The 55927-nt window shown below is 36.3% G+C and overlaps 1 protein-coding gene across 1 annotated transcript; it reads right to left on the bottom strand.

The window, feature by feature from the left end:
- Positions 1–24282: 24282 nt before the first annotated feature.
- LOC120781783 (putative uncharacterized protein DDB_G0277255) lies at positions 24283–25552 on the bottom strand. Its single transcript, XM_040114011.1, has 2 exons — positions 25320–25552; positions 24283–24934 (listed from the first exon to the last, which is right to left on the bottom strand). Exons 1-2 carry the CDS (start codon positions 25550–25552, stop codon positions 24283–24285), a joined length of 885 nt encoding a protein of 294 aa, XP_039969945.1.
- Between the last annotated feature and the right edge of the window lie 30375 nt (positions 25553–55927).

Genomic DNA, 55927 nt, shown 5'->3' with positions numbered 1-55927 from the left:
GGTTGCAGCTGTACGTAAGGAGTTTGAAATGCCGTTCCACAGTTCCCTTATACCGAGTTGTTGACGAGTGCTCTCAGAGAGCAGGAGTGCAAGTCGAGTAGTAAATCGTTCGGCTGTCTGTTGTGATTGCAGCTTTTCGATTTTATATTTTCTATTTAAGTTATAAGGATTTGTTACAGTTTTTTTTTGTTAAAAATGTATGCAGAAGATGCGCCAATTCACAATAGCCCTGCATAATAGTCATTCACAATAAATTGACCGAATCAGCCCTTCATATATCACTAGATTCTATATATACTATAGAATCTATATCACTATTGTGTTGTTGGTAGAAAATCCAAGGTGTGCCGAAGAAAATAAAGGAATGGCGGCCGATTATCACCGCTTCCCTCGCCGCTGTACAGCTTCGCCTACAAACCAGCGTTTTTTTTTTGGTCGGAGGGGGAATCTTCCAAAAGATACTGCCTTAGACAGGTAGCATGCACGATTCATAGTGCCCGCTAAAGATACACCTCTTTCAGGATCACGCCCAGTTAGTCTTATCTAACTTTACTGGACTTGCGAAGCAATACGCCTACGTACTAAACCCTTAACTCCGGCTGCGTTAGCTTGTATTTGGTCCTGCGGGACCACCGTTAGGTATTACTTCGCAGGACCAAGCTGGGCAAGAATGCCTCTTCAGAAACTCCTTTCGTGGTTATTCAGCTGGTCTCAACCTTCTTCGCTGTCGTTCTCTTTTCCTGAGTTCGTGGATCGCTATTGCGGCCCACTCTTTCATTTTCGCCCATACCAACTTTGATTGCAGCATGTGGCTTATAATGTTGTCAAGCGTCATCCTTTGGTTAATTATTCCTTCGATGGTAGTTCTTTCCACTTCGTATCTCGAACAGAAGAAAAAGATATGCTCGGCTTTTTCGTTGGCACTGCTGCAGAATGAGCATTTTGTGTCATCATCGTGGACGAATCTATAAAGGTATTCCCTGAAACAGCCATGGCCTGTCAAGAATTGTGTCAGATAAAAGTCTGTCTCCCCATGTTGTCTGTCAATCCAAGCTGATACGTTCTTAATGAGCTTGTGCGTCCATCTTCCTTTTTCTGCCGCGTTCCATTGTTTTTGCCACTCTTCGAGGCTAACCTGTCTCTCCTTTTTTCGTTCATCATCACCAGATATGATACTGGCCGCTTCATGTGAGACCGTTCTGAATGTACAGGCCACTCGGATGGGGCATAGCCTGGTCACTGCCTTTGCCTTGTTGGCATTTGTTTTTTGGCGCAGTGCTTTCCCCTAAATAGGGGCCGCATACATCAGTGTTGACTGACTTACTTTGGCTAGTAGGGCTCTCCTACTTTAACTAGGGCCACAGTGCCATTATTCTTGACAGGGCCGCTGTAACAGTAGCTGCCTTGCTACAGGCTTTTTCAACATGCGCTTTGTAGTTCAATCTCGTATCAACTATAACGCCAAGGTATCTCAGGGAGTTTTGCGTTGTAATGTTGTATCCATCGATATTTAAGGAGACCGTTTCTCGCTTTTTCCTGCTCGTGATAAGCACCGCTTCCGTCTTTTCTCCGGCCGGCTGCAGCTTAGTTTCCGTGAGCCAGTCCTTAATTTTTGCTGTGGTCGCATTGCAGAGGTTTTGGATTTGAGAGAGCTCCTTAGCAACTATCGTCACAGCAATGTCATCCGCATATCCAATTATTTGAGCCTCTTTTGGCAGCGATAGGCGCAGCACCCCGTCGTATAGCACATTCCAGAGTAACGGGCCCAATACGGAGCTATGCGATACTCCACCTGTCACCACGTAGCTCTTTGGGCCGGCATCGGTGTCGTACAGTAGCAGTCTATCAGACAAATATCTACTGATTATCCTTAGTAGATATCCCGGAGTGTTTCTTGCCTTCAAAGCCCTAATTATATGAGGCCATGATGCAGAGTTAAAAGCATTTTTGACGTCAAGTGTGATAACTGCGCAATATTTTTTATCGCCATGCATCCACCTGGTTCCCTCTATGGCCTTGGCCGCAATGTCCGTCAATTTTCCGACTGCATCCATGGTGGATCGATGTCTGCGGAAACCAAATTGGTTTTCAGACAACCCAGGCAGCTCTCTTTCTAGGTGACGTTCCAGACGTTTGCAGATCAGCTTCTCTAATATTTTGGCCATCGTATCGATCATACAAAGTATGTATGCACTCGGCTCGCCCGTCGGTTTATTTGGCTTCTGGAGGAGAACCAGGTGCTGTTTCTTCCATACTCTTGGGAAAACGCCTTCGTTTAGACACCTAGAAAAAATTTCAGCGAAGGCCTTCTTGATGTGTTTAACTGCAATCTTAAGCGCCTTGTTTGGGATGCCATCAAGTCCTGGCGCCTTTGTACTGCCGAATCTTTCCGCCACTTCTACTACCTCCTCCTCGTCGATTGACAAAACTTCCACCACTGATGGTATTCTTCTGCTCGTATGTTGCTCGTGCCATGGGAAAAGCGTTTTCACCACCTTTTCTAGCAGTGTAGCACAGGTTGGTGCCTGGTTTTTACCCCCTTTGACCTTTGCCATTACTGTTTTATAGGCATCTCCCCACGGATTTTCATCTACCTTCTCGCAAAGTTCTTTGAAGCTTAAGGTCTTACTTCTTTTGATAGCTTTTTGAACTCATTTCGCTTGCTTTTAAAATATTCGCGCAGTCCTGTGTGTTCTGGCGTACCTAAGCTTCTTAGAGAGAGGCGTCTCGCTCTATGACACTCGCTTCTTAGTGCACTAATCTCCTCGTTCCACCAGTATGCGGACATTCGCGGTGTGTTTTGCCTTTTTCTACGCATGGCCGCGTCGCAAGCTTTACTTACGTGACTTACCAGTATTTCAGCTTGTCGGTTCACCCAGCAAGAGGTCGAAGATGTTCTCATCTAGCGTTTCCACCTTCCATCCTTTTTTCCGCGACTTTTTTAGACTGCCTTGGTTTCGCGGCTTCTTGCCGATTTCAAACATAATGGCAAGATGATCGCTATGTGCGTAGAAGTCGCACACTTTCCATCATGCAGATCGAGCCAGTGAGCGAACGTAATATCTATAATTGATCCGCGTCCATTCTTCTCGAAGTTATTTCTACCTCCCGTATTAAGCAGCACAGCATCTAGGAAGGCGAACGTTTTGAGCAGAGCATTACCCCGCCTGTTTGTCATGCTACTACCCCATTAGATTGCCCACGCGTTAAAGTCGCCTGCTATCACATTTGGTGTAGTAGTAAGGGCGTCCTGGACTAATTCGTCGAGGATCTGTTCATAAACACCTTGTAGTATACCCGGAGGGAGGTAGCAGCTATAGAAATAGATTCCGCCTATGATATGATATGATTTCCCCAAGAGCGGCTTGTCGTGGAAGGCGTTTTCCCGACAGGCCCATATGGCAGCTTTGCTTTCTTTGTCGGTAATCCAGGTACCAGCACTTATGTTTTATACTGCTCACAGACTATCGCCACATCTATTTTCTTCTCGTAGATTGTTTGTTTCAGTAACTCTTGGGCCGCTTCGCAATGATTTAGGTTGATTTGTACAACTCTAATTTCGCCTTTTTACATGCCGCTTGGTAGAGGGGACATTTCCAACTTCCCATTCGGTGATCCGTATCCTTTTTTCCGTTGATTTACATGACGCACAGGACGGTTTTTTCGCATTATTTTGCGAAGTGCCCCGTTTCACCACATTTTGCACAACACTTGCTTCTATCATCCTCGCTGGTACATGCCCTCGCCAGATGCCCGTATTCCAAGCAACTGAAACACTTCTTAAGGTTCTGCTTCTCCCTTATTCTTCGTATAACCCATCCAATCTTAATTTTACGTACATCAATAAATTTTCTTGCGTCCGACACCGAAATGCTGATCACCGCCGTCTGCGTCCCCGCATATGCCTGTCTCATGCTTTTAATTGTGCTTTCCCTGTAGGAGCTTAGCTCATTAATTTGAGATCGAATTGCATTTACGATGTCTTCTTTTGTTGTTACCTCATCTAGGTCACGGATCTCTACAAATACCTCATGAGTTAAGGCTCTTATCTGTGCCTGGTCACCTAACACCTTACATATCTCATATGTACCCATGTACATATTTCATATGTACCCGTGTTTGACATTTGCGCCTTTTTCATTTCCAAGAGTATCTCGCCTTTTGCCGTCTTTCTGATGCGCGACACGTCCTCTCCAAGTTCTTTGAGGGCTTCCTCCTTCTTGACAGCTCTAAGTATGTCGCTGTACGACATGTTTCCGGAGCGTGAAATTATGATTGCGTCTGGTCTCTCCTTTCTTTTGTAGGAATGTCGCCTTCATTCCTTCTGCTAGCAGTGGGCCTTATTTGCATTTCTTCTTGAATTGCATTTTTCTTTGGTGGAGTTTTGCGCGCTAGTTGCTCATCCTCGCGGGGCCCTTTTGGCTTTGAATCCACTCCTGCGTGTCTTAAAAGGACATTTCGTTTGGTTGCCTTGATAGCGTTGGTGTACTCGCTTTGGGCGCGTTGGTTTAGCTTCGTCACAGAATTTAGCAGATCACGCATCTGATTGTTGATCGAGAGTTGAGGCAGTTTCATTGCTTCAGTTAGCTTCTTGATCACATCTCCCTGCTGAGACCCCTTTTGATTGCGTAGGTTCCTCTCAAGGCACGCTGTCTTGCAGCGCTGGTGGTGACGATCTCGCTCTTTCAGCCCTTTCCACGGCATCAATCTTGTGATCCAGCGTAAATATGTATGTTTGTGTGTGAGCTTACCTACATATCGACGCAGAATCTTGCGAGCCGCGTAAAAATATTTCAGAATTACAAAACATTTTTTACATTCCTTGACAAATACAGTCAATCCCGGTTATGTGCCATAATCAAAGATACAGATTTTTGTGGTTTGTCAAAAATAAAAATATAATATGGTACTTAAGCGAGTGCGGATACTTAAGCGAGTGGTACTTACAACAATAATTTCTATGTTTTTCAAAAAAGAAACCGTGAGAAGCAGCAAGATACAGGCAGTTAAGAGGGATGATTTTCATTTAAGCGGAGTACTACTTAACCGGGATTGACTGTACACAAAAATCAGAAGAATATTGAATATTTTCTATGAAAAATTTCTAGACTTGAAATTCGACAAATAAACTATGTTGTAAATTTTATTATAATATATTTGAATACTTATATTTGCAGGATTGTCACCTTTTCCTTTTCATTCAAATATCAGAAATGTATGTAATTTATAATTTTTAGCTTTTGAAATCGTCGCGAAAAGACGCTTGTAGGTAAGGCATGCTCGGGGAGATGTAATGGTGTCCGCTTTTATGAATGAATCGAATATGCTTTTTGAAAGTACGTTTGCGTTCATGAATGAAAATTTTGTTGTTGTGTAATTTACTACAAATTTTGACGTCGGCAATTTGGCTGCCATATTAGTTTCTGATGCTTTTTCAAACGATTGTTGTTTTTGTAGAACAATATTTATAATTTTTGCGGGTGGCCTGTCCACATGTGAACGGATGTAAGTATGTACATATGTATGTATGTTGTGTATGCATTGTTTGTGTGGGAATGTCATACGCATATATCGGGTGATTTACATGTGTACTCATATTGTAAGTATGTATGATGATTTTTGAGACTATTGTTGTTTTTCCAGAAGAATGTTTGTATTTTTTGATTTACATGCGTACGCATATATTATTTGTGTGAGAGTGTCATACGTACATACATACATACATATGTGTGTACGTAAATATAGAGAAGCGCGCGCTTTTTATATTACTGATAAATGATAATATCTTGATTTGAAATTGATTTGTACTTGCATACACACATATCTCCAGGATAGATGCGTATGAAAGTTTTAAATGATAAGAGGTATGATTTCATATATTATTATGGTAATCAGGGGCGTCGCGAGTATCCTGATCATGGGGGGGTGAGTCCCTTTGAAATGCCGACTCATTTCAAGAATTTGCCGATTTAATGAATATGTTTATAAATATATATAAGATAAGAATATCTTCATTTCTGATAAGGTATTACGGAGAAATTTGGCAACATAATAGCATAATTCATTATTTTATTCTCAAATAAGTATTGTACATATTAGTATAATCATCATTTAATCTGTTTCTCTTAATATAAAATACATATATTGTTCAGCGACGTGTTACGCGGGAAAAAACAAGATTTTCTTAAGAAATTGAATTGCAAAAAATATAAATTTCTGAGTTATATTTTCACTCTGCGTTATTCGAACATTGTAGTGTTTTAATAATCCTCGTGGAAATTACGAAAAGGTGTCTTTTTAAGCTTGCTTCCGCAATTATAGAGCTATTTATTGCGTTTTACTGAAGTTAGAATTTTCATAAATGCCGGCTAGTGAATTCGCAATGGATATGACGTAAAAATTAATGTGCAATAATATATTTTGATGAAAATCTTAAAAATATTCAATAAGTTTTGACAACAAATTTCCGGGTACTTGGCAACTCTTACTGGAATTGCCGAAATGAACTTTCAAATTTTTAGTTATGATATTAAAACGGCCGAAAATGCCGACTCGTTCATAGATGGGGGGTGTCACACCCCCCCCTCGCGACTCCCCTGATGGTAATATATTATGTTTTTAGGATATTACGATAATATTCCATATATGTATATAGCATACTAGGAGCGACCCGCCCCGGCTTCGCACGGATGCAATGCTGATGCTAAAGACATTACAGAAAAACTGTGAACATTGCAGTGGATGTTGTTACATACACATAGCGGCTTCGCACGGGCACTCAACATGACATTTACACAAATATTCACAATTTTTTGCGTCGAATTTAAAAAAAAAATATGAAATTTAATTCTTATATATTATTTAAGATTTTTTTGTACTTTTTTCATTGTTTTATATTTTTTTTGTTTTTGTTTTTGTATTTTTTATTAGTGCTTTTTATATTTTTTTACGTTTTAATTTTTTTGTTTAATACGTTTCTTTTGTTTGTTTTTTCTCAATATCAGGTTTTTTTGTTTGTATTTTTAATTATTGCAAAGAGGTCATAATCCCAAAAGAAAAACCTTTTATTGTGTTAGAGCTTCCCTATGAACTATATTTGATGTTTTTTTATTCTGTGGCAACAAAATAAATTGATTTTCAGGGGCTCCGACCCGCGATAGTCCAACATACATTAGACCGTGAGTAAAACATTTCTTTCGCAGGTCGATCCCTACTAATTCGAAGGTTTGACCTTGGGACTTGTTAATCGTTAATGCGAAAGATGTTTTTACCGGAAATTGAAGCCGTTTAAATGGGATTGGCAGATCAGTCGGGATCATCGGTATCCTCGGTATATGAGCCAGTTGACCAGCTGCTGGGCCAGTAATAATAGTTGCTACAATTAAATTGTCCTTTAACTCTGTAATAAGCAGCCTCGTCCCATTACACATGTTTGGAGGGCTTAAATTTCTTAAAAGCATTATTGGGATTCCGATTTTTAGCGACAACTCATGTGGTGGCAGTCCAGAAGGGTTCAACGAATTTAAAAATTCCTGTGGATAATGGACTGCGTCTTCGATATTAGTCACATTGTCGATTGATTTGTATGTTTTAATTTGGTCGGGGACTTTTTGAACTATTAGATTGTTTATTTCATTAACAGTATCATTCTTAGGAGACACTATAGCCCTAGAACATAGCCAATGAAAGTCCTTTTGGTGCAAATTCTCGATATCAGGGTATATAGCATCTATTAAGTTTTCCAAATTATGGAGTATTTGACCTAGGGACTCATTCAGAAGAATGTCACAATGATCGCTTAAATTTGGAGTGGGAAAAATTCCTTCTCCAAGTTTTAGCAGTTGTTGAGGGAAATTGCTATCAGTGATTCCATGAACATGAGCTCTCATATTCGTTCGTAATTTCAATGTTTCAATTGAAGCCCAAAAGGGTGACGATTTCAAGCATGCCTTGATGATATCTGCTCGCGTACCTCTGTTAATAACGGGGAGAGTTTGTCGAAAATCTCCCGCAAAAACAAAAGTAATCCCGCCCATGACTGCAGAGGAGTTCCTTAGATCCTGTAAGGTTCTGTGGCTCATCGTGCATTCGTCCCACATAATCAATGAGGCGTCTTGTAGTAATTTACCAACAGGCCCATTTTTGCGGACAGAACATGTAGATTGTTGCTCAAGATTTACGGATAGCGGAAGTTTAAAAGTAGAATGAGCAGTTTTTCCATCCGTCAAGAGAGTTGCAGCAATTCCTGAGGAAGCAACTGCTATTGCTATCTTCCCCGATTCTCTTATCTTAGCAAGTATCAAATTAGCAAGAAACGTCTTTCCTTTTCCACCAGGTGCATCCAAAAGAAAACTTTTCTTTTGTCATTAATGACGCTATTGACTATAGTTTCAAAAGCATCTCTTTGATCTGGGACTAATTTTGGTAGGTTTTCATTAACAAAAGCGGTCAAATTATGTGTATCATAGCGATTAGTCATTGTCTCTGCTCCATTATTTTCTGTACGAACTGAACATTGTAATCCAAAGTCCCTTAGGCTTTTGTCATTTAATTGCATCAGTTTATTTTCTATTTGTATCAGACCTTGGTTGTAAATTTCCGCATTGTATGGTAAGGTGAAGTTTAGATTTTTCTGTCTGATTCTGTGTCTAATATCTTCACATAAATTGTCTTTGAAAATGTCCCATAATTTTAATGGTTCCGATGGCTGACAAAATAAAAGTATGACTACAAACAATTCTCTCAGTTGTTGTGAACATTGAGAAAGCATGGCTTCTCTCAGAGTATTTTCCCAATGGTCATCGTTTTCTAGAAAACCTCTAGCACGGCAAGCAGCTTGATATGTTTCTTTGAGAACTCCGTCAACGGTTTTCAAGTACTGGAATGAGGTTGGGCCCCGTACGTGATGTAGCAACATCCTAAGATAGAAACACTCGGATTGAGAAGGATGGACACAGTAGACTCTGCCTAAAGCTGCATCTTTTTTTATTCCTGGATGGCCAACTACGTTCTCACCACGCTTCCTTCTTGTGAACTTATTATTGGCCCATGTATAGTATTGCGGGACTTCGTGGTATAGAAGTGTTTTTGCGAATTCATCTTCATTACATAGCTCAAAAAAAGCCAGCAAAGATTTTTACGTGGATTTTGGGCCACTTGTTCTGCCGTTTCTGCGGTAAAATACACCCTTTGGCCATTTTCTGAGCGAACAGCTAACTGCAAGACTGTAGGATGTCGCTCGTGGATCGGAAATTCCAATATTCGCCAGGCAGCTTCGGAAGTACTTATGTAGCGGTCATTCACATAGTTTTCCACTTCATCATTTGGGTTTCTGACGCCAGATCCGATCCTTTATTTATGTATTTACAAATGTATTTGATGGCTTGAACTGAGTGAAAGTACTCAACATTTATGTGAGCATTGAACGTCCTGCACAAAAGTGGAGAATAAGGGACAATCCAGCTGTTATCTATAGTGAAATTACTGCCTCTGATATTGAGCGACGCGCTCTGACCTGCATTTGCGGCATCACGACGACGATATACTGGATATCCGTCATCTCCGGTTTGAGTTTCGTTGACCAAACGTCGCGGGTATTTTTTTGTGCAAATTCCGTTTTTCATACATGGTGCTGTTAAGTTATGTTCTCCGCATGGTCCGTGCACCATATTTTTTTAGTTACGATATCGTACAATATTGGATCGTTTTGTTGGTTGGGAAGTTTCGCAACTATGACCCTATCAATTTCGTCTGGTTGGATTTTTGTCTCTAGCCAAAACAGCATATGACAGTGTGGTAAACCTCGCTTCTGCCACTCCACACTCACCATGTAACATTTCACTTTGCCGAATATTTCATCTTTGTTGAATAATTTTATGAATTTCTTCATTTTTAAGTGAAACACCCTTGAAATGATGTCATGACGATCGAAAGATCGCTGACCAGGTAGTAGTTCCGCTTTAATTTCAGGCCATTCAGGATTGCACGTAAACGTGACAAAGAAGTCTGGTCTCCCATAGTTTCGGACATACGTCATCGCGTCTTGTGTTTTTTCATGCAGGTAACGTGGAGAACCTGTAAATGAAGATGGTAAGATTACGCGCTGACCGATATTTGATGGGTCAACATTTCCGTCTTGATTTAAAGCGTCTCTGAGATGAATGTATTCTTCAGCCCTTAGTCTCTGTTGGTTACGACATATGTAATTCAATCGTTCCGATATCATTTTTGCCATCATATCGACAATATATTGGCTAAATAAGTCCCTCTAATAATGTAATGGATTAAAACTGTTTGCTCTAACCATCAACCTGAATGCATAAAATTGCATGCACGTCACAGTTTTGTTACGCGCTGTACCTTCCTGTGGAATGGTTAAATAATAACCGTCTTCTCCTTTAACGAACATTAAAGGATACTGTAGTGGATCATATGATCGATGTAACTCGGATACCCTTTTAAGTTGACCGTCTCTTCCGTGCAGCACTATGTCTCTGGGGCCTTTTTCTTCGTCAACCAAGAGAACAGCTACCTCGTTTACAGCTGGAGAATTGTATCTACCCGGGTGAGCAGTCTGCGGTGGGCGGTTGGAAAGAATAATTAGCTTTAAATTATCCGAAGAGTTGCGTTCAATATTTTTGTTTAAAGCTTCGTATATATACGTTGTGGCTTTTCAGTGCTGTCTGTAGTTCATTAATTAAATCTATTTTTAGCGTTGGAGCTATGTTTGCCCTCAACGATAGCTGATCTGCGTCTGAAATAAAATATATCTGTAAGCATTGTGGATTTTGGCCTGATGGTGGTAAAAGGCTACCAATAAGATGATATACCTGGCCCTCTATTTTGAGAGTTGGCATAAAATTACCTTCTCTTATTTCTTTGGCGCCAAACGAAGTCATTTGAAAAAGGCTATTGTACTTACGGATGTTGGTTAGGAAATGTCTAGAGAGCGAATAATTATTTGTCAAAAGATGTTTTATTGGCTGTGGTGGTTCTTGAATATTGGGGATAATAACTTTTCCAGAAGCACAACACATATCTACCATAAGTTTCATCGACCCATTTTTTGGCAGAACACTTAGGGCAAATCTTATTCATGTCGCCGATTTGGACGGAAGACTGTTGAGCATAATCAATCTGTGGATCGTATTTAAAAGCCGATCTGTTACTGTGAGCTACAACTCGATTGCGAACTCTAGCTCTTGAAGTCTGTTGTCGTTCTCTCTGGTCTTGAAGGCGTTGGGAACGCTCAGAGCTTGATTCCCTAGTGCGGGATTGTATACTTCTGAAATTTTGCTCTTCAAGCCGCTGCAAACGCTCAGTACTTGACTCTCGCGCGTGCACATGAGAAGTTCTTAAATTTTGTTCAGCTAGGCGCTGCGAACGCTCAAGACTGGACTCCCGCGCGCGTCTTTGAGAGGTTCTCATGTTTTGCTCAGCGAGCCGTTGCGAACGCTCGGTACTCAACTCTCTGGCACGCGATTGCGCCACATATTCTCTCTGACTTAAAAGACGATTTTCAGTTTCAGATGGAGATTCTTTATATCGACATATTTTTGTGGCCCTGGCATGGGAATTATTTCTAGAAAGTTGAGATCTTGATCTTTTGGGCATTTTTTTTTAAATGATAAAAGAAAAAAACGCCTTTAAACTAATCTTTGAGGTTCTTACAACTACCTACTATAACAACATACAAAACTACAACCTATTTATTAAAATTAAATCATAAAACTTATTCAATTCATTTCTTAGGATAACTAAATGTACAATATCTGTGCTATATATATGGGTCTAGATCTGAAAAGAACTTTTTGAATGGGTTTAGTTACCTACTAAACGAAGTATTATCAAGCGACAAAATCTTATCAAGCGACAATTTTTTTTAATTCCGCACACGACCATTCAGTAGGGAGCCGACCGCGCGAGTGATCTTAACCAAAGAATGTATAATAAAACTGCATATACATATAATATATATGAACATTATTGCAACATTGAGATCAACATTCTCATTGAAATCAATATTCTCATTTCTCTCTCCTATTCTTATTTTGGCGCAATTTCACACCAATTTATTACTTTTTAACCATTTCCAATTATTACAACAGTTTTAGCCGTTAAAAATTAACCAATTCAAAGCATACCCTCTTTCATTGGATTTTGGCATATGCATAATCATTGAAATCATTCTCATTTCTCCTATTCTTATTTTGGCGCAATTTCACCCAATCCAGGGCATTGAATTTTTGCATACATATTGACATTGATATTTTTCATGTTCTTTATTAATGTGGTGTAGTTTGTCGTGTTCCTTCATAAAGTGGTGGAAAATTTGGGTAGAGGAGTATATATCGCTTTTATTGTACGTATACCACAATAAATTCTCTACTTCCAAAGTTGGCTTTGGTGCTGTGTGCTTAGCTGATCAACATTTTGCACCTCCAAATATTTTGTTCGGGTTCAAAGGGTATATATTTTTTGACTTTTTTGTTTTTTATTTCATTTTATTTTATTTCCATTTTAATTACTATTTATTTGATTATTTGCCCTATAATTATTTTTTTGTAATACACATTATTCAAATTTTCCCTTATGCGCATATCAAAGAACATCTGCGTGGGCAATTTCTATAGAGTAGTACCCTTATAGTGTGGTGTAGTTTCTCTGATACATTTTCTGTTCTCATGTTCCTTTATATCGTGGTGCACGCAATTGGCAAGTTCCCTTATAGAGCGGTAAACATTGGCTTGCTTCCCCTTTTGAATGGTGTGTTCCTTCATACTGTTCGAAATTTTTTCGATTACTCTTCGAAATTTTTTTGATGTTCCCTAATGTCAAATAACATTTTAGCACAGCTAACATTTGCTCCTTCTTATTATTATACATTCTTTGTCTTAACCCTGACGCCTACAACTCTACAAGGCATAGTTCGCCGCCGAGCGACTTTTAAAAATTTTTAACTCGTGATATCTTTTGAATGGAATGTCAGAATCTAATAATTCAAAAAGTTATATAAAGGTTTGGAAGCGATCTTAAATAATAAATCATTTATTTCGATAAGGATCAATACTAAGGTATAAATAAAGAGCCTTTTCAAATAATGGTATTTTAATTAATTTTTTTTATATAAAATCGCTTATTGTGACAAAACTATAATAGTTAGAGGTATGATGTCGTTTTTTGTAGATAATGATAAGTTCTACAAAATTGTAGTATATCACTTTATTATATCTTCAATCGTTTTCGCAGCATTCGCGATTAAAGAAAGTTGTTTGGTATTTTTTTACATTATCGGAGTTTTGGTAAGGAACCCTATTTTTTTTTTTTGACTAAATATAGCCTATGTCACTCAGGGATAGTATAGCTTTCCAACGGTGAAAGAATTTTTCAAATCGGTTCAGTAGTTTCGGAGCCTATTCGAAACAAACAAACAAAAAAACAAACTTTCCTCTTTATAATATTAGTATAGATATACATATGTACATGCATACGAAATTATATAATATTATCAAAGATAAGGAATGTTTAAAAAGTAGCTCATTTGCCCATTAACTACAAATATTACCATTAAAATAGCATGATTTAATAATAATGTTATCAATTTTGAATGAATTCACAAAAATTCGCAAAATTATATTCATATCAATTGATATGATAGCATGTAAAAGTATAAAAATATAAGCCAAAAGGCCAACATGCGTCTGTAAAAGCAATGTATATTTCTGAGCATAATTTTCATTCAATGCTCAGCTCTGTTCACTCATTTCTGTTAAAATTTCTCCTGCCTAGCCAAAAGTTGTGAAATCCACTAATAGAAAATTCATGGCTCTTGACAGTTCACACGCTTGTCCGTAGTTCACACGCTTCTCTATATTATACGTTCTCTGATTGAACCTTCTCTATAATACACGTTCTCTGATACTACTATACAGTATACTACTACCAGAGAACGTATATTTATAGAGAAGGTTCACGATGTCAAAAATTTAGGGATATTTCAATTTTGGGATATTTACTGTATTGGATGATTGCATTTCACAGAAAATTATTAGCGCGTATCACCACTTACTTCAGGGGACACGAAAATAGCAGAATTGAGCATTTTCAGTGTTAAATGAGAAAAATAATAATTCCAATGTTAACCCATTTATAACCAAGGAGTCAAAAAATAAGTTTATTTAAAATTTTCAGTTTTTTATTGATTTATACCATCGCAGAGATGAACAAAAAAAAAATTTTTTTTTTTTTTCTTACATATACGAAAATTTTGCTGTACCCACACGAGTACAATGGTCAAAAGTGTATAAAATATTTATGAGTGGGCTATTTTAAAACAGTCGCGTTCCACGCACAAAGCAGTACCACATAGCTCGCAAATCCACCTGATTCGTTTATGGCAGACAATATTTTATTATTGTGGTCGTATTTGATCTTGAAATATCCTCTTGCTTGTTTTTGGAAATATTTTTTTGGATTCAAAGGACATTTTTTAGTTCTATTTTCTCTCGTTGCTCCTACGGCTTTATCAAACAGTGTCTCAAATACCTCAACGGGACTTCTACCATCCAAATCCATTTTCATCTTATTTTCTATATATGTATATAGTAGTCGAATCCATTGTCAAGTTGCATGCTTCGTTGTTCCAAATAGGGCTTACAGAACGTATTTCAGCACCCATTCTTTGTAGCTGGGCAAGCGGTATTTCATCTTCGCTGTCAAAGTTTATGCTGTTATTGAATACTTCAACGCATCCAGCAACGTCGCCAGGCAAGTTTATTTCATTTATGTTATCTTCATCACCTTCCTCTTCGTCAGTATTGACATCGACATCAGGAGGAATCATAACGATATCGACGTCATCTGCCTCATCATCATCCGCGATGTCAGCTAAAGCCTGTGAAAGTTGTTTATATCTCTTTCCATAAAAACACGAAGTGGAAATAGCCATCCTAACCAAAAGATACAATTTTTTATTTCACCTACACATTTTGCTATTGTACCTAAGCGGGTACACAACTTTCAAAAGGCACATACCTCAAATAAGAATAGGTTTCTCAAATGTTTTTTTTTTGTAAAATTGATCTCTTTAGTCTTATCTCACACAACACACAATTTTAAAACTAACAATTCACAGATAATAGCTCATCAACCGCAAAATAATGACTAAAGACACAAAATCACACAATATGAAAAAACCGCACAGAAGTTGACGCCACAAAAAGTGCCGTTATGAATTCGCGTAAAGCGAATGTATTTTTTTTGTTGTTTCTAGGAATAAAACTACGCATTTGATCAAATACTTAGCATTGAGTTACGCCACATGCCTAAACTTGACTGATTTTCTGTACACAAGCGAGTACAATGGTTGTAAATGGGTTAAGGAATGTACGCTTACAGATTCGCATATTTACTATGCGCAATACATACTTATATTTGTTATGAAAGCACATAAGTATGTACATATGTATATATTTTAAAATTGAGCTATTTTATGATGAATTCCATAAAATCTTTGCAACTATATATTTCAATAAGATTTGTATTACTACCTAAATATGCATTCTATATATGTAGGTTTGGTACGACATACATAAGTATGTATATTTATATACTTAAATAAATATTTGCTTTGGTCAATAAACTTTTCGATATCATCTTAAAAGATCAAGCGGTCGCACATTTGTCCATATATAATTATGTGTGCATGTAAACAAATATAAAAGAACCATACGCATAATGTTTGTAAATTTGTCTACATGCAACAAATGTACTTATGTAAATATGGACAACCAATGGCGAAGCTCATATTTTTTGCTTGTTGGTGTTGTTGGTAGAAAATCCGAGCTGTGCCGAAAACATAAACGAACGATCGCCAATTGCCACTGCTTCCCTTGCCGCTGTACCAGCTTCGCCTACAAATCAGCGTAGCTATGTATGTTTGTGTGTGAGCTTGCATAGATGTCGACGCAGATTTTTGCAAGCCGCGTAACAATATTTTGTACATTCCTTGACAAATACAGTCAATCCCGGTTATGTCAATCAAAGATACAGATTTTTGTGGTTTGTTAAAAAAAAATTTAATATGGCACATAAGCGAGTGCGGATACTTAATCGAGTGGTACTTAAAACAATAATTTCTATGTGTATTAAAAAAAAAAACCGTGAGATGCAGCAAGATATAGGCAGTTAAAACTGATGGTTTTTTATTTTAAGCGGAGTACTACTTAACCGGGATCCACTGTACACATAAATCAGAGGATTATTGAATACTTTGACACATTTCTTGACTTGAAAATCGACAAATAAACTATGTTGTCAATTTTATTATAATATATTTGAAGACTTATATTTGCGGGGTTGTCACTTTTTCCTTCTCATACAAATATCAGAAATTGTTCAATTTATGATTTTTAGCTTTTGCCATCGTCGCGAAAAGACGCTTGTTGGCAAAGGCATGCTCGGGGAGATGTAATGGTGTTTGTTTTTATGAATGAAGCGAGTTTGCCTGTTAAAAGTGCGCTTGCGTTCATGAATGAAAATATTGTTGTTAGGTGTTTTCTACAAATTTGGGCATCGACTATTTGGCTGCCATATTGACTTGTAACGCTGCTGATGCTACAACGATTGTTGTTTTTGTAGAACAATATTTTTAATTTTTGCGGGTGACATGTCTACATGTGAACGCATATAAGTATGTATGTTGTGTATGCATTATTTGTGTGGGAATGTCATACACACATATTTACATGTGTACGCATATTTGTATGTTGGTTTATGTATATATTATTTGTTCGGCAATGTCGTACACATATGTATGCATATGTATGATGTGACAAATGATAATATCACGATTTGAATTCGAATTGTACTTACATATGTATGTAACTATGTGCTAATATGTATATGCGTATGAAAATTTAAATGAAGAAATGTAATTTACAGACAATATTCTTGTAATATATTAAGTTTTTTAGGATATTATGATAGTATGTCATAAATATATATAACATATCCACATACATATTTGTGAATTTACATATTATCAAACATATGAAATATTTAAAAAGTATCTCTTACTTGTACATTACCTACAAATATTACTTTGAAAATAGCATAATTTAATGATAATGTTATCAATTTTCAAAATTCAGAAAAATTCGCAAAATGATATTCATATCAATTAATATGATTGCATGTAAACGTACAAAAATATAAGCGAAAGGCCAACATACCTCTGTAATAGCAATGTATATTTCTCAGCATAATTTTCATTGAATGATCAGCTCTGTTCACGCGCCACTGCTAAAATTTGTCCTTCTGATCTTGCTGTGGTGAAACGCGCTCATCGCACTTTGTTAGCCAAAAATATTTTTTACGCTCTCCGCGCCGTGAACCTTCTCTATTATTTTACGTTCTCTGCTACTACTATACAGTATACTACTATACTGTATCTGCCAGAATACCAAAATGAGACTCCTGACTAACAGAGTCACTAAATTACGATTGTGACAATTAGAGACATGAGACAATAGTGACAAACAGAATACCGATAACAGTATTATATACATATACATTATCTAACTTTAAATAATAATTTCTTTCGCTCGGCAATATGTTCAAATATCATTGAACATGCTTACTTGTTTAGTGTCAGACAATTAGAGACATGAGACAATCGTGACAAGCGGAATACGATATTAAGCTTAACTTTCTTATATTTAGTCCTCCCTTTGTGTTTGCAATGTCGATGCTTCCATTCCTTGACTTTTGTGCTCAACATTGCTGCAGTCGTTTGTGTGCATCTACTTCGTCTATTACCAGTTCCACGTTGAGGTTCTCTCCCTATCTTGTGGTTGCAGAATTATTCTAATCATCTTCCGCTTGGTTCTGCATTTTAGCAGTTTCGCGAGCTATAATTGTTGGCTGCTTTCCATAATTTACAAAGTCCTTTCCTTTTTTAGTGAGATTAGGATTTGGCTCAACTAAAACATCCGTGCTCTTTTTCGGTAATTGTGTTGAATTGAACTTTCTCTTCCTTCTCATACGCTTCAGCATCATTTTCCAAAATGTGGTCGGTTGCATCAGCTTCGTTCTTATCTTCAAACTCTTTTACTTGGACTTCACTTTCCCACATTTCTCCAAAATGTGCGCCTGCCGAAAGAGATAGTTGACAAGATACCAATTCAGTTGGTTTTTCTTCAGTTATTGAAGATTCATGAAATTCTTCAAAGGATTTTTCTTCAACTTCATTTTCCTTTTTGTCTTCCCCTATTACATCTGCTGCTTCTTCCTAAGCAGAAGATAGAGGGAGTAATTGAACTGTTATATGTTATTTTACCTTTTGTACCACATTAGTTAGCTTTGGTTCTTTAACATCGCCGGAATTTAAATTTTTCTAATTCCAAGTTATGACGAAAAGTATGTTGAGCTGTTCTATTTTAACCTTTGTTTGCAAATTTCAACTTCTTGGAAATATTCTTCAACAATTTCTTCATATAAGTATTCAACTGCTGCATTGCTATAGAAATTGTTGAACATCTTTTTTATTTGATTGAACATAATTTGATGAGGAGGATGGTGTCATATGTAGAGGAGGATGGAGTCATATGTAGAAGTTCACGCAAGTGAGGAAAGTTCTCTGATCGCCATTCACTTGGGAGTGGCCAAAAACGATTCTTTTACAGTTCAGTTCACGACTTCCGGTCTTTGACCAAGTATCCTCTGGGTAGCCTAAGAACATCCGTTTGAAGGCGAGCTAACGTGAGAAGGCGAAACAATTCCCTGCAAAGGGTTGTGCGCTGGGTTTGGGACCCGCCACGTAAAAAAACACTCCAATGGAAAATCAGCAACAGCCTCGGATAAGAGACCCCCCTTTTGATGACGACCTGGGCAAACGAAATAAGGACTACGAATTAAGGGCATGCACCTGGAATGTCCGGTCCCTTAATTGGGAAGGTGCCGCTGCCCAGCTGGTTGATGTCCTCGTAAAAATAAAGGCTGACATCACCGCCGTCCAAGAAATGCGATGGACGGGACAAGGACAGAGACGAGTAAGTCCTTGTGACATTTACTGCAGTGGCCATATAAAGGAGCGCAAGTTTGGTGTAGGATTCGTGATGGGAGAGAGACTCCGTCGCCGAGTACTGTCGTTCACTGCGGTGAATGAACGTCTAGCCACAATCCGCATCAAAGCGAGGTTCTTCAACATATCGCTGATTTGCGCCCACGCCCCGACGGAACAGAAGGACGATGTGGCCAAAGATGCCTTCTATGAGCGCTTGGAGCGCGCTTATGAGAGCTGCCCCCGCCACGATGTCGAAATCGTGCTTGGCGACTATAACGCCAGGGTGGGCAAAGAAGGTATATTTGGCACTACGGTCGGTAAATTCAGCCTCCACGACGAAACATCCCCAAATGGGTTGAGGCTGATCGACTTCGCCGTTGCCCGAAATATGGTTATCTGTAGTACAAGATTCCAGCATAAGAAGATTCATCAAGCTACCTGGCTGTCTCCGGATCGAAAAACTACCAACCAGAACGATCATTTTGTGATAGACGGAAGACACGTCTCCAGTGTTTTAGATGTGCGTGCGCTCCGAGGTCCTAACATCGACTCGGACCACTACCTTGTTGCAGATTCGCACCCGCCTCTGTGCAGCAAAAAACGCACGTCAACAAACACAAGGAAGGTTCGACGTCAAGAAGCTGCAATCACAACAGACAACCGAACGATTTTCTACCGGGCTTGCATTCCTGCTCTCTGAGAGCACTCGTCAACTACTCGGTATAAGGGAACTGTGGAACGGAATTTCAAACTCCTTACGTACAGTTGTAACCGAAACCATTGGTTTTCGGAAAGTGCAAAGAACAGCTGGTACGACGAGGTGTGCCGTGTCGCAGCTGAGAGAAAACAGGCTCCCTACCTCGCAACGTTACGATCGACCACGACACGTGCGGGATGGGATAGTTACCGAGAGTTGAAGAGGGAAGAGAGACGCATTTCAGACAGAAAAAGAAAGAGGCCGAAATGCGTGAGTACGAAGAGCTTGATAAGCTTTCGGCCGACAGGGGAAATGCTCGAAAATTCTACGAAAAATGGAGGCTAACAGAAGGTTTCAAGACCGGAGCATACTCTTGTAGAACCCCCAAAGGTGATCTAATCACCGATGCCCAGATCATAGTTAAATTATGGAGGGAACACTTCTCCAGCCTGCTGAATGGCTATGAACGCACAACACCAGGTGAAGGAGAACCCGATTCCGCAATCGATGACGATGGAGCAGTTGTTCCATTACCCGACCTTGAAGAAGTTCGAATAGCAATTACCCGCCTCAAAAACAACAAAGCGGCAGGGGCCGACGGACTGCCAGACGAGCTATTCAAACACGGCGGCGAAGAACTAATGCATCAGCATGCATCAGCTTCTTTGTAAAATATGGTCGGACGAAAGCATGCCCAACGATTGGAATTTAAGTGTGTTATGCCCAATCCATAAAAAAGGAGACCCCAAAATCTGCGCCAACTACCGTGGGATTAGCCTCCTCAACATCGCATATAAGGTTCTATCAAGCGTATTGTGTGAAAGATTAAAGCCAACCGTCAATAAACTGATTGGACCTTATCAGTGTGGCTTTAGACCTGGCAAATCAACAACCGACCAGATATTCACCATGCGCCAAATCTTGGAAAATACCCGTGAAAGGAGAATCGACACACACCACCTCTTCGTCGATTTCAAAGCTGCTTTCGACAGCACGAAAAGGAGCTGCCTTTTTGCCGGGATGTCTGAATTTGGTATCCCCGCAAAACTAATACGGCTGTGTAAACTGACGTTGAGCAACACCAAAAGCTCCGTCAGAATCGGGAAGGACCTCTCCGAGCCGTTCGATACCAAACGAGGTTTCAGACAAGGCGATTCCCTATCGTGCGACTTCTTCAACTTGCTTCTGGAGAAAATAGTTCGAGCAGCAGATCTAAATAGAGAAGGTACCATCTTTTATAAGAGTGTACAGCTGCTGGCGTATGCCGATGATATTGATATCATCGGCTTCAACACCCGCGCTGTTAGTTCTGCTTTCTCCAGGCTGGACAAGGAAGCACAGAAAATGGGTCTGGCAGTGAACGAGGGCAAGACGAAATATCTCCTGTCATCAAACAAACAGTCGTCGCACTCGCGACTTGGCTCTCACGTCACTGTTGACAGTCATAACATTGAAGTTGTTTATAATTTCGTCTACCTTGGAACCAGCGTAAGCACCACCAACAATGTCAGCCTAGAGATCCAACGCAGAATAACTCTTGCCAACAGGTGCTACTTCGGACTGAGTAGGCAATTGAGAAGCAAAGTCCTCTCTCGACAAACAAAAACCAAACTCTATAAGTCACTCATAATTCCCGTCCTACTATATGGTGCAGAGTCTTGGACGATGTCAACAACGGATGAGTCGATGTTGCGAGTTTTCGAGAGAAAAGTTTTGCGAAAGATTTATGGTCCTATGCGCGTTGGCCACGGCGAATATCGCATTCGATGGAACGATGAGCTGTACGAGATATACGACGACATCGACATAGTTCTGCGAATTAAAAGACAGTGGCTACGTTGGCTAGGTCATGTTGTCCGAATGGACGGAAACACTTCAGCTCTGAAAGTATTCGACGCTGTTCCTGCATCGATCTCTTCGATGGCTGATTCCTCCAGCAGTTCGAGTAAATGTGGTATTTCTTTCAATCGCATCTCAAATCCAGTATTAATTCTAAAAGGTGATTGTCTGGTGCTTCTTGGCGGCGTGCTGTTGATTATTTGCTGCACACGCTCCACGTGCTTGTACCAGTTTCCAGAACTCTCGTTTCCCAACTTAGATATCATCGGAATAATAATCTGGTGCATGCGCTCTACTTGCCCGTTTGCTCGTGGCACTCCCGTAGCGATTAATAAATGCTGGATTTCCTCATCCTCGTAAGACTGTTTAAACAAATTCGACGTAAAGGCCGCGCCTCTGTCTGTTATGACACGTTTTGGATTTCCGAAAACGGCTGCTCTTTTCTTTAAGCATTCGATGACTGCATCAGCTCCTATGTTCTTAGTTGGATATAGCCAAACGAACTTGGAAAATGCGTCCACCATCACAAGGATGTAGTTATATGCCTTCTTTGTCGACTCCAGCGGTCCAACGTGATCGAGATGTAATGTTTCCAAAGGCTTATACTCTTTACTAATGGGATTTAGGAAACCTTCTTTCTTTCCGGACTTTGTAACGTTGACGATACACTCTATGCAACTTCTTACAACCTTTGTTGTCTTCCTATTAAAATTTGGTATATAAAATGTTTTTTCTACTGCTTCTTCCGTTTTCTTTATGGAAAAGTGTCCTTGCCTATGTGCCATGTTGATGATTTCGTTTTCCATGAGTGATGGAAATACCAGGAGTTCTCTTGTTGGATCCTTATACAGTACTCCATGTTTGATATAAAAGTCTTCGTAGTCGCTCTTCCTGTGCTTGCTTCAGCCGGTGGATTAGGGAATCTTCTATAATGAGATAAGATACACTACTCAACGCATCTACATATCGCATTTTTGAACCGTTTCTATGTTCTATCTCGTAGCAAAAGTCTTGTAGGAACATTGCCCAACGAGATACTCTTAATGGCACATCTCGTTTCCGCATCATCATTGCGAATGCATTACAATCTGTTATTATCTTAAAGCTTATCCCCAACAAATATACTCTTTACTTCTTAAGTGCTTCTATAATCGCTAGTACCTCGAGTTCGTACGAATGGTACTTTTCCTCTGCTGGTTTTGTCTTCCGACTCGTGTATTGAACTGGATGGAACGCTTTATCGTCGAAATCCTTCTGAAGTAGCACTGCTCCGTACCCGGACATACAAGCGTCTGTATGTATCTCAGTCACTGCTTTCGGATTGTATAACATAAGGACTGGTGCGCTGATCAATGCTGACTTCAACTTCTGGAATGCCTCCAACTGCTTGTCGCGCAACTCGAACTTAGCCTCTTTCCTGAGTAGATCCGACAGCGGTTTGGCTATTACAGCATATCCATCGACAAATCTTCTAAAGTATGATGTCAATCCCAGGAATCTCTGCAAAGCCTTCTGGTCATGTGACAGTGGGAAATTCCTAATCGCTTTCGTTTTTGCATCAGATGGTTTTATCAAACCGTTTTCTATAACATAGCCTAGAAAGTCTATTTTACTTATAAGAAACTGACATTTCTCCCATTTCATCCGCAAACCATATTCTTCCGCTCTTCGTAGAACTCGTTCTAAACTGTGTACGCCTTCAGTGTAATCCTTGGAGAGAATAACTAAATCGTCCATGTAAGCCACCACAGTATCGTCTTGTATAAGATCTCTAAATACTGCTGAAATAAATCGTGGAAAAACTGCCGGCGAATTCGATATACCAAAAGGCACGTATTGGAATTCATATTGCCCGTTGTATGTAATGAATGCGGTGTACTTCCTTGAGGAAGGCTCCACTGGAACATGGAAACGTAAAAACATTAGCACCCTGTAACTTTTCGATAACATCGTCGATATTTGGCATCGGGAAGTTATCGTGAACTATCTTTGTGTTTAATTGCCGATAATCGCAACACAAACGTTTCTTTCCATCTTTCTTCGAAACTAACACCACTGGTGACACATAATTTCAATTACTGGGTTTGATGATCCCATCCTTCAACCATTCCTTAACTTGTTCATCCACTTCCTGTCTATCGGTGTATGACATTCGTCTGGGATTTTCATATACTGGGGTGTCATCTGAAAGTAAGATCTTCATCTCTACTGGCGAATTCGAATTGTTTGTAGGTTTATAATTTGCTACCATTCTTCTTACTATAGTTGCTTGCTCTTTGTTGAGGTGTGAAAGATCGACTTCGTCCACAGGTACCTTCTCCATTCCTGTGACAATACACAGGGTTCCAAACTCTTCGCTCAGTTTAGTAATCCTGTTATCACCTTCATCAATTGGGTTGTTCGTAGCATAAGTGCCCATCTCCGCGGTCTCATGAACCAACTTCGAACTCGCTTCTGAAATCCTGAACTCTCTTGGCTCCTTAGCTACAACAGCGCCCTCGCTCTCATTGTTTGCTACCTACAAAGCCCTTCTATCACGGATTTTCCTGCGACACTTCTTAACGACTTCCATATACTGCTCCTCATCTTTATGCACCCTTATGCCCACGTTTAATTTTACATCAAACTTCTTAGGCTTCGCTGACCCAACACTGCAATCTTTCCTTACTGCTCCAGTATTCACTTACTCCTTGCTCTGTGGCTTTTCCTCCACCTTCTTCCTCTGCCTGAACTCGGCGCCATCTTCCGTAACGAATAAATCGACTTGCCTCAGAACGTCGTTATCAATCACAGGCGCATATTTGATGTCTCGCTTTCTCACTACGTGAAATTTTATTTCCAACTTTATGTTGTCTATCTCGATGGATGTGGTAAAGCAACCCATTGTTGTAACTTTGCTGATACCGATACCCATCAACTGGCGCTGTTCACTACTTAAGTCAACATCCGGACTAAGTGTGTTTAACATATCGTAACGTATAATGCATAAGTCGCTACCTGTGTCGATTAATGCCGACGGAGATTTTCCGTTGAAACTTACATCCTTAAAAATCAATCCACTCCGCTTCTCCGATTTTACGATTTCTCCTTCATCCGTCATATTATTGACACTGCTTTGTTCCGATTTAGGAGTTTTCCTTTCTGCCTTACGGTTAGCTGCACGATGACCCTCTTTACCGCAATTGTAACACGATGTCTTATTGCGTGGACAGCTTCTAGCGAGATGTGATGAATCCCCGCAGCCAAAACATTTCCTGCTAAATGGAACTGCTTTCTGGAAATCCTTGTTTGACGACGATGCCTTCTCCTGGTTCCCATTCACGGGTTGTGACTGGCTGTAACGAGTCTTCTCGTATAATAACTTGTTTAATTACTTGTTTGTTAAACGAATTTTATTACAATATTCCTTTTAATCTTTTGCATACAGTTTCCGAAGTAAAATATTTTCTATAACTCGAATTTTATTACAATATCCGCATATCCGCATTTAACTTTCTTATATATTTATAAGTATATCTCACATAAGAATTTTTAAAAACGTATTTTCATCAATAAAAGTTTGTTGCGATATTCGCCATAAGGTTTCACAAAAATATTAAATAACTTATTTTTCAAAAACTGTACAATTGTATGTATATCAAAAGACTTAGCTGCTTCTCCAATGAAATGTAACGCCACCTCCAACGATGAACTGTACTTTACCGTACACACTGTATATACCCGCCGTTACTGCTGCTGCTGCTGCTGTTACTGATGCTGATGCTACTGCGGATGCTGTTGTTACTGATGCTGATGCTGCTGTTACTGCTACTGCTGCTGCTGCTGTTACTGACGCTGATGCTGTTGCTACTGCGACTACTGCTGGTGCTGATACTGCTACTGCTGCTACTACTGCTGCTGCTGCTGGTGCTGTTACTGCTACTGCTGCTACGTCTTCGCCGACGCTGCGCCATGTTGCTAGCGCTCCTTTCGCCAGCCAGGCTTTACCACTCGTCCGTTATGCGGCTTGGGTACCGCAATTTTCGCACACCACGGACCACTTGTATGAACGCGCTTAGTATGTAAAAAAACTTTAAATCGCACTTTAATACCTTTTCTGACACCACTTGTAGGATTGATTTAAAAATTGCCGTTTCTTTTGTAATTGTAATATTTATTTAAAATATAAATCGCGAGTTTTATTATTTTATGTAACCTTTTTATGCACACATGCATGTGGAGTGGTCCGTGGTTGCCGGTGGTCTTGCGTGGTCTGTCCGTTTGTCTGTCCTTAATTCGTCTTCGTACCTACTGTTTCGTTGTCATTCCAGTCCGTTCGCTACTGTCACATCTGTTCCCTACCCAGTGTTGCATTTCTATTTTAGTCCTATTGTCCGTTTACACAGTCCCACATGAATTGCTTCAATTTTTGTTTTTCTTAATGGCTTTCCTGAGATAGTGTTGAACGTGTGTAACACCTTTTCGGATAAATCTGCTTGGGCTTCAAGAATTTTCTTCCTGTTTATTCTCATTGTGAAAGTTTTTCCTCAACACTTCTCCTATTTATTGATTAACTGCTTGTTATTCTCCAAAGAAATCGTTTAGTTTTTTACTAATAAGGCTTATGTGATCAGATTGATATGCGGGAATATATATCCGTCTTACAATTATTATTTTAATGTTGTTAATATGCGGGAATATTCACCCGTCTAACAATTATAATGTTTTAATTTGTATGCATTTTGAACAGGGATTTTTTTTATATTGCCTGCTTTGTAAATATAGGACTTTTTAATTTTGGCCGAGCAATATGTCCGGCTCGAAGGACCAAAAATGTTGGATTTGTATGATCAAACATAGAACTCAAAAAATAATCCTGATATTCTTACCGCTGGTGGGGGGAAAGTCATCCTTGAGTGAGATTATATTCATTCTGATATTATTTTGATTTTTTCATTACTTATATACTATTTTAGGAAACTATCTTAAATAATTTTATGTTGCATGATACGGGGTTGTTTTCAAGTGCGCAATTTTATACATGTGTTTAGTGTTATCTCATCTGTAAATTTACGACTTGTGTTCACCCATTTAGTTTACAATTCTTATATGCTTATTATTATTAGATGCGCGTGGCATGTAAGTGCATGTGTCTGTATATGTACATGTGTATGTACATATGTTTAACATATTTGAACACAAATATTTATGTTTAGTTAACTGTATGTGTTTTAACATATGTATGTATTTATGTATTATAATATCTCGACTTTGCTGACACTAAACAAGTAAACACGCTCAATGATATTTGAACCTTATTTTGTATATGCGCAATGAAAAAGTCTTGTTGGATCGCATGCATCGTCTTCTGCAAGTTCATATGACCAAAATTGTGATCATTTCGGATAATTTCTTTCTCAATATTTCTCGATTCTATCAATAGGTCTTGACCCTTCCATTGCTTATATAACACTCCGTTTTTTTGACGTAATCTGCTCATCATTTGTTGCGCCTTTTGAATTTGTACTTGTATTTGCGATGTAACGACTATAACCAGTTAAAGGCTTAAGCTGTCAATGCGGTTTATTCTCTCTCCTGATCAATGTTTAATATTATAATTAAAATCTTGTAGATATATGAGCCATTGAACCACTTCTATGGGTACATTTACATACATTTTTTTTCGTGGCAGTCTGCTTAAACGCCGAACAATCGGTGGCAAAATCAAATTGAATTCCCATTAAATAATGACACAACGTCACACTTCACTTCGCTCCACAGAACTCTTTTCCAAAATTTGACTCCTTTTCTAAATGTTCTTTAGCATAGTCCAGTCGTGGCTCTTATGCTTTTTTTTTGCCAAGTGTGAATTTTCCGACTTATTCGTCTAAACAACAGATCATCATATAAACGAATTCGCACAAATCTACTGGATACGTTAAGCCCAAATTCGTTGTATATTTCCACCATAATCTCTCGGGATGACTTAAAAGGATCACCCTTGCTTTTTCTAATGTCTATGTATATCGAAAAGTTCCGTTGTTTTATGCCCACGAGCTTTGTGGATGTTTTTCTTTTTGAGCAAATTTGGATACCTTTCAACAAAATTGATGGCATTGTATACCATTTTCCTCGAACCACTCATAATTTCGGCAATCTGTCTAACTGCCTCTTTGTAAGGACCAAATATTATTATCCATTTTTACAGTGTACAATGCATATTTCTGCCCATTTTGAAAATATGTTAATTTTTTTATAGTTATACAGCGTATTTTTTGCACTATTGCTAATTAACAATGAGTATTTGTACAAATAACTAAAAGTGTGCTATTTCATTGTCCAACCAAACTTCGTTACTCTCCGAGTAAAACGAGTAACAACAAAAAAGTAGCCATGATAACGGCATACGCTTAAAGTTATAAGTTGTGGAAGCCATGCCATACATAAACGTGGAAAATTGTTTAGATTCACTTACTTGATAAAACTGAAAACTTATTTGAATAACTTAATTTGAAAGTGTGCTATTTCTCTGTCCATGACTGTATGTAACCTTTCTTGTAGAGATGAAGTCTTTCGACTCCAATAAAACACGGAATGCCACTTCTCTTCATTAGAGTGATTCAAAAAAAAATTTTTTTTTTTTCGTTTGGTACTCGGAAAAATAGGTTCCTAGACACCTCTAAAAAAGCCTCTCCAAACATGAGTTTTTAATTGTAACGGGAAGGTCCTCCTACATACAGTTTTCTATTTTTTCTTATTATCAGATAGAAAAATTTATATCTCGCTTCCAATTACTTAAAAAAATTTCTTGTTCCTCAGATTTTGTAGGAAATTGAATGCTCTACAAAAAAGGTCTATTATGATTTTTTCGTTAACCCAAACGTTTAAAAGATATTAACAGTTAAAGTTTGATTATTTTTGGGAAAATTTTTTATTTCTTATGAATTTTATAACTCAATGAAAAAAATTATTATGAATGATGAAATTCATAGTTTTGTAGGAAATTTACTGCTCTATAAAAATGGTCTTATTTGATTTTTCAATTAAGTTAAGCGTTTACGAGATATTCATCGTCAAACATCAATACATATTAGGGTGGATCAAAAAAAAATTTTTTTTTTCGTTTAGTACTCTGAAAAATAGTTTCCTAGACACCTCTAAGAAAGCCTCTCCAAAAATCTATTCTCCACTCCCGAACGCGACACTTTTTAAATTTTTATTACTCATTTTATTTTAAATAAAACTATTTAACAAATCGTATTAAATCGAATTGGTGATATTATATGCTTTCCGCGACGAAATTCATTCAAAACTAAAATCCCGTTGACGATTTCTTCTTCAACTTTCATTTTTGGCGCAATTTCCCCAGTAAAAGATATATTATTATATATTGTATATATATACTATATTAGACTTAGAAAAAAATCTAACTAAAGCAGAATCCCCTCTTTATCTTTCATTTTGACGCAATTTCCCCCTAAATATACATATGTATATGTTAGCTTTAAAAAAAGTCATATATAGGATACAGGAAATTTTCCGTCAACCAAAAATCACCTGCATATAAATACACATGTATACAGGTATCCCTCGAATAGCACGGTACTTGAGTTGCACGAAATCTCGAATAGCACGGTTAAAAAATGCGACAACCCTCGAATAACACGGAGTTCGAATTACACGAAGTCGCGAAAATTCCTGTTAAAAATTGAGTATAATTTTCCTTCAAACGACTGTTAGTAGTATGACGCAATAATGCATTTGAATCAGTGGTTGAACATATGTAATTTAAAAATTATTGCGTTTATAAAATGTTACCTTTTAAATTTTTAAGTTTCACTTTTCTAAATTGAATGATTTTTTTTTATTTTTGTATTACTGAAATTTTAAAACTAAAAATAAAAAAAATGTGTTCTTATTTTTAATTTTTTCTTAATTAATCTTTGGAACTCAAATAACACGATTTCGATTAACACGGAACCAATTAACCGTGTTATTCGAGGGATACCTGTATTATGTATATTGCCCTACATTGATTCTCGTTCTTTTACATTAACATGTTATTTCTCATGGACTCTAAAAAACCCTCAATCGCTGTTAAATGGGGTGAAACACGCTTATAAGTTGTCTGTGGTGAGACTCTCTCATCTCTACCGAGTACCCCTTCGAAAAATTACGATATCTAAAACGTGAACCAGAGAACGTATAATATAAACAGAGAACGTTTATAATAGAGAAGGTTCACGTTTTAGATATCGTAACTTTTCGCAGCAGTACTCGGCAGAGATGAGGGAGTTTCACCACAGACAAATTTTAAGCGTGTTTCACCATAGTTTTGCAGCAGGGGACTCGAAAATAGCAGTATTGAGCATTTTCGGTGTTAAATGAGAAACATAATGCTAATTTCAATGTCAAGAAATGAACGCCTACAGATTCTGTTAATTTTCTATGCGCAACCGACTCGGCATATAATTTATAGATGATCGGTATATATTTGGGATCAAAGCATATACTTAATGTATAAATATGTATATATGTATATTACAATTTATCTACATACATACATAAGTATTTCACGATGATTCCATGCAAACATTAAAAATATACAATAGAGTAAATTTTGTATTATTACCCAAATAATTAGTATAAGTTGAAGGTAGTTAGTCTTAAATTTATACATTTACATTGCATTAAAAGTTTTGATATCATCTTAAAAGATCTAGCGGTCGCACATGTGCTTGTATAAGTTAACGCAACATACGCCGAAATTGGATTACATAGCTTTTACAAATAACCAACCACTAAAAGCTTACGTAAGCATGCGACTTGGACAGCGGTCGCTATCCCACGGTTAAACGACACCACACGCGCATCCAGAGTAAATGATGACACAGTGCCGCCGCTACTTGAGAACGTCAGTGCTGCTTTTCAACAACAACAACGACTTAAATACACCTGTACGTGCAACGTGACTTGCTAGCTTAAATTAGGCGTAAGAAGATTTTTGAATTTAATTCTAAGTTTGCTTTTCAAGAATAAAGAGACGGCTCGCTGCCAAATAAATGTGAACAAATAAATAAATAACTGGCGCCCAACGTGCTAGTTGCGACTGAATAAGTTAATCGAGTAAAGGCCCTCAAGAAGTGTCTCGCGCTGCGGCTCAAACTACTAAACAGGACGTGACAGCAGAATCAAAAAGGGATAACTTCGGTGGAAGAAAGCCCGCACCCAACGAAGAGTGCGCAACGTTGGACCCCAAGTAGCCCCGGCAAAAAGGAACAATCCAATGCGCCGTTGGACTTTAATGTAAGAACGTAAATTAAGAATTTAAGTGAATAGAAATAAGAGTTTAATTCAATAAAAATAAGTGAAACAGTAAAGTTTTAGTGAAATTTAATCGAGAGAAACTTATAATAAATTAAGCAACTTATTACACAGAAGTGCATTGTTAGCGTAGACCTAAAACAGAATTTTTTCAATTTAATCTATAACAAAAAGCTTGTACAGCTTATAATAAAATAAAATAAAGAACTTGGATCAGTTCCAGTTCTTATAACACAAAAAACAACTCTGCGATTCACCACCAAAAGGGACCCTCCAGAGATTGATAAATCCAATAAAAACAAAACATAGTTACAAATTGGTAACATAAGAATAAAACATAACTTCAATTTTAATTTTTTTGATCATTCTCAAGCCTTCATCAAATTTTTCGAGTTAAAAAAACTTCAAAATGAGCAATCCCGAATCCATTATCAGACCCCCCATTCTTAATACCAATGTACCACCACCATCTACTAACCCCCAGGCAACCCCAGAATTAGCCAATATAATCCGCAATATAGTATACCAGGTAATTTCGGCAGAAGCACCATCATTGATTCAGAATATTATCCACCCAACAAGCACAATAGTAACGGATCAAACAATAGACCCCAGACACGCAGGAAACTTGACAGGACTCGATAGGATACCAGACGTTGTAAGGTGCTTAAGAGACTTTTCTGGTGATCCAAGAGAGTTCGCTTCTTGGAAAAAAAGTGTTGAGAGAATCCTGAAAATATACGATAGCGAAAAAGGTACTCCACGTTATTTCGGCATTTTAAATGTCATACGAAATAAAATCACGGGGAATGCCGACGTCGCTTTGGAATCCTACAACACTCCTCTAGACTGGGAGGCCATTTCGAAATGCCTCAACACACACTACGCCGACAAACGCGACATCAGCTCTTTAGAATACCAAATGTCATCTTTATATCAAGGCAATAAAACAATAAACGAATTTTACCAAGATGTGTTCTCACATCTTTCCTTAATTTTAAACAAAATTGCTTGCCTCGAAATAGGACCAGAGTCCATAAACATACTGACGAAAACCTACCGCGATAAAGCATTAGATACATTTGTTAGAGGATTAAACGGCGAACTTCCAAAATTACTTGGAATTAAAGAGCCGACCGATCTACCCCAAGCACTCTAGTTGTGTATGAGATTGGAGAACCAAAACTTCAGAACTCAGCACGCTTTCGGGAACCAATCCACATCCCGGAAATCACACCCACCACCACTTCCACCAAGGAAGCAACAGCACTTAACGCAAGCCTTTTACCCAAGCCTTGCCCACATACCACTACCAATGCCTCTCATGCAACAAACAGCATATAAAACTTTACAGCCCCAATATCAACAGTATCCTCAATACCAACGATACCTAACCTACCCGCAAAATCAACCACCAAGACCCAATCAATACCAAAACCCACTAGCTAGACCCAACCAATACCAAAATCCGCCACCTAAACCCCATTACCAACAGAACCTACCACCAAGACCAATTCAACCCAAACCCCCAATTCCAATGGAAATAGATGATTCGCAAAGGACAAAACAAGTAAATTACATGAACAGACCGAACAATAACGGCTTCGCCGGAAAGCGACCGAACACGATTTCAAACCAAGTACACCAACCATACAAACAGCACAGAATTAACCATATTGAACCCGTTGACAATACTATTAATGATCCAGAACAGCAGAACGAAGAGCAAGACGGACATCCATGGGAAGATTACTATAATCAGTACACTTCACACCACACTACCCCGGCAGAAGATTCTAGCGAATTCTCCGACATTCATTTTTTAGGTTAACAAATTCAACGTTACCCTACTTTCAATGTAAAGATGGTAACGGAGAAATCCTGAAATTCTTAATAGACACAGGTTCTAACAAGAACTATATTCAACCCCAACTTGCCAAAATCCCCATTTCAAACAACGAAAATTTCTATGCCAGCTCAGTAGGAGGGAACATCGAAATCACGCATCACACTTTTCTTAACCTTTTTGGACTTAACGACGAAAATCTAAAATTTTTCATTCTACCTACCCTTAAATCCTTTCATGGAATTCTAGGTAATGACAGCCTTAAGCAGTTAGAAGCAATAATTTTCACTTCAAAAAATTATATGCTATTAAAAAATAACATAAAAGTCGTCATCAAACAGCAAACAGCAAAATCAATAAATAATATCGAAATTAGAACGGAACATCTCACACTTGGACAGACAGAAAAACTTCGAAATTTATGTAATAGATACCCGCAACTTTTTTCCGACCCAGACGAAAAATTAACGTACACTACCGTTGTAAGGGCCGAAATTAAGACGACCACTCAAGATCCAGTATATTCCAGATATTACCCTTATCCCATGTCCCTTAAGGATGAAGTCGAAAAACAATTGACAAAATTACTCGAGGATGGTATAATAAGGCCTTCTCGATCACCCTATAACTCCCCAATCTGGATAGTACCGAAAAAAGTTGATGCATCTGGCACAAAGAAGTACAGAATGGTAATTGACTACCGCAAACTTAATACAGTTACGATAGCCGATCGCTATCCTATCCCAGATACAAATGAGGTACTCTCTTAACTCGGACAAAACAAATTCTTTACAGTTCTTGACCTGAAAAGTGGCTTCCATCAGATTCCATTAGTTGAATCGGATATTGCGAAGACAGCTTTCTCAGTCAACAATGGTAAATATGAATTTACCAGACTTCCCTTCGGCCTAAAAAACGCACCCTCAATTTTTCAAAAGAGCATTAGACGATATACTCAGAGAATATATCGGCAAAATATGCTTCGTTTACATAGACGACATAATCATTTTTGGCAAAGACGAAGACTCCCATCTAAAAAATGTTGAAACAATTTTCCGAACTCTACAAAAAGCTAACATGAAAATCCAGATTGACAAATGCGAATTCTTAAAGACGGAAGTTGAGTTTTTAGGATTTGTCATTTCTCAAAACGGAATAAAAACAAATCCAACAAAAGTAAAAGCAATTTTAGACTTCCCACCCCCACAAACTTTAAAAGAACTCCGATCTTTTCTAGGACTATCTGGTTATTACCGCCGTTTTATTAAAGATTATACAAAACTTGCCAAACCTTTAACCGTACTTTTGAGAGGGGAAGATGGACGTATGTCCAAAAATCTTTCATCCAAAATTAAAATTACTCTCTATAATAAAGCAATAGAAGCATTTAATAAATTAAAAAAATCACTAGTATCTTCTGACGTCATGTTACAATACCCAGACTTCGAAAAAGAATTCCACTTGACAACCGACGCATCAAACCACGCATTAGGAGCAGTCCTAGAGCAGGACGGCAAACCCATAACGTTCATCTCCAGAACACTGACAAAGACTGAGGAAAACTACGCGACTAACGAAAAAGAACTTTTAGCTATAATATGGGCTTTAAAAACTTTTAGGAATTACCTTTATGGATTAACCGCAGTAAAAATTTTCACGGATCATCAACCATTGACACATTCACTCAGTAACAAGAATACCAACAATAAGCTGAAAAGATGGAAATCGATATTAGAAGAGTATAATTATGAGATTAAATACAAACCTGGCAGTAACAATATTGTGGCAGACGCACTTTCTAGACCACCACAGCAAATAAATTCCATGTCAGCAACACAACACAGTGACGAAAGCTCAGCTCAAACCTTAATTCCATATACTGACGCCCCAATCAATGCCTTTAAAAATCAAATCTTTATTTCAACAGGAGAACCATCTTCATACCAATTTAAAATACCCTTTCCTACCTATCACAGGCACATCATAATTGAAAGAGATTTTACGGAAGAAAGTCTTGCCACCATATTAAAAAGATATCTCAATCCTTCAGTAACAAATTGCATAAAAACTGAAGACAGCATCTTAGGCAAAATCCAAACAATTTATCAAATTCATTTTAGTAGATACAGGGTACGTTACACTCGAAAATTTACAAAAGACATTATAAATGAATCCGCACAAGAAACGGAAATAATCAACGAACACAATAGAGCTCATCGCAATCCCACAGAAAATAAAGCACAACTTTTAGAAAGATGCTATTTCCCACAAATGAACGCCAAAATAAAACGAATTACAAAACAGTGTAAAATCTGCTTAGAAAATAAATACGAAAGACACCCCGTAAAACCCATCCTGAAAGCTACCCCGATTCCCAATTACCCAGGCCAACTTGTCCACATAGACCTTTACTACACTAATAGTAAGATAGTGCTCACAGCAATAGATAAGTTCTCAAAATATGCTCAAGCAAAAGTCGTACCTTCTAGAGCATCCGAAGATATAAAAACACCCTTAAGAGAAATCTTGACATCATTTGGAATTCCTGAGAAAATCGTGATTGACAACGAAAAATCATTAAGCTCAGCTTCTATAACCTTCATGTTGGAAAACCAATATGGAATAGAAACGGACAGATAGAGCGATTCCATTCAACTCTCTCCGAAGTACTGAGATGTACTAAGGCAGAGAAAACCCATACCGACTTTGAAGATCTTCTTAATAGGTCTTTGTATAAATATAATTATTCCATTCATTCCACCACAAAAAGGAAGCCTGTAGAAGTATTTTTTGGAAGAACAGTCGGGCCTAATCCTTTCGAATTAGACAGCAAGAAAATATTAAAAATCTCAAAAACAAACAAGAAAAAGACCTAGAACTTCATAATAAGAATAGAACTGATTTTAAGACATACAATAACGAAGACGCTATTTACGTTCAAATAAATAAAAGACTAGGCAATAAATTAACGCCCCGTTATAAAAAAGAAATAGTTCAAGAAGACAAAGGCAACATGATTGTAACAAAATCAGGTCGCACCGTTCACAAAAGTTTCATAAAAAATTAATACACTCAATTTTTCAGGATCTTGCTTGCTTTGTGCAATGCAGAAGTTAAAATTTTGGACTATACGAACAGCCACTTAGTAACGATAGAAATAGGAACTGCAAAGGTCCAGACCGGAACGTTCAGATTGATTCACACCATTAACCTCGACCTATATGACTCCGTGCTCAACGAAATACATTCCTCAATAGAAAATTACGTAACAAGGAAAGGCCGTAGCTATTCATTCTTATCCCAAGAAGAAAAATCCATCCGATCCCTATTATCCCAGCTGAAACCCAAAAGAACCAAGCGAGCAATAGATTCTCTTGGCACAGCCTGGAAATGGTTGGCCGGATCCCCAGATCATGAAGATTTGAGAATATTAAACAATAAAATAAATAACCTGTTAGTTAATAATAACCAACAAGTAATAATTAATAAGTCTGTTCTAGAAAGAATAAACAATCTGACGTATATTTCTAATGTAATATTAAATGAAATTAAGTCAAATGACATTGTCAAATTAGAAGTAGAAAAAGGTATTGAGAGAAAATTAAATTTAATTAAAGAAGAGCTAACAAATATAGATTATTCTATCCAGTGGGCGAAAGCTGGAATTGTAAACTCGTTTATGTTATCAAATGAAGAACTAGTTGTAATCAAGGAAACATTAGAAAAACAAAATACGCCTTACATAAATGTAGTCGAAGCTATTGAATTTAGCGATGTCAAAATTGCATCAAATTTATCATCTATCATTTATATTATAAAATTTCCCTTGACAAGTCAAGAGCTTTGTAAATCAATAATAACAAAACCTGTAAATCTAGGAAATAAGGCTGTTAAACTTGAATATGAAAATTTAATTGTTTGTAATAAAGACATATTTGGTGTCAAAAATAGTTGTAATAATGTTAACGATTTAATAATTTGTAAGCAAGATAATTTAGAAGAAGTCACGAAAAGCAGCTGCGTACCAAATCTACTAAAGGGCTACGCATCCAACTGTACCTTAGTCAATAACCACCACATACCAACAATAGAAGAGGTAACACCTGGTTTATTGCTTATCAACGGCTATAATGGGTCTCTGAAGATAGACAACGAGGTTATCAGTCTACAAGGAACCTTCCTGGTAAAATACGATAACGCAAGTTTAACTATTGAAAACAAGAATTATACAAATAGAAATCAAGTTCTTGCACAACCCCTACCAGCTATCATCAAATCAGCAGACGTTACAGCACATCTCGAAGAAGTCCTCTCTCTGCAATATTTGAAGGACCTTAACGTAGCAAATATCCAACAAATCAATGCCATCAACACTAAATACAAAATCAGCCTATTCACTGGATCCACAGCAATAATACTATTACTTTTTGCCCTGTTTGTAATGATAGCAAGGAAGATCCTCCTCAAACGAAAAACAAAATTTCGTATTCAGGTCAATAATAATCTTACACCAACGAAAGAATCAACCCCTACACTTGACAATATTTCAAGGACATCCAACGAGGACGCTGCATGTTCTAAAGGGGGAGGAGTTAACGAAACATACGCCGAAATTGGCTTACATAGCTTTTACAAATAACCAACCACTAAAAGCTTACGTAAGCATGCGACTAGGACAGCGGTCGCTATCCCACGGTTAAACGACACCACACGCGCATCCAGAGTAAATGATGACACAGTGCCGCCGCTACTTGAGAACGTCAGTGCTGCTTTTCAACAACAACAACGACTTAAATACACCTGTACGTGCAACGTGACTTGCTAGCTTAAATTAGGCGTAAGAAGATTTTTGAATTTAATTCTAAGTTTGCTTTTCAAGAATAAAGAGATGGCTCGCTGCCAAATAAATGTGAACAAATAAATAAATAACTTATATAATTATGTGTGCATGTAAACAAATATGACAGACCATACGCATAATGTTCGTAAATTTGTCTACATGCAACATATGTATGTATGTGAATATGTACACTCAATGTTTCATGCGAAATCGTCTTTGACACGGACAACCAATGACGAAGCTCACGTTTTTTGCTTTCATGTCAAAAAGTCATTCTGTCGAAAGACCGATGCTACATCAAAGCGTCACAACATTGTATTGTTGGTAGAAAACCCGAGCTGTGTCGAAAAAATAAGCGAGCGAGCGTCGATTGTCCCTGCATCCCTTGCCGCTCTAAAAGCTTTACCAACAAACTTGTGTAAATATGTATGTATATGTATGAGCGTGCATACCTATCGACGCAAATTTTTGCAAGCCGCGTAAAAATATTTTTTACATTCCTTGACAAATACAGTCAAAACCGGTTAAGTGCCATAACCAAAGATACAGATTTTTGTGGTTTGTTAAAAATAAAAATATAATATGGCACATAAGCGAGTGCGGATACTTAAGCGAGTGGTACTTAAAACAATAATTTCTATGCATTTCAAAAAACAAACCGTGAGATGCAGCAAGATATAGGCAGTTTGAAGGGATGATTTTCATTTAAGCGGAGTACTACTTAACCGGGAATCACTGTACACATAACTCAAAGGAGTATTGAATATTTTCTTTGAAACATTTCTTGACTTTAATATCGACAAATAAATTATGTTGTCAATTTTATTATAGTATATTTGAATACTTATATTTGCGGGGTTGTCACTTTTTCCTTCTTATACAAATATCAGAAATTTTTTAGTTTATGATTTTTATACTCTCGCAACAATGTTGCTAAGGAGAGTATTATAGTTTTGTTCACATAACGGTTGTTTGTAAGTCCTAAAACTAAAATAGTCAGATATAGGGTTATATATACCAAAGTGATCAGGGTGACGAGTAGAGTCGAAATCCGGATGTCTGTCTGTCCGTCCGTCCGTCTGTCCGTCCGTCCGTCCGTGCAAGCTGTAACTTTACTCATGATGAAACTTGGTAGACGTATTCCTTGGCTCCATAAGAAGGTTAAGTTCGAAGATGGGCAAAATCGGCCCACTGCCACGCCCACAAAATGGCGGAAACCGAAAACCTATAAAGTGTCATAACTAAGCCATAAATAAAGATATTAAAGTGAAGTTTGGCACAAAGAATCGCATTAGGGAGGGGCATATTTGTACGCAATTTTTTTGGAAAAGTGGGCGTGGCTCCGCCCCCTACTAAGGTTTTTGTACATATCTCGGAAACTACTATAGCTATGTCAACCAAACTCTACAGAGTCGTTTTTTTCAGGCATTTCCATATACAGTTTAAAAATGGAAGAAATCGGATAATAACCACGCCCACCTCCCATACAAAGGTTATGTTGAAAATCACTAAAAGTGCGTTAACCGACTAACGAAAAACGTCAGAAACACTAAATTTTACGAAAGAAATTGCAGAAGGAAGCTGCATCCAGGCTTTTTATAAAAATTGAAAGTGGGCGTGGCCTCGCTCACTTATGGACGAAAAATCATATCTCAGGAACTACTACACCGATTTCAATGAAATTTGGTGTATAATATTTTCTCAACACCCTGATGACATGTACGAAATATGCGTGAAATCGGTTCACAACCACGCCTTCTTCCAATATAACGCTATTTTGAATTCCATCTGATGCCTTTTCTGTATAATACGAGTATATACATTAGGAACCAATGATGATAGCGGAAGAAAACTTTACAAAAATACGCTATTTGAAAAATATGTAAATGACGTATAATGAAATCTCGATTATCACTTTATCATGCGAGAGTATAAAATGTTCGGTGACACCCGAACTTAGCCCTTCCTTACTTGTTAGCTTTTGCCATCGTCGCAAAGAGACGCTTGTTGGCAAAGGCATGCTCGGGGAGATGTAATGGTGTTTGTTTTTATGGATGATGCGAGTTTGCTTGTTGAAAGTGCGCTTGCATTCATGAATGAAAATTTTGTTGTTGTGTGTCGACTATTTGGCTGCCATATTGACTTGTGACGCTGCTGATGCTATCGGGTGATTTTTTTGAGGTTAGGATTTTCATGCATTAGTATTTGACAGATCACGTGGGATTTCAGACATGGTGTCAAAGAGAAAGATGCTCAGTATGCTTTGACATTTCATCATGAATAGACTTACTAACGAGCAACGCTTGCAAATCATTGAATTTTATTACCAAAATCAGTGTTCGGTTCGAAATGTGTTTCGCGCTTTACGTCCGATTTATGGTCTACATAATCGACCAAGTGAGCAAACAATTAATGCGATTGTGACCAAGTTTCGCACTCAGTTTACTTTATTGGACATTAAACCAACCACACGAATGCGTACAGTGCGTACAGAAGAAAATATTGCGTCTGTTTCTGAGAGTGTGGCTGAAGACCGTGAAATGTCGATTCGTCGCCGTTCGCAGCAATTGGGTTTGTGTTATTCGACCACATGGAAGATTTTACGCAAAGATCTTGGTGTAAAACCGTATAAAATACAGCTCGTGCAAGAACTGAAGCCGAACGATCTGCCACAACGTCGAATTTTCAGTGAATGGGCCCTAGAAAAGTTGGCAGAAAATCCGCTTTTTTATCGACAATTTTTTTTTTTTTTTTTTTTTTTTTTTTTGTTTTTTTTTTTGAGGCTCATTTCTGGTTGAATGGCTACGTAAATAAGCAAAATTGCCGCATTTGGGGTGAAGAGCAACCAGAAGCCGTTCAAGAACTGCCCATGCATCCCGAAAAATGCACTGTTTGGTGTGGTTTGTACGCTGGTGGAATCATTGGACCGTATTTTTTCAAAGATGCTGTTGGACGCAACGTTACGGTGAATGGCGATCGCTATCGTTCGATGCTAACAAACTTTTTGTTGCCAAAAATGGAAGAACTGAACTTGGTTGACATGTGGTTTCAACAAGATGGCGCTACATGCCACACAGCTCGCGATTCTATGGCCATTTTGAGGAAAACTTCGGAGAACAATTCATCTCAAGAAATGGACCCGTAAGTTGGCCACCAAGATCATGCGATTTAACGCCTTTAGACTATTTTTTGTGGGGCTACGTCAAGTCTAAAGTCTACAGAAATAAGCCAGCAACTATTCCAGCTTTGGAAGACAACATTTCCGAAGAAATTCGGGCTATTCCGGCCGAAATGCTCGAAAAAGTTGCCCAAAAATTGGACTTTCCGAATGGACCACCTAAGACGCAGCCGCGGTCAACATTTAAATGAAATTATCTTCAAAAAGTAAATGTCATGAACCAATCTAACGTTTCAAATAAAGAACCGATGAGATTTTGCAAATTTTATGCGTTTTTTTTTTAAAAAAAGTTATCAAGCTCTTAAAAAATCACCCGATATTTCAGACAATTGTTGATTTTGTAGAACAATGTTTGTAACTTTTGAGGGTGACATATCTACATGTGTACGCATATCTGTATGTTAGTTTGTGTATGCATTATTTGTGTGCCAAGGTCATGCGCAAATATTTACATGTGTTCGCATATAAGTATGTATGATGCTATTTCAAACGATTGTTGGTTTTGTAAAGCAATGTTTGTAGTTTTTGTGGGTGACATATTTACATGTGTACGCATATGTATACAAGTATGTAGGTTTGTGTATTCGTTATTTGTGTACTTATGTCATACACACATATTTATGTACATATGTATGTGCAGCAGCGCGCACATGTTATTATTGATAAGTGATAATATGATTTGAATTCGCGAAAGCGAACATAAACACATATGATCATAACACATGTGAATATATGTACATAAGTTTTGAATGATAAAATATAAGTTATCGGGCTTTTTGTTAAAGCTCCGAAAAAAATGTTTTTTTATTTTTATTGGGTCCGTATGACCTTCTTTATTAAACTTCTAATTGCATCTGATTTTACATTGTTTACTTAAGCTAAAAGGTAACCTTATTCTACCTGTCCCTTAACTTACAATTCTTCGTAATTGTAGCTTTAGCGGCTCGTGTCGGATGTTACTTATTTATGTTAACTCAAATATTAGCGTCAGCTATAATTTTGAATAGGTATGTTTCGTGTTAACTCCTCCGCCGTCAAAAACAAACGTCCCCGTTTGTTCGCTTCATTTGATCTTTCAGAGTTATTGACCCTTCTAGTGTTGGTATTTCAGGTGTTTTGACTTCATTATGATCGTTCAGATTAACATTTACATGGTAATTTGATAGCTCTGTTATACTTGCTTTGCATTTATTTTTTAGACTCAAAATGGTGATAATTACGATTATGCACATCATGCAGATGATTATGAGCGAAATATTGGTAATTAAAGCTGCAGTGTGGGCTATTTTTAATTTTTCCAGATGATTTGTGTTGTTCAGATGAAGCTCCTTCATCATCTCCAGACTTAAAATTTCTTCTTCTTGAAATGATGGTTTATTTGGTTGTAAAATTGCTGCTAACGGTTTGCTGGTAAATTTTTCGTTAAATGAGTATGTTTGGTTTTCTATCCACACCGTGGAATTATGGTATTCTACTGCATATGATCCGGAAAGATGTATACGTTGGCTGTCAATTTCTACTGTACCGTTATATTGGTTTAGTAATATAATGCCAGGTGATATATTTTCTACCGATGGTATGTGCTGATTATTTATTAAAATGCATTCTGCCGGTTTGCTCTTTAGTAGACGAGGGACACAGGTAGTGTTGCTTATGTCCATAATATTTTTGTTATTACATATTTTTATACTATTATATTCTTTACATTTGTTCCTTATACCAAATATTTTATTATTCTTACACGCTATTACATTTTCAAATGGAATCTTATTTATATTCCTTTCGATTTTTATTGATTTTATCATAATTGATTCACAAAGATCTTTATTAGATAACGGTATTCCAATAATGTATAGTAACATAGTTTCATTTGATGCAAGTTTAACATTTGCTAATTCGATAGATTCTTCAATATTATTTAGTGTAAAGTTATTTTTCCCTAGTGTATATTGTAATATATTTAATTCTTCATTTGACAAAATATAAGAATTAACTATGCCGGCTTTTGCCCAATGTATTGCATAGTCTATATTAATTATATTTAATTTATATAGCAATATTATGTTGTACAACTTCATTTGTTTGTACTTCTTTTAAAATTTTATTTGATATTGTAGAAATATTATTTATTCTGTCGAAAATTACTTTATTGATTGTTATTTGTTCGTTATTATTTTCAATTATATTATTAATATGATTTTCTAGTATTATTAAGTCGTCGTGGTCAGGATTTCCCTCAATCCATTTCCAGACTGTTCCTAATTCGTTTACTGATTTCCTAAATCTCTTTGGTTTTAGTCTATTTAAGTACATATGTCTGTGTCAGTTTTAGTTCATTAATGAGGATAGGAAGGAGTGGGTTTTCTTCTTTAACTTTAGTTCTAATTGAATTACTTAAATTGTTTAGTGCGTTCTGGTATTCGTCTATATCCACTTTGTGTATCAGTTGGAATGTTCCTGTTTGATTTTTTACTGGTCTTGTACTAAATGTGGCTAGTTGTGAGTTTGTATAGTCTATTATCCTATAGTCAGCGTACACCAAATGTACGAAAAATCAGAAAAATTAAAATAAAGAATGATATGTAGCTAGGTCTTGATATTGCTTTTGTGTACTGTTCGTCCTTTTTCTGTGATTACGACAATGGATTTGTCTTCTTTTACAATTTCTTTTCTATATCTTGCTGTTAGTTTCGAGCCTGTTCGTTTATTTATTTTAACATATATTATTTCTCCTGGGGCGTAGGTTTTTATTGGATTTCTAGTTTTATTGTGAATTTCTAAGTCTTTCATCTGTTGTTTTCTTAGTGTCTCGATATTTTCTCGTCTTGAGTTTTCATATTGCTGTGGGTCTATTGAAACGCGTCTTCCAAAAAAAGTTTCTATTAGTATTTTTCTGGTTGTAGAATGTATTGAGTAATTATATTCGTAGGTGCAACGATCTAAAAGTTCTTGAAATAGCGTAGGGGGGTGTTTTGAAAATGTTAATACCAAGTTGGTCTTCGACCATAAATTGTATTGAGGCTGAGTTTAAAGATTTTTCATTATCTATAACTATGGTTTTCGGTACACCGAAGGAAAAAAGTATTTGTCGCAAGGGTTCTCTGATATCCTCTATTGCTTTCGATTATATTAATCTAACTTGGGCGTATTTCGAAAATTTGTCTACTGCGGTAAGTAAAAGATTTTTCTCTGTACTGTATATATCAAGGTGAACTATTTCTCCAGGATATTGTGGAATAGGGGTTTCAAGTAAATGTGGTTTATTAGGATGACGATCGTATTTGTTTTCTTTACATATTTTGCATTGTTTAATTATTGCTTCTATTTTTGCTTTCATTTTTGGAAAATAATATTTTTGTATGAGTTGTTTTGAATTTTCGTCTCGGTTTCTACATATGTGTGCGTTTATGTTCTTTTAATATTGTTTCGTTTTGAATGTCCTCGTTCGTAATGTCATCAACTTTCATCTGAGTATATCGAATTTTATAATTGGAAAAATGGATTGGGTATATTTTTTGAATTATTCCCATTATTTCTTCGGAAGTAAATATGCCATTTATCACCGAAGGGTTTAAGTAACGTTTAAAAAGTGAAATTAAGTCTTCTGAGGAAAAGGTTTGTTTAATTATTACATGTCTATGGTATGTAGGGAATGGTATTTTAAATAGGTAACTATCTTCGTCTCCTAAAGAGATCCAAAGTTGGTTTTTGAAAACATTTATGGGTACTTCTACGGCTGGAATTAGATTGTGAGATGAGCTGTCATCTGAATGTGTGGCTACTGATAAAGAATTTATTTCGAATGGTCTTGAAAGTGTATCTGCTACTATGTTGGCTTTACCAGGTTTATATCTTAATTCGTAATTATATTCTTCGAGTATGGCTTTCCACCGTTTTAATTTAGAATTATTGTTTTTATTGCTTAAGGCGTATGTGAGAGGTTGATGGTCTGTATGGATTACTACTTTTGCCGTTCCATAGAGATAATTCCTAAAAGTATTTAATGCCCAAAATAATAGCAAGCATTTCTTTTTCATTAGCTGCATAATTTTCTTCGGTTTTACTTAATGTCCTAGATATAAAGGTTATGGGTTTTCCATTCTGTTCTAAGACAGCGCCTATGGCATATTTGGAAGCATCTGTTGTTAAATCGAATTCTTTTTTATAATCGGGATATTGTAAAATGACGTCTTTCGATGTCAATGTGAATTTTATTTTATGCTGCTTTAGCGTCATTGTTTAATTGGATTTGGATTTTTTTGGAAACATTTCTTGACATTCTACCTTCTTCACCACGAAGTAGAGTTGTGAGGGGTTTAGCTAATTTTGCATAATCTTTTATGAAACGTCTATAGTATCCTGAAAGTCCTAGAATTGATGTAAGGTCTTTAAGTGTTTTGGGGTATGGAAAATCTACAATACTTTTTACTTTAGATGGGTTTGTGGAAATACCAGCAGAAGAAACTATGAATCCTAAAAATTCTACTTCGTTTTTATAGAATTCGCATTTGTCTGCTTGTACTTTCATATTAGCTTTACGGAGTGGATCAAAAATTTTGTCAATATGCTCTGAATGAGATTTTTCATCTTTGCTAAATATTATTATGTCGTCTATATAGACATAAAATATTTTTCCTATATATTGTCTCAGAATATCGTCTAATGTACGTTGAAATATGGATGGGGCGTTCTTCAGTCCAAAAGGTAGTCTTGTGAACTCATACTTTCCATTGTTCACTGAAAAGGCTGTTTTCTCCACGTCAGATTCCTTAAGAGGAATTTAATGGAAACCGCTTTTTAAGTCGATTACTGAAAATATTCGGTTTTCTCCTAATTGTGATAGTACTTCATTTATCTCTGGTATTGGATATCTGTCAGCAGTTGTAACTTTGTTTAGTTTTATGTAATCAATAACTAATCTTAATTTTTTTTCGCCTGATGCATCGTCTTTTTTGGGTACAACCCATATTGGTGAATTGTATGGTGATCTTGATTTTCTGATAGTACCGTCCTCTAATAGTTTATTTATTTGTTTTTCTACTTCTTGTTTTAAACTGGCAGGATATGGGTATGATTTTGAGTAGATAGGTGTATCTGAATTTGTTCAAATTTCCGCTACTACTTTTGTTGTGTACGTTAGTTTTTCATTAGGTTCTGAAAATAAGTTTCGGTGTTTTTGTACAAGTTGTTTAATTTCATTTTTTTCTGAAGTATTCATATGTTCGTCACGGATTTGAATGGAATGAACATCTTGGGCTCTATATTGATGGAGTTGAATTTTACGTTTGTTTGCTACGATCATGAAATTTTCTTTAGTATGTATTATTGCTGATAGTTCCTTTAAACTATCATTTCCAAGAATTGCGTGAAAAGTTGTAAGAGTGGGTAACAAAAAAAATTTTAATTTGCATTCTTCAATATTAAAAATATTTAGAAAACTGTGATGGGTAATGTGTATTTTTCCACCGATTGAATTTGCGTAAAAAGGGTTATTGTTTTCTTTGGGATTTGGTACTAAATTTGATTGAATATAGTTTTTATTGGAACCTGTATCGACTAGGATTTTTAAAATTTCTCCACTCTTCGTTTTGCAGTTGAAATAAGGTAACGAAGAGCTGTTTAATCTAAAAAATGTACGTCTGTCAGGTCTGGTGATTGTTCGTTTTCGTCGGTTTGTGTTGTATCGGAAAAGACATAGTTGCATTCGTTGTTTTGGTAGTTATTGTTGTATTGATAATTTTGTTCGCTGTAAGGTTCAAAGTTTGAGTTTACATGAAAATTCCTTTGAACTTTTGGTTGCAGATCATTTCTGCTTGAAAAGTTTGATGGTCGTTTGACAGTGAATTTGGGATTTGGTCTATTGGCGTAATTGATAGCATTTGTTCTTAAGCTAACGTCTACGTCCATTGGTTGAGGTGGTTTTGGTGGTCGTGGAGGGGCATTATTTGGTGGTTGATTAAATGGGTTTTGATTATGAAAACCATGTTGTTGGTTTACTGGATTTTAGGGATACCGTTGTTGACCATAAGGATTAAATATTTGATTTGGTTTTGGTATAAAAGCTAACTCGGGATGGAATTTGGTTTGAGGAAGTTGTCGATTAAGATTTGGAAAAAAATTCTGTTGTTGGAATTGTTGTCTAGGAAATTGATTGTTAGCGTGATTTGCTCTAAAGTTTTGATTTTCTAACTTCAGGCAAAGGTGAAGAGCTTCTGGTAGGCTTTTTGGTTCTCTGATGCCGAGAAGCCTAGGAAGGTCACCCGAAAGTCCTCTGACAAACGTGTCAATGGCTTTAGCACGGTAGTTTTCCGTAAGAAGATGTATTGCTTCCTCTCCTACTTCCATACAACCAATTTTGTTGAGGATTAATGATAGGTGCGAATACACTTTTTTGTAAAATTCGTTAATCGTTAGTCTTCCCTGTATAAAACAAGTCATTCATTCTAAAGTACCAATGTCTCTTTTGTCTGCATAATGGGTAGTTAGGCAACGAGATATTGCTGTCCAATCTAAAGGCGTGTTATACGACTCTAGTGCTATGTCCGCTTTCCCTATAATTTTGTTTCTAATTACATTTAAAATTCCGAAATATCTTGGTGTGCTTTTCGAGGGTTCATATATCCTCAGAATCCGCTCGACACTCTTTTTCCAAGAGGTAAACTCTGAAGCGTTTCCCGAAAATTTTCGTAGTGATCGCACTACGTCGGGAATTTTGTCCATTTCGTTCATGTTGTCTCTGTATCTTTCGTCTATAGTTTGATCCCTAATGTTCTGGTTCATACCATTATTCAAAATACTTTGTATTATGCTTTGTCCGTCCGTCTGTAACATCTGAGTTACAACGTTTTTAACTAAATGTGCCAATTCTGGCGAAATTTGGGTGCCAGAACCGGAAGATCCTGTTGGTGCAACGGGAGTTGTATTCCCTAGCACTGGTGGTCTGATTAAATTATTTGGGTTAGACATTTTCTTTAAAATATATAAATATTTTTTCTTTGTTAATCTCTGGAGGGTCCCTTTTACAGGAAAGTCTCAGAGTTATTTTACTTTTATAAGAACCGGAGGGTCCCCCGTTAGGTGGTGAATCGCGGCCCTTTTTAACTTTATATGATATTGGCTGTACAAGCCCTTTTTTACTTTTCTTTGTGGTTTATAATTCTCTGGAGGGTCCCCCGTTAGGTGGTGAATCGCAGAAAATTTTGTATTTTATAAGCTGGAGGGTCCTCCCGTAGGTGGTGAATCGCAGCTTTGTATTATTATTTATTATTGGCTGTACGAGCCCGTTTATTATTTGTAAAAGAAATAATTTTCTTATTGGGACTCTTAAAACTTTCTTTAAATTATTTACTTTGTTTTCCAGAAAAAAAAAAATTTTTAATATTTTTAAACTATTAATTTTTTCTTATACGTTTCTTTTTTTTTCTTTCCAATAAATTTGTCCATATATTTCTAAATTATTAATTTTCAAAAAATGTTCTTTTCTTTTTCTTCCTTTTTTTTTATATATTCTTAATTATTAAATTTAAATAGCTTAACTTATTCCTTACATAGATATCAGCTTCCCTTCCATGGCCGGTGACCGTGCAGTTGTCGTTTTTCCTCTCGGTACTTGGGCGCACTCTTTCACTCCCTCGATGCCAGAAAGTCAATTCCGCTGCTTGCTTTTCGTACTGCTTATGGTACTTTTGTGAGTTGCTTGTTTAACACATTGCTCGTTTTTCGCACTACTTATGGTACTTTTGTGAGTTGCTTGTTTAACACATTGCTCGTTTTTCGCACTACTTATGGTACTTTTGTGAGTTGCTTGTTTAACACATTGCTCGTTTTTCGCACTACTTATGGTACTTTTGTGAGTTGCTTGTTTAACACATTGCTCGGGCGCCAGTTATCGGGCTTTTTGTTATAGCTCCGAAAAAAAATGTTTTTTTTATTTTTATTGGGTCCGTATGACCTTCTTTATTAAACTTCTAATTGCAACTGATTTTACATTGTTTACTTAAGCTAAAAGGTAACCTTATTCTACCTGTCCCTTAACTTACAATTCTTCGGAATTGTAGCTTTAGCGGCTCGTGTCGGATGTTACTTCCTGTTGACAGCTGTAATTGTTAGCGTCAGCTATTTTATTTATGTCAACTCAAATATTAGCGTCAGCTATAATTTTGAATATGTTTCGTGTTAACTTATACGATTAATGTTCAATTATTACTATTGTAATATGTTTCATTTTTTAAATAATATTATGATAGTTTGTTATATAAATATGTAAGTATGAATATATCTAATACAAAAAATAATTTAAAAATGGGCTTTATTTTTACTTTATCTACGAATATTGCTCTGAAAAATTTATTTAATTTAAATGTATTTAATTGCACATGTATTCATTAATATGCACAAAAAGAATTCATACGAATACACATGTTTGCATATAAACGTATAAAAATATAAGCAAAAGAACGAACATACATATGTACGTCTGTTCGAGCAATATATAGTTTCGAGCATAATTTTTATTCCACGCTTAGCTCTGTTCAAGCAAAATGTTAAAATTTCTGATGCAGAGCTGGCAGTGGTGAAACTCTTCCATCTCGACCGAGTTAGCCAAAAATATTGGTACGTTCTTCGCGCCGTGAACCTTCTCTATGATAAACGTTCTCTGATATAGAGAGGGTCAATTGCGGATAGGCGTGTGAACTGTCAAGAGCTAACAAAATCCTATTAGTGGATTTCACCACTTTTGGCTCAGAAGGAGAAATTTTAACAGAAATGAGTGAACAGAGCTGAGCATTGAATGAAAATTATGCTCAGAAATATTCATTGCCATTATACGTACAGACGTATGTTGCTCTTTTGCTTATATTTTTATACGTTTACATGCAATCATATCAATTGATATAAATATGATTTTGCGAATTTTTGTGAATTCATGCAAAATTGATAACATTATTATTAAATTATGCAATTTCCAAAACAATATTTGTAGTTAACGTGCAAATAAAAGCTCCCTTTTCAAATATTTCTTATCTTTGATAATATAATATAATTTCATATACATGTACTTATATATGCTATATACTATATATGATATATTATCGTAATATCCTAAAAACATAATATATTACAATAATAATATACATATGTAAATCACACCTCTTATCTCTTAAAACTTTCATACGCATCTATCTTGCAGATACATATGTATGTATGCAAGTACAAATCAATATTATCGTTTATCAGTAATATAAAAAGCGCGCGCTTCTCTATATTTACGTACACACATACATATGTATGTATGTGAGTTACATATATGTGATCTCAATCCCTTTACATAGTTGATATTCATGTTAAATTTATTTATCTATATATAGAGATCCACAATGTTAATGTACTTACCCACTCTACTAAGAATGTTAACAAAATATCGTATGTTAAGTTAAGGTATAAATAATGATGTTTCGTTAGACTAAACACAGATTGTTAAAAAAGGAATTACTTTCGCGGTTTGACGCTTCGTATAAAACTTTAATAAAGATTATTAAATAAAAACGTGTTTGTTTCTTTGGCGGATTTTACTGGCTGTAAATAAAGACTATTAGACGAGTTAGAGGAATAATGTAACTGGCGACGAGGATGGGATGTGGATAGAAAGTTCCACATCCAGTGATTACGAATTTTTCGCAAACGAAAAAATTTTTTTTTAGTATTACTAAATATAACAATAAAAAAAAGTGAAGTGCTAAACTAATTTTGCGTAAAACGAACATTCATATGTACATATGTATATCGACTTCATTGCAACAAATTGGGAAACGTTAACATAAAACTGCTGTAAAATCAAAAAAAAAAAAACATATGGTGCAAAGTGATTATATTTTACAACAGAACATTAGCACCGCTGTTAATGATTAAAATTACAAAAATAACAAAGGTACTAAACCAAAATTATGTACATACAAAATAAAATCCCCACTTCGCTAATGAACATTAAGTGGACGAATCAAAAAATATTTTGTACAGTTCCGAAAAAAAAAAACAAAATAAACATATTAACACTTAACAAATTCAACAAAGTTCACGAAAATTAAAAGAAAAATAAAACATCTGAGGTTACTGTAACATCACGCCACTCAGATCATCGACATCTCAAAACCCGCCAATCACGGCTTACTGCGCTCATCAGATTAGAGAGTGAGAGAACATGGCATTAATATTAGCTGAGAGTCTGCGTGAAGCACGAAGCTTACCTGCATTTACTGGAGAAAATGAATATACGCTGAGCAAATACTTGCAAGATGTCACCACTGTACTACAGCTGACTGCGATAGAACATCATGATACTCTACAAACAGTGTTGGGTAACCGCCTTCAAGGCAAAGCATTAAGGGTAATACAAACTTTAGTTAGTCCTAGTTGGAAGAATATATTAAAGAAACTAAAAGAAGAATTTGGCGCTAAAAGAACATTTTTTAATTTAAGAAGCGATGCCTTAAATGTAGATGCAAAAAATATTGAAGAGCTGCATCATAAGTTGAGAAAAATTTTAAGTCTGATGAACACTAAATTTAGTTTAGAACCAGATATGTTATATACATCTAGTAACAACGACCAAATGATTTTTGATATATATATATAAGTTTTTTACCTATTAATATTAAGTCTTTGTTATTACAAAATCATATTAATACTATTGATAAAGCATATACTTTTTATATTGAAAACAATTTAATAAAAGATATTAAATTAATAAACATGAATACAAAATTTGCGAATAATTTTCCTAATTTCCGTAATAATTTTCAAAGCAAAAATTCTCAAAGTGTAAACAATGACACGAGTGGGACTTTGGCATTTGGCAACGTCAATTTTCGTAACAGTAGTAATCGTAGAAGCATACAAAACCATAAATTACCTACTCAAGGTTATAATGGGAACTTACCCATTCAAAGTTAAACTGGGAATTTTAGGCATAACGCAATGAATTATAGATATCCGAATAGAAATGTTAACCATTTCCCTGCTGCTGTGGAAGTTGATGAACAACATGCAACACAAAATTTTCATTTACAGCCTCCAGAGCCGAGCTACCAATAATTGTACTAACAATAAATAACATTAAGACAAGGTGCTTAATCGATAGCGGAGCTGCCACCACATTGGGAAACTATCTTTTCTTTTCACATATAGGTATTAAGAGAAACTTAGCTAAACCGATTCGGCTAAATACTTTAATAGGAAATAACATTATAAATGAAGAGGTAATAGTTAACGTACCAAACGAATTTAACGCAAAAAATTAAATCATGTCTGTTAAACTTACTGATTTCACAGAGACAGCATTTGACTGTATAATTGGTGTCAACATTTTAGGTCCCATTGGAGCTATTATTAATTTCCAAACAAATTCAATGATAATGAAATTAAGTTTCCTAATAATAATTTCGAAATTAGCTACGATGAAGTTCATTGTCTGGAAAAAGTTGAATTAACTGAATTTAGAAATTTAATACCTTTAGAACTTAATACTGAAGAAAGTAAACGATTACAAAACTTTCTACATAAAAATAAAAATACATTTTACATTGAAGGTCAAAATTTAACTACCACTAATTGTATTAAACATAAAATTATAACAAAATCTGATAGACCGATTTATTGCAAAAATTATCGACATCCTCAAATCCTAGAAGATGAAATAGAAACACAAATAAACGACATGCTTAAGCAAAATATAATTAGGCAAAGCAAATCTCCATATAATTCTCCATTATGGATTGTAAAAAAGAAATCAGATAACTCAAATACTCAAAAGTGGCGTCTAGTAATTGATTTTAGAAAACTGAATGAAATTACAATAGACGACAAATTTCCACTGCCGAATATTGAGGCACTTTTTGATAAATTGGGTAAAGCTCAATATTTTTCTTCATTAGACCTTGCAAAGGGTTTTCATCAGATACTAATGGATGAAAACGATATTGAAAAAACAGCATTCTCTACATCCAGAGGTCATTTTGAGTTCGTAAGAATGCCTTTCGGCCTGAAAAACGCACCATCAACATTTCAGCGAATGATGAATCATGTGTTAGCAGATTTTATAAACAACATTTGCATATTATATATGGATGACATTTTAGTTTTCTCTACGTCTCTAACCGAACATATCGAAAGTTTACAAAAAATATTTAATAAGCTTAATAATTACAATTTAAAAATACAAATTGATAAGTGTAAATTCTTATCAAAGGAAACAAATTTTTTAGGTCATATTATAACCAATAAAGGCATAAAGCCTAACCCAGACAAAATAGCCACAATACAGAATATTAACCTTCCCAAAACTGTAAAAGCTATAAAATCCTTTCTTGGATTAACCGGGTATTACCGTAAATTCATAAAAAATTATTCTTTGTTGGCAAGTCCAATGATAAAATACCTGAAAAAGACACAAAAATAAATCTCGATGATCAATCTTATGTTGATTCTTTTCAAAAATTAAAAAGCATTTTGATAAATCCGCCTTTATTATGCTATCCGGATTTCAATAAAAAATTTATCCTGACTACAGATGCTAGCAACATAGCCGTTGGAGCCGTTCTGAGCCAAGAAGGAAAACCAGTTTGTTTCGCTAGCAGAACACTCAATGGTCACGAAAAAAATTATTCAACAATAGAGAAAGAATTGCTAGTTATTGTTTGGGCAGTAAAATATTTTCGTCCATATCTTTATGGCAGAAAATTTACGGTGCAAACTGATCATCGTCCGTTAAAATGGTTATATTCATTAAAAGACCCAAATTCGAAAATAATTAGGTGGAAAATAATGCTAGACGAGTTTCAATTCGATATAGAATACTTTAAAGGGAAAGAGAATAAAGTGGCTGACTATTTAAGCCGAATTCAACTGTATCAAAATTCATTAAACAGTATCCGCAGCTCTTCAGAAGATGCAAACAAACATTTCTATACAACCGATAAAATTGTTAACAAGTATAAAACTCAAATACGTATACTAAAACATAAAGAAAAAGCAACGGAAAAACTTTTTACAAAATACAAAATAATTTACATTTGCGATAATGATATTGATAACACTCATTACCTAAATGATATATTCAGCAGAGACTGAACAGAGACTGAACAAAAGGCACAGTAGGAATATACTCCGAACTCCCGGACAATAAATATAACCAAATTCAAACAAAGCTAATAGAACTTTTCTCTAATGATATTCATCTGAAATTTATAAAATGCACAAAATTAGCAAGCGATGTAGAATCTAAAGAACCGCTACTGAACCTTATTAACGAAACTCATATAAATGGCAATCATAGAGGCATTCAGGAAAATTTCGAATAGTTGAAAGATTTATATTTCAACCCAAAATTATTAAAATATATAAATAGATACTGCAACAGTTGCAGAGTTTGTATCGAAAATAAATACGATAGAAAGCCGATTAGAAAACGGTTCCAGTTCACGTATACGCCAGAAAAGCCAAACGAAATTGTGCATGTCGATATTTTTCAAATTCAAAAAACCTATTTTCTAACTACATTAGACAAATTTACTAAATTGGGAACCGCCCATAAATTGAATGATAAAAATATGATAACAGTTAAGGTTAAACTAGAAGAAAGATTTGCATAAACTAAGTAATGTACAATGAATTTAACAACGCATTAATAAAATTATATTGCCAAGAGAATAGTATTGAGGTGCATTTTACTACTCCCAATTCTCACACTGGTAATTCAGACATAGAGCGTCTGCATTCCACGCTTCTTGAACATATACGAATTCTCAAAAATTCTGGTAATCTTGACGATGCAGAAGAGCTCGTTCTAAAAGCTATCCACTTTTATAACAACTCAATACATAGCACAACTAAAGTAAAACCCGTAGACTTTTTAAATAATTTAAATGTCGATTTTAATCATATTAAAAAGAAACCTGAAACAAAGAAAAGAAAGGCTATTACCAGGGAAAATCAAATGAATCAAAATTTCAATTTGATTAAAGTTTCTGATTAATTGCGATTAACGAGGATTAATAACAAATTTTAAATATTTCAATATTAATTAAAATTAAAAAATTTTACATTTTTGTGTTTTTTTATAAATTCATCCAAAAAAATTATATATTGATAAATGATAAAACATATTGGCAACTTGTTTTTATTGTTTTTGTTCTTATTTACAGGAGCGAAAAAAAAAATTGTTGTTGGTTAATGCATTCATTCGTTATTGCTTACACGTGGTATTGAGTTTGTACAAATAAGTCAGTTTTGCTAATTGTAGGTGCCGTCATAGTGTTAATTGTAATAAAGTTAAAGTAGAATTAAAACGTTAAAGTGTAAAATGTATCTAAAAGTGAAAATTATAATTTATATTTAGGTATATATTGACGTCTAATATTTGGAAAAAGTGGCAAATCTCAATCATTTTTGTGCCCGCATTGCAGTGTTGTTTTTGTATTATTTATAGAACTTGTGTTTTTCAGTTAATATGGCAGGAGAACAAGATTTATTTGAGGAAAGCGAAATTGACATCGTCTGCTGACGACGATGTAGCCGATCCCACATTCACCATCCCAAAAGCCTCAAAAAGGAAAGGGAGTTTACTTTGTGAGGTTGCAATTATAGAGCGGCGTTTGGATTCCAACTGGTCTTCAAAAATTATTTTTAAGGCTGATATCTATACCGATTTCGTGAAAGTATGCTTATGTCAGGGTTGCCAAAAAACAGCAAACACTTGGAGTTTGTCATTGTGTTTGTTGTTGAAGTATTTGTGTTCAATTTTGTGTTTCTCGATCCTGCTATTATGTGTATGGTTGATAGCTACCGTGTAGTAAAGTTATTGTTTTGTCGTTGGTTTTCCCATAGTGATATGTATGTATGCTCATTCACATGCTATTTTGAAAATATACTCGTATAAAAATAAATAAGTATATTAACAGCTTTCATCAGATGATAAGGAGGCAACTATTGCAAAATGCGTTGAGTGCGGACGTAATACTAGAGGCTACGCAGGGGTTTCTTCCAACTTTGTCACGCATTTAAAATTAAAACATGCTGACGCTTACAAAAAATATAAAAATATGAAATTAGGTAATTTTGGTTCACTGCAAGAATGTCAATGGCAAAATTTTACATTGGATTGTGGA

This window comes from Bactrocera tryoni, unplaced genomic scaffold (assembly GCF_016617805.1).
Source record: "Bactrocera tryoni isolate S06 unplaced genomic scaffold, CSIRO_BtryS06_freeze2 scaffold_7, whole genome shotgun sequence".
Lineage (NCBI taxonomy): Eukaryota > Metazoa > Arthropoda > Insecta > Diptera > Tephritidae > Bactrocera > Bactrocera tryoni.
This window is presented reverse-complemented; position numbering and strand designations above follow the sequence as displayed.

Bases quoted from the DNA above. Each gene is read 5' to 3' on its own strand.
- LOC120781783 (XM_040114011.1), bottom strand. From the start codon at position 25,552: ATGGCGCAGCGTCGGCGAAGACGTAGCAGCAGTAGCAGTAACAGCACC. The intron at 24,935-25,319 runs GTATATACAGTG...GACTCGTTACAG, and splicing joins AGCAGCAGCAGTAACGGCGG to CCAGTCACAACCCGTGAATG.